At 34.9% G+C, this 72,089-nt stretch overlaps 1 protein-coding gene across 1 annotated transcript; it reads right to left on the reverse strand.

The window, feature by feature from the left end:
- Positions 1–31,584: 31,584 nt before the first annotated feature.
- Positions 31,585–45,213, reverse strand: LOC148946568 (uncharacterized). Its single transcript, XM_089097340.1, has 4 exons — positions 45,133–45,213; positions 42,589–43,119; positions 35,003–35,233; positions 31,585–31,785 (listed from the first exon to the last, which is right to left on the reverse strand). Exons 1-4 carry the CDS (start codon positions 45,211–45,213, stop codon positions 31,612–31,614), a joined length of 1,017 nt encoding a protein of 338 aa, XP_088953466.1. The 3' UTR covers positions 31,585–31,611.
- Between the last annotated feature and the right edge of the window lie 26,876 nt (positions 45,214–72,089).

Here is a 72,089-nt window from a genome sequence, read left to right on the forward strand (position 1 = left end):
AAGATCTTTCGTGGCACTATTAGTATAAGGCTATTCAAAAATCAACAGAGAGAAAGATATGTATGCAACGACTCATTATTTTTGGAGGAGAGTGGTATTTGGCGAGGACACAAATCTGAAAAAATACAAAAAAAGAATTAATTAAAGGAATCTTGAAAGAAGACATGAGACTGAGTGCACCTCAAAAAGGCTGAACATTTGATAGTGCTAAAACTGTGTGTGGACAAAATCTTTCTTCCACGTTTTGTTGAAGTTACTCACTAAACAAGAAGCATGGGATGGCAGGGTGCTGTAATAATAAAAATAATTATTTTAAAATAATTTTAATATATAAAAATAATTAAAAAAAATTGTAATAGTAAAATTATTTTTTATGTAATAACAAAAAAGAGACATCTGCAGTTTTTGTTTAAAATTAATTATATGAACAACCTTAGTAAAAATCTGTACAAGAATCGATCGGTGCACTCCGAAATTTTCCATCTTTCCTGCTACTGAGATAGAAGATAGACAAATTCCAATCATATTTCGTCAGGCGGCAATTTTGGTTTCGTTTTTGTGTCACCTGAAAAATTCAGAAGATGCCAAATGTATGCTAAGAGGGCACAAACCGCAGAATCGTCTGTAATGGCAGTACACCTCTATTTTCTGTGGAATAAGTGAAAGTGTGGTATAAAATGCTTGTTGATGTTGTGGGAAATAGAAGTTCAAAAATATGTTCCGCTGAAGATGGCCTGCATGAAATAATTGGGAGATGGGCAGAACATTTTGAGAATTTGCTAAACCAAGATAGAATTGCAAGAAAATAAAAATGAAAAAGTTTGTGATACCTTGGATGTGAAGGAAGATTTGTTTTATAAGGAAGAATTAGCAACTGTACTAAAATGATTAAAGAATAATAAGGCTCCAGGTGCTGATTGTGTGGTAAATGAGTTTCTTAAATATGGTGGCTCTGAGGTTATAAACAAGTTACTGAAGATTATGAATAGGATTTTTGAAAGAGGGGGAGTACCTAACGATTTTAGGAAAACCTTAATTAAGCCACTGTATAAGAAAGGTGATAAGATTGAGTGTGGTAATTATCGAGGTATTAGTTTGGTCTCTGTATGTAGCAAATTATTTAGTAACGAGGATATGTCGACCAAATTTTCACTCACAGATTAATTATCGAGAAGTGCCTGAGTTGTCAAACACCTTCGGTCCTCAGTTTAATAGATTATGAGCAAGCGTTCAATTCTGTTGATAGAAGAGCTTTAGCAAAGGTCTTACTTATCCTTGTATAGTAGACCAGACAAATACATTAAAGTGATTATTGCTATGTACGAGAATAGCAATGCTTCGGTTAAGGTAGGAATTGAGGTTAGCAGCTAGTTTTGCATTAAATCAGGAGTTAAGTAGGGTTGTTTTCTATCCCCTTTTACATGGATCATTTTGATTGACGTGGTCTTAAGGAGAACAGAGAAGGCAATGGGAAACCACAAAACAAATTGGGAGGAAAAACTCTCTATAGATTATGCTGATGATTTAAGCATCCTAGATGAAAGTGTGAGCAAAATGAATGAACTTTTAGAGGTTTTGCGGGTTTAGGGTGCTAGAATAGGTTTGAACATAAATGGGTTAAGTAGACTAAGTCACTAAGGCTAGGAATAAGTGAAAATGAAAAGGCGACATTGGGAAACGAAAAGATTGATCAGGTGGGCAGCTTCACCTACCTTGGTAGTGTTATTAGTAAAGACGGTGGGAGCAGTGAATATGTTAAATGTGGAATAGCCAAGGCTCATGGTGTTTTTTTCACAGTTAAAAAAAGTTGCAAACCAAGATTAAAATCTTAGAAGCTACAATGATGACAGTGGTCAAATGTGCCTCTGAAGCATTGGCGCTCCGAAAAGCAGATGAAGATTTGCTATATGTTTTCTAGAGAAATTGCCTACGGATTGTTCAGGGTACCCGGCTGACTGACCGTATTTCAAATAGTAGGCTGTACGAAAAATGTGGTTCAATCCCGCTTTCTAGGGCTATAATGAAAGAAAGGTTGAGATGGCTAGGGCACATTGTGCGGATGAAGGTTGAGAGATGAAATGAAAGAAAGGTTGAGATGGCTAGGGCACGTTGTGAGGAAAGCAGGTCGTTCTCGTCTGGGGTGGGAGGACGTCATAAAGAAATATTTAAAGGTAATTGGAACTTCCTGGGAGGGTGTAAAAAGGGAGGCTTTGAATAGATTGGGATGGAGAAGGAGCTTGGGTAGCTGAGTTGACCTCATCACAAAATTCTTTTAAATGTTTTTACTTTTATAACCTTAAGAAATCAAAAAAAATTAAGATTTTACTGAATAGATATCAGCATATGTATATTAACTGACAATGCACATTTTTAAAATAAATTCATTTGAATTTTTTTCAGTAAATTACAATTATATTCTGGCTTTTACAAAGCATTGATTTAGAACCCTACTCAGATTAATTTCTGCTCGTTTTGAATATGACTTATTTTAATTTCTGTTTGTTTTGGGTATCATTTATTTATTGATACTGATTTGTGGTAGTTGTATGCTTGGTAGATTATTTGATTTTATTTTTGTTTATTTTTAGTTTAATGGAGTTCTTTGCTTTTTTTTTGAAAAACTTATTTCGTGTAAAAATTTTTTTTGATTAATCTCATTAATAAGCAAAAAGTCATTAAGTTATTTGACTGCTTGGAAATGGTTAGAGGTATTGTTCCTTTGTTGTCCATGGAGGCATATGCTACCACCCCCATTAAACTCAAGACAATTCAACTGAACCCTATGCAACTCAATCCTCATTCAGGTCTCTATTTTAGAAAGTGTTTTTTTTTATTAATATTTAATAAAATAAAAATATCTTGGTGTTAGACAAAGCCATGGGATGATACAAATAAAAGACACAGCAACATATTGGTCGTGGAAAAATAGCCATGTTCTAACAAGCAAAGTCGGGGTGGTTAACGACTCAATTACCTCCCATGTCAGAAAATCGTTGAAACTTGTTTCCCTTGGTGTTTTTTGCTCTCGGTAATGCGCGCTGAAAGTTCTAGCCATCATGAGCGCCCATAAGGGGGGGGGCAGGGGGCACCTGCCACCCCCTGGCTGAATGATACTGCCTTATTTTTATATTTTTGTTCTGAGATTTCTATAATATAGCATTAAAAGTGCGAATTAGACGAGGTTTGCCCCCCCCCCTGGAATTCAGCTTATGGGCGCCCATGGCTATGTATCACGAATACAATTGGGTTGCCTTTATCAACTGTGTAAGTGTTTTATGTAAATTTTGGTCCTTTTATTCTCAATATACTTCTTATTAAATCTATTAAATTGTTTCACAATCTCGGCTCTAAGTTCCTGTGGGGCTTCAATCTTATCAATAGAGGCTATAATACCAGTTTCACCTTAGATATTATTTGGGAGTATGGAACCGATGAAGGAAAGCAAAATTTCAGCCCTTCAGACAAAATTTCTTCCTGCTGAATAGTCAAAGATTAAAAAAAAATATTGTTAGTAGCAGGACCAGGACAAAATTGAGGACAAAAGAAATCAGCAGCTCGAAATTTCTCAAATAAAAGTCCCTTTAATTTATCACCCAGAGGAACCTTCGAAAGGTGGAAGTCATGCTTAAATGACTTGACAGTCATATCCTTAATTTAGAGTAAAAGTTCCGACGGAAGACTATTCAATAGCAAATTTTCTTAATACAGAGCTGTAGCCAGGTTTTTTTTCACAGGGGGGGGAGGGCAAATATAGAATTTGCCGCCCCCCAAACCACCATTCATACTGCAAATATTATAATTTTTGCCCAAAATTGTTAAATTTAGGCTCGTTTTGCCACTCGGGGGGTGCTTTCTCGCTCTAGCCCTCCCCATAGATCCAACCCTGTCATAATAACTATTATCAAACAGTTCGTGGTAACGAACTGTAAGTAAGGAGCGACCCGGCTCAATGGTAACCGAAACTCTAGAAAACGGGTTTTTGATACCAATAGATATATCAAAAGAATCAGATTTCAATGCTGATTTCAAATATATAACTTTCATCAAGTTTAGAGCTACCCATCAAAAGTTACGCGCCTTAGAAAATTTGGCTGATTTTCAAAAAAAGGGGGAAAGACCCCCTAAAAGTTATAGAACCTTAATGAAAATCACACCCTCATATTCAGCGTATCAGAGAACCCTACTGTAGAGGTTTCAAGCTCCTATCTACAAAAATGTGGATTTTTGCATTTTTTGCCAGAAGAAAGATCACGGATGCGTGTTTATTTGTTTATTTGTTTGTTTTTTTTTTTGTTTTTTTTTTTTTTCCCAGGGGTGATAGTATCGACCCAGTGGTCCTAGACTATCGTGGGAGGGCTCATTGGAACTGAAATTAAAAGTTCTAGTGCCCTTTTTAAGTGACAAAAAAAAATGGAGGGCAACTAGGCCCCTCCCACGCTCATTTTTTTCCCAAAGTCACCCGATCAAAATTTTGAGATAGCCATTTTGTTCAGCATGGTCGAAAATATGATAAAAATGTCTTTTAGGATGACTTGATCCCCCAAAGTCCCCAGGGGGAGGGCTGAAAGTTATGAACTTTACTCAATGTTAACATATAGTATTGGTTATTGGGAAGTATACAGACTTTTTCAGAGGAGATTTTTTCTGGTCGGTGGGGGCAGGCGCGGGTCGGGGGCCAGATGGCCGGATCTGTCCATGACGGAAGGTTTCAGGGGGGAAGGGACATTGCTATGAAGGGGGCGCCGGATTTCCCAGCATTATTAAAGAAAAAGATCAGGAATTAAATAAAAAAAACAAGTTTTTCAACTGATCAACTGATTGTGATTAAGAGGTCATTTTTAAAGAACTGGAAAAAAATTCGAACTATAGTTTAAAGATCAGGGTATTGACTAGGGGGCGAACCCCCTAATATACGTGTTAAAAATTTATGAATATAGAAGTTCGTTACGTAAGTTAATTCTAAGTTACGTATATTTATTACTAATAAAAACGTTCGTAAATAAAATTAAATAAGTTTCGAGAAAGCCATTTAACCAAATATAATATGCAAATTTTGTTTTAATTATTCATGTACGGTGAGCCAAAATCAAAACCTGCATTAATTCAAAAACGTTCAAAAATTAAATAAAAAAAACAAGTTTTTTTAACTGAAAGTAAGGAACGACGTTAAAACTTAAAACGAACAGAAATTATTCCGTATATGAAGGGGCTGTCCCCTCCTCAACGCCTCGCTCTTTACGCTAAAGTTTGACTTTCTCACAACTCTATTTTTTTAAACAATAAAAAAACTTTAGCGTAAAGAGCGAGGCGTTGAGGAGGGGACAGCCCCCTTCATATACGGAATAATTTCTGTTCGTTTTAAGTTTTAACGTCGTTCCTTACTTTCAGTTAAAAAAACTTGTTTTTTTTATTTAATCTCTTACTAAATTGAAACGTTTCTCCTTTTGTACTGTAACGACATGGTTTAAAGCCATGATACTTAGTTTATTCTTTAGTTTCTCTTGGTTTTCGATACAAAAATGACTTCTTTAATTCATTAAAAGATTAACTTCTTTAATGCATTAATTAAATTTTTAATTAGATACATTTTAAAAGTCATTTTTTTTAATTGTATATTACCTTACGTAAGATGTATAAGTACTGACCGTCTCACAAACAGTAAGCTGTACGAAAAACATGGATCAATCCCACTTTCAAGGAATATAATGAGAGAAGGATTCAGCTTGCTAGGACACGATCTGCATATGAAGGATGAGAGATTGCCAAAGATCGTCCTTGTCGGCCAACCGTCTAGGACCAAATAAAAAGCAGGTCTTTTCTATATTGGGTGCGAGGATATCGTAAGGAAAGATTTAACGGACATGGGAACTTCCTGGGACGATGCAAAGAGGGAGGCTTTGAATAGATTGAGATAGAGGAGGAGCGTGCGTAGGTTTTTTGGCATCAGGCAGCTTGGTGCTGCAGCGAGATGTTAGTAGTAGTGGATATGCGACAGATACAAATCTAAAAAAAAAACACATTTCAAAATAAGTCTTGCAAGTGTCAGGAAAAAAACTAAAACTAATAACATATCAATTCAATCCAAAGAAGCGATTTTTTTGAAGTTTTAGATTGGGGGGGGGGGCTTCTGGTAAAGGCTTTCGTCCGTAGGGATTCCAATGGTATGCAGCTGTATAGGAAAAGACGAAAATAATAGTTATAGCATAATAGTATAATAGTTGTATTATGGTGATTACTTTAAAAACTTTTCCCGCAAAACGAGTTTTTCAAAGAAAATTAAAGAGCTCCATTAAACCAAAAATGAGCAAGAATAAAGTCAAATAATTTTCCAAGCATAAAACTACCACAAATCACTATCAATGAAAAAGTGAAACCGAAAAACAAACATAAATTACAATAAATAACCGAGTCGAACTCAAAACGAGCAAAAATTAATATGAGTAGGACTGACAAATCCCATGCATTCTCAAGACCAGAACATAATTTGCACTTTACTGAAAGCAAAATATATTTAAAATGTTTTCACTTTTTTAACTTTAAAAAATAAAAAAAATTAAAACTTTGAGAAATAGATATCAGTATATGTATATTAAACTGACAATCCACGGTCATTTTTTTTATTTTTTTGCTAATTGCAAATTATTTTCTGGTCTTGAGAAGGCATGGGGGTTGTCAGCCGTACTACCTACCATAATCATTGCAAAGACATTGGCAAATTTTCTTCCTTAAACAATTTTTTCAAAATAAGGTTTCTGAATTTTTGATTAGGCTACAGTCGGTCGATGTTAGCTCTTAGCTAGGTTGAAACTTCTACTGACTGCAACCACGATCTTCATATTTCATCATAATAGTAGTGTGTATATATAAGGTCCAGGGGGAGGTTTTATAAAGTAATCAATCTTCCTATATAATTGACCTATAGAGCGATCGAGCATGTCATATTTGGAACTAGATATTCAGGGACGAGATTGTGTAATGCAACCAGACTGGTTTCTGAGGCAACACCTATTTTCTCGGCCAAAGCTATCTAGTACTTTCACACCTAGAAGCCTGAGGCATGATTTTGTGTGTAGTTTCAACGGTACATGTCTTACCAGGAACAGGCGTCAAGACTTCACAGACATGTTTTTCTAGGTTCGATAGCCAAAACTATAGATCGTCAAATTGCGTATTCAAAGATGGTCTCTTTGTAAAAATATTAGTTTTGGCCCCGAGGTCATAAAATCATGTTTTTCGTATAAATAATGTTTTTACTAGAGACACAGCCAAGCCGAGCATGTTTCTGAGTCAAAAATTGTCAAACACAAATAATCTCTAGCCTGAAGGTACCTTGCATCTTGTCCAGAATTGATAGCATGTGGTGTTAGATATAAAAGAATTGTACCATTTGCGTAAAAATAACTCTATTTGCGGAAAGGTATTCCATTGGTACAACTCTGCACTGAATGATCTTAATTGGTGATTGAATAATAGGGGTGAAACAGAGGTCAAGATGAAACTATCCAATTTTTAATTGGATTGTATGAAGGTGCTAAAAAGGGTTAAACTGCTTTTCGACCACTGTTGTTTAAACTATTAGCGGTGTCTAATAATGACAAAAGTTGAATCATTTGCCAAAAAATAAATCTATTGTCGAAAAGTATTACATTATTGTAACTCTACATTGAATTGTCTTAATTTGTGATTTAATTATAGGAGTGAAACAGAGGTAGATAACATTTTTAATTGGATTGTATGAAGGTGTTAAAAAGGGTTAAACTGCTTTTCGTCCAGTGTCGATTACATTATTAGCGGTATCTAATAATGATAAAAAGTTGAATCTTTTGCCAAAAATAATTCTATTTGCGAAAAGTTATTCTATATGTGTGACTCTGCAATGAATGATCTCAACTGGTGATTGAATAATAGGGGTGAAACAGAGGTAGATAACATTTTTAATTGGATTCTATGAAGGTGGTAAAAAAGGGTTAAACTGCCTACGAGTTAAGGTAAGCCCGAAGGGGTTGCTAACTCATAGGCAATTTATTATAAATTTGGAATAACATCCTTCGCATTAATCGACGGAAACAATTAACGATGACAAGATGACCTTGTGACTTGCCCTAGCTTTACTTCTCCGATGTGTTCTGTATAATACACAAGTACCGTTTGAACAGTGTTGTCAATATAAAATATGCTCTGACATTATAGTATACTAAAAAGTTCATGCTAATAGAGATGTAAATGCCAAGAAAGGAATTTTAATAACAAAATTCAGAACAATCCGTAGAAATCCTTAGAAATAAGCTAGTGAGATGATTATAGGTTTGAAGCATCAAGGATCACCAGCATCAATGACCTTAAACACCAAGGACCTCAATCTCCAAAGGTCCCCTATCCCCAGCCTCCAAGGGGCCCCTACCCCCTACTTTTTGGGGCCCCTTCCCCCATTTTTTATACTTTTCTTTGAAGTTTTTTTTAAGTTTTTTTTAAACTTTTTTATTATTTTTTGAACATGATATATTTTTTTCAATTTTTTTTACATGTCTTCGAATGAGATAAAACATACGTAAAACATAAGAAAATCACATTTAGTATTTTCCAAATTCAAAATTGAAAATTATATAGATATTTTAGTCGTGACTTTTACTATTAGAAAAATAATGTTTGTAGTAGCCCTTTTTTTTGGACTGAATTTTTTTTTGGACTTCGAAACTATTCAACTTTTTTTTACGTATCTTAAAACGGCATGAAATATGCTTGCGGCTCTACCAATCGTACTCCAATGCTTGCTCATAGACACGACACGGCTTTCCCACTGGCACTCTATGGCAGGTTATCGACACTTCCTAGTTTACTGCGTGTATTAAATCAGTATTTTCTACGCAGCGGAAGGATAAATACATAATTCATATCTTTAAAAAAGTGAAGGTGAAGGATTTTAAGAAAGTGTGTTCACATGATTGTGTTATTGTAGCATTGAATGCTGACATGGAGAAGTATTTGAACTATGAAACAAGCACAAGTGGTAGCAAAATCGGAAACATATGCGTGCGTTGTCATGACAGTAAGGAATTAAATTTCTTTGGTCCCCTATCCCCAGCCTCCAAGGGGCCCCTACCCCCTACTTTTTGGGGCCCCTTCCCCCATTTTTTATACTTTTCTTTGAAGTTTTTTTTAAAACTTTTTGATTATTTTTTGAACATGATATATTTTTTTCAATTTTTTTTACATGTCTTCGAATGAGATAAAACATACGTAAAACATAAGAAAATCACATTTAGTATTTTCCAAATTCAAAATTGAAAATGATATAGATATTTTAGTCGTGACTTTTACTATTAGAAAAATAATGTTTGTAGTACCACTTTTCTTTTTTTTGGACTGAATTTTTTTTTGGACTTCGAAATTATTCAACTTTTTTTACGTATCTTAAAATGACATGAAATATGTTTGCGGCTCTACCAATTGTACTCCATGCTTGCTTATAGATACGACGCGGCTTTCTCACTGGCACTCTATGGTAGGTTATCGACGCTACCTTGTTTATTGCATGTATTAAATCAGTATTTTTTACGCAGTGGAAGGATAAACACATAATTCATATCCTTAAAAAAGTGAATGTGAAGGATTTTAAGAAAGTGTGTTCACATGATTGTGTTATTGTAGTATTGAATGCTGACATGGAGAAGTATTTGAACTATGAAACAAGCACAAGGGGTAGCAAAATCGGAAACGTATGCGAGCGTTGTCATGACATTAAGGAATTAAATTTCTTTGGAGTACCCAAAAAATTTAACTCTTATGATTGTGGATATGCGAGATTGAGATCTCCGGAGAGGATTGCACTTAATGAAAATGCCAACATAAAAACAATAGTTGATGAGGAGGGGCCTCTTCTTGCTAGTTCTTGTGGTAAAATGTTAGCCAGTGTTAAACCCTATCGTCAGCTTTCGGGTATTGGCATTCAAATGAAAGCAAAGGGGAAAAGAAAGGTCTACTCTTCTACTAATATCATAAACCATATCTTATCTACGTGCCGGAACTGTTACCTATGCAAAAATAATTTGATAATAGACAGTGAAATTGCCAGAAAAATAAATCCCTAAGGAATATAAAGATGAATCGATGAAAAACAAAGCACAAAAAAACATTATTACTAGTATTGAACAAACACTCAATGAACCAAATAATAGCAAAGACGAAACACATATTGAACCTGTCGGTGACGCGCCAGTAAAAATTGTGTATGACTCAAAATGGGATAATAAATGTTATACTGATAACAAACTAAGAGAAGACAATAGGTACAATATCAAAAAAGGAGCTTGGTGACCTACTTTATGGAACAGATTCAAAATGTCCAAAGTTGTTCATTGATATTAATAATGTATAATAATATATTTTTTGTATTGATATTCTGCATGACATTATTTCATGAAAAATATATTATGCATTACATTGTTATGTGTTCATTATTTTTAGAGTATGCTATAATATCATACGTTTAGAATGTCTATTAAAACATCCGAGATGTAAGAAAAGGAATTTGGATACATCATATATCGTATAGATTATTCAATCAACGATGGTCAAAGATGGTCTCTTTGTAAAAATACTAGTTTTTGCCCGGAGGTCATAAAATTATGTTTTTCGTATAAATAATGTTTTTACTACAGACACAGCCAAGCCGAGCATGTTTCTGAGTCAAAAACTGTCAAACACTAATAATCTCTAGCCTGAAGGTACCTTGCATCTGTTCCAGAATTGATAGCATGTGGTGTTAGATATAAAAGAATTGTACCATTTGCGTAAAAAACTCTATTTGCGGAAAGGTATTCCATTTGTGTAACTCTGCACTGAATGATCTGAATTGGTGATTGAATAATATGGATGAAACTGATTGAATAATCTATGCGATATATGATTGAATGAAGTCTTGATGCCTGTCCCTGGTAAGGCATGTACCGTTGAAACTGCACACATAATCATGCCTCAGGCTTGTAGGTGTGAAAGTACAAGATAGCTTTGGCCCAGAAAATAGGTGTTGCCTCAGAAACCAGTCTGGTTGCATTACACAATCTCGTTCCTGAATATCTAGTTCCAAATATAACGTGTTTGCTCGCTTTATAGGTCCATAATATAGAGGGATTGGTCGCTTTATAAAACCTCCCCCTGGACCTTATATATACACACTACTATTATGATGAAATATGAAGATCGTGGTTGCAGTCAGTAGAAGTTTCAACCTAGCTATGTGCTAACATCGGCCGACTGTAGCCTAATCAAAAATCCAGAAGCCTTATTTTGAAAAAATTGTTTAAGGAAGAAAATTTGCCAATGTCTTTGCAATTATTATGGTAGGCAGTACAGCTAAAAACCCCCATGGCTTCTTAAGACCAGAAAATAATTTGTAATTACCAAAAAAATAAAAAAAAAAATGACCGTGAATTGTCAGTTTAATATACATATACTGATATCTATTTCTCAAAGTTTTAATTTTTTTTTTTAAGTAAAAAAAGTGAAAATATTTTGAATATATTTTGTTTCCAGTAAAATGCAAATTATGTTTTGGTTTTGAGAATGCATGGGGTTTGTCAGTCCTACTCATATTAAATTTTGCTCGTTTTGAGTTCGACTCGGTTATTTATTGTAATTTATGTTTGTTTTTCGGTTTCACTTATTTGTTGATAGTGACTTGTGGTATTTTTATGCTTGGAAGATTATTTCACTTTATTTCTTCTCATTTTTGGTTTAATGGAGCTCTTTAATTTTCTTTGAAAAACTTGTTTTGCGGAAAAAGTGTTTAAAGTAATCTCCATAATATAACTATTATACTATTATGCTATAACTATTATTTTCGTCTTTTCCTATACAGCTGTATACCATTGGAATCCCTACGGACGAAAACCTTTTACCAGAAGTCAGCCCTGTCTAAAACTCCCGTCTAAAAAAAATCGCTTCTTTGGATTGCATTGATATGTTCTTAGTTTTAGTTTTTTCCTGACACTTGCAAGATAATGGACGGAACACGGCTGAGAGCTGTTTAGGGGATCATTTAAAAGCTAATACTTATTTTAAAATGTTTTTTTTTTTAGATTTGTATCTGTCGCATATCCACTACTACTAACATCTCGCTGCAGCACCAAGCTGCCTGATGCCAAAACACCAACACAGCTACGCACGCTCCTCCTCTATCTCAATCTATACCAAGCCTCGCCTCCCTCTTTGCATCCTCCCAGGAAGTTCCCATGTCCGTTAAATCTTTCCTTCGATATCCTCGCACCCAATACAGGAAAGACCTGCTTTTTATTTGGTCCTAGATGGTTAGCCGACAAGGACTATCTTTGGCAATCTGTCATCTTTCAATTCCTTCATTTGCAGATCGTGTCCTAGCCATCTGAACCTTTCTCTCATTATATTCCTTGAAAGTGGGATTGAGCCATGTTTTTCGTACAGCTTACTGTTTGTGAGACGGTCAGTACTTATACATCGTACGTAAGGTAAGATACAATTAGAAAAAATGACTTTTAAAATTAATATGAATACAAATTTAATTAATGAATTAAAGAAGTTAATCTTTTAGAATAAACAGTCATTTTGGTATCGAAAACGAAGAGAAACTAAAGAATAAACTAAGTATCATGGCTTTAAACCATGTTGTTAATGTACAAAAAGAGAAACGTTTCAATTTAGTAAGAGATAATAGTTATTATGACAGGGTTGGATCTATGGGGAGGGCTAGAGGGAGCAACCGCCCCCCGAGTGGTTAAAACGAGCCTAAATTTAACAAATTTGGGCAAAAATTGTAATATTTGCAGTATGGATGGTGGTGCGGGGGGGGGACAAAGTCTATATTTGCCCCCCCCCCCCTGCGAAAAAAAACCTGGCTACAGCTCTGTATTACGAAAATTTGCTATTGAACAGTCTTCCATCGAAACTTTTACTCTAAATTAAGGATATGACTGTCAAGTCATTTAAACATGACTTGAGAAATTTCGAGCTGCTGATTTCTTTTGTCCTCAATTTTGTCCTGGTCCTGCTTTTAAGAATATTTTTTCAAAATCTTTGATTATTCAGCAGGAAGAAATTTTGTCTGAAGGGCTGAAATTTTGCTTTCCTTCATCGGTTCCATAATCCCAAATAATATCTAAGGTCAAACTAGTATTATAGTCTCTATTGATAAGCTTTAAGCCCCACAGGAACTTAGAGCCGAGATTGTGAAACAATTTAATAAATTTAAATAAGAAGAATCTTGAGAATAAAAGGACCAAAAATTACATAAAACACTTACACAGTTAAAACTAGATAAAGACCCTATTATCACCAAAGCTGATAAAGGCAACCCGATTGTAATAGTGATTCATAGCCATGGGCGCCCATAAGCTGAATTCCAGGGGGGGCAAACCTCGTTTAATTGGCACTTTTAATGCTATATAATAGAAATCTCAGAACGAAAACATAAAAATAAGGCAACATCATTCAGCCAGGGGGGGGGAGGCAGGTGCCCCCCTGCCCTCCCTTATGAGCGCTCATGATAGCTAGAACTTTCAGCGCGCATTACCAAGAGCAAAAAACACCAAGGGAAACAATTTTCAACGATTTTCTGACATGGGAGGTAATTGGGTCGTTAACCACTCCGACTTTGCTTGTTAGAGCATGACTATTTTTCCACGACCAATGTTTCGCTGTGTGTTTTATTTGTATCATCCCATGGCTTTGTCTAACGCCAAGATATTTTTATTTTATTAAATATTAATAAAAAGAACACTTTCAAAAATAGAGACCTGAATGAGGATTGAGTTGCATAGGATTCAGTTGAATTGTGCTGAATTTAATGGGGTTGGTAGCATGTGCCTCCATGGACACCAAAGGGACAACACCCCTAACCACTTCCCAGCAGTCAAATGACTTAATGAGTTTCGCTTATTAATGAGATTAATCAAAAAAACCTTTTGCACGAAATAAAGTTTTTAAATAAAAAGCAAAGAACTCCATTAAACCAAAAATGAACAAAAATAAAATCAAATACTCTACCAAACATACAACTACAACAAATCAGTATCAATAAATAACTGAAACCCAAAACAAACAGAAATTAAAATAAGTCATGCTCAAAACGAGCAGATTTAATCTGAGTAGGATTCTAAACCTATGGTTTGTAAAAGCCAGAATATAATCGTTACTTTACTGAAAAAAAAATCAAATAAATTTAATTAAAAAAGTATGCATTGTCAGTTTAATAAACATTTGCTGATATTTATTCCTTAAAATCTTAATTATTTTTTGATTTCTTAAAGTTTTAAAAGTAAGAACATTTAAAAGAATTTTTGATGATCTTTTTTGATGAGGTCAACCCAGCTACGCAAGCTCCTTCTCCATCCCTATCTATTCAAAGCCTCCCTTTTTACACCCTCCCAGAAAGTTCCCATTTCCTTTAAATATTTCTTAATGACGTCCTCCCACCCCAGACGAGAACGCCCTGCTTTCCTCACAACGTGCCCTAGCCATTTCAACCTTTCTTTCATTTCATCTGTCAACCTTCATCCGCACAATGTGCCCTAGCCATCTCAACCTTTCTTTCATTATAGCCCTAGAAAGCGGGATTGAACCACATTTTTCGTACAGCCTACTATTTGAAATACGGTCAGTCAGCCGGGTACCTAGAACAATCCGTAGGCAATTTCTCTAGAAAACATCCAGCAAATCTTCATCTGCTTTTCGGAGCGCCAATGCTTCAGAGTCATATTTGACAACTGTCATCATTGTAGCTTCTAAGATTTTAATCTTGGTTTGCAGACTTATTTTCCTATTTTCCAAACTTTTTTTAACTGTGAAAAAAACACCATGAGCCTTGGCTATTCCACATTTAACATCTTCACTGCTCCCTCCGTCTTTACTAATAATACTACCATGGTAAGTGAAGCTCCCCACCTGATCAATCTTTTCGTTTCCCAACGTCACCTTTTCATCTTCAGTTATTCCTAGCCTTAGTTACTTAGTCTTCTTAACATTAATTTTCAACCTATTCTAGCACCCTGAACCCGCAAAACCTCTAAAAGTTCATTCATTTTGCTCACGCTTTCATCTAGGAGGCTTAAATCATCAGCATAATCTATATCCAAGAGAGCTCTTCCTCTCCATTTGATTCCGTGGTCTCCGATTGCCTTTTCTGTGCTCCTTAAGACTAAGTTCATCAAAATAATACATATAAAGGGGGATAGAACACAACCCTACTTAACTCCTGATTTAATGCAAAACTAGCTGCTAACCTCATTTCCTACCTTAACCGCAGCAGTGTTATTCTCGTACCTAGCACTAATCACTTTAATGTATTTCTCTGGTATATTATACAAGGATAAGTAAGACCTTTGCTAAAGCTCTTCTATCAACAGAATTGAACGCTTGCTTATAATCTATAAAACTGAGGACCAAAGGTGTTTGACAACTGAGGTACTTCTCGATTATTAACCTGAGAGATAAAATTTGGTCGACACATCTTCTACCTTTTCTAAAACCACGCTGTTATTCTCTTAAAAGTTTGTCTACAGCATCTCTCAGTCTAAAAATTATCGTAATACTAAATAATTTCCTACGTACAGAGACCAGATTAATACCTCGATAATTACCACACTCACTCTTATCACCTTTCTTATACAGTGGCTTAATTAAGGTTTTCCTAAAATCGTTAGGTACTTCCATTTTTCAAAAATCATATTCATAATCTTCAGTAACCTGTTTCTAACCTCAGAGCCACCATATTTAAGAAACTCATTTACCACACTATCGGCACCTGGAGGTTTATTATTTTTTAATCCTTTTGGTGCTGCTGCTAATTCTTCCTCACAAAACAAATTTTCCTTCACATCCAAGGTATCACAAACTTTTTCATTTTCATTTTCTTGCAAGTCTATCCCAGTTTAGCAAATTCTCAAAATGTTCTGCCCATCTCTCTTTAACTCTGTCCTTATCACTAATTGTGGCCCCGTTCCTATTTTTACTGGGACAAATCAGGATTGACTACTCCCACTCAGTTTATTAACGTGCCAGTACAGTATTTTACTATTATGCTGTCTAGGTGCATCTGCCAGATCCTCAGCAATTTTATCCATGGCCTCCACTTCACACCTCCTTAGTTCATATTTGAATACTTTCTCCGCTTTCTATACCTTGTTTTCATATGATCTGTCACTCAGATCATTCTTGTACAAGCCCCTTCTCCTCTCTATTAAACGGTTCTAGGCGAATACCCCCTCCGGCGAATACCCCGCAGGAAAATACCCCCTGGAAAATACCCCCCGCGGAAAATACCCCCCCCCCGAAAAATACACCCCACGGAAAATACGCCCACCCCCGGAAAATACCCCTCCCCCCCGCAGAAAATACCCCACCGGGGAAAATACCCCCGGAAAATACCCCCGCGGAAAATACCCCCCCCCCCAGAAATTATCCACGCGGAAAATCCCCCCCCCTTCAAAAAAAATACCCTCCCCTGGACAATAAGGCTTTCCAAATTGGAGAATTTTATTTGAGTTTTATTTTTTAAATTTCCATAGGGGGGTGGAATTTTGGTACTTTTGTATTATGCGCCACTCACTCAAGTTTATGCTGCGTAAAATTCGAGAACACACCGGTTTTTTAGTTAGTTTCTTCGTTACTTTAGAAATCAATTTGAATATATATTTGCACATTAGGGGGGGGGGAGGGTAAGCATAGCGGGTCTGCATGCAAAATGTGTTTGGTACAATTATTCTGCATATTAGATAAATAGACAAATAAGTGTATTTTAAAGCCAAATATACGGCCATGAACACAGTAAAATAACACAAATGAATATAGTGAATGGGGGGGGGGGGTGTTTAACTCAGTCAAAAATTAGAACTTATATTTTTCCTTATTATGGGTCAAATTCTACTGGCAGGAAGCCAACAATGGGACAACAAACATTTTTTCCATGGTTTTCCCCTATTCTTCTTTTTTCCTTTGGTTTCCTTATAATTACTATATAGTTCCAAATTTCCAGGTGGGGGCCATGGCCCCCCTGCTCCCCTTGCCGGTGCCCATGGCCTTGTTAAGCCAAAAATGAGTAGAAATAAGTTCAAATAATTTTCCAAGCGTAAAACTACCATAAATCACCATAAATAAATGAATTGAACCCAAAACGAACAGAAATAACAATAAATAACCTATTCAAACTCAAAGTAGCAACAATTAGCATGAGTAGGGCTGACAACGGCCACACCTCCTCAAGACCAGAAAGTAGTTTGCACTTTACTGAAAATAAAATACATTTTAAATTTTTGCACTTTTTTGACTTCAACAAATAAAGAAGTATTAAGATTATAGGGAATAGATATCAGAATATGTATATCAAACTGATAATACACGTTTTATGTTTTTTTTTTAAGTGGAGTGTAAAGTATTTTCTGGTCTGAAGAAGACATGGGTGTTGTCAGCCATACTCCTTTTACTTTTTGCTCGTTTTGAGTTTGAGTAGGCTATCTATTGTAATTTCTGTTAGTTTTGGGTTTCACTTGTTTGTTAATGGTGATTTGTGGTAGTTTTACACTTGGAAGATAGAAAAACAAACTCGTAGAACTTGACATCGGTTTTGTCCGTAAAAACTTAAACAATTTAGAATGTGTTGGTTCCCAAAGCCAACTATCCTTTCAAAGGATAGCTAAACCTTCTTAAACTTTTTGGTGCCCTATGTTTTAGCTTAATTTGGAGGATTTTTTTTTCTTCTTCAATTTTATTTTTAATTTGGCACCCGCTACTGCCAAAAATTGCAGAAGTTCATATGGAAGTCTTTTCAACACAAATGGATTTGTGTTTTTTTTTCTGAGTTTTTAAGACACTTCTAGTGTTTAAATTCCTCTTTTTCCCCTTCCTTAGCACTTTTCAACGAAACTAAAAAAAAACTCAAATATAAGTTTCAAATTTAGAAACCTTATTTTACACCGGGGGGGGGAGGGTATTTTCCATGAGGGTATTTTCCAAGGAGGGGATATTTTCCCGGGGGTTACTTTCCGTAGAGGGGGGATTTTTCGTGGGGGAGGGCATTTCCGGGGAGTTAAACACCCCCCCCCCCCATTCACTATATTCATTTATGTTATTTTACTGTGTTCATGGCCGTATATTTGGCTTTGAAATATACTTATTTGTCTATCTAATATGCAGAATAATTATACCAAACACATTTTGCATGCAGACCCGCTATGCTTTCCCCCCCCTAATTTGCAAATCTATAGCCCAAATTTATTTCTAAAGTAACGAAGAAACTAACAAAAAAACCGGTGTGTTCTCGAATTTTACACATCGTAAACTCGTCCGGGGCAACCAACTGTCTGGCGACCTAGATTCTCACTAATGGAGAACCTTTAAAAACTTTGACTACTCTGACCATGGAGGATATTCCGTCCTTTAAATTAATTTTATCCATTGGAACCCTCAACGTTAGAATGCTTGCTAAACAAGGTAAAATATATCTCGCCTTTAATGGGCTAAACCGACATACATGGGATATTGTGGGACTTTCAGAAAAACACCTCCCTAGCACTGGCGAAGAAAAGATCGGTATTCTGATAGTGTCTGGGAGAACCGATGGCGTCCATCGCCAAGGTGTTTTTGTGATGTCGAGTAAGGCACGAAGATCCCTGATTTCAGTAACGCCTATGTCAGAACCGTTGATTATGATACGAATGCAAGGATTACCGATCAACATCACGATCATACAAGTCTACGCTCCTGACTGCAGCAAACCAGATGAAGATTCTGACAGTTTCTACCTTCAACTGCAAAGCCTAGTTGATACAGTTCCCAAAAAAGACCTCGTTATTGTCGTTGACGTCTTCAATGCTATTGTTGGTGACGCTTTTGCTGGAAACAAAGATGTTTTGGGTAAATTTGGCCTTGGACGACTTAACAAGAGGGGATAATGCCTCATTGAATTTTGCAGGGACAGTGATCTAGCTATTTCCTATACTCTCTTCAATCACAGAGAACGTCGTAAGGCGACATGGACCTCGCCGGAGGGAAAAACCCGTAATCTTATTGATTACTTCCTCGTCTCTAGGCTGTGGAAATCGTTTGTGCTAGATACTGTCACCCTCGCAGGTGGCGATATCGACAGCGACCATTCCCTGGTCGTGTCTGCACTAAAGATACGCCTGCAATCTTCCGCAAAGCTGAATAATAGACCCGCTCGTTTCAACACACATCTTCTCAAAGACTCTCAAATCCGCCAGACCTACATCGAAGAACTGTCTACTCAAATATCGGACCTTCTTTCTAATATTCCTATAACTCTATCTAAAGAGGATATCGATAAACTGGTCACAGACTCCTCTAAGATCATCAGCAAAGTAGCGATGTCCGCCTTAGGAACCAAAAAGGGTGATAAAAAGCCTTGGATAACCAACAAAAAAAAACAACAAAAAGAAAAATCTCAATGAAAAACAAACAACAAACGAGATTGCGGCCAGTGGAGAAAAAAGAAAAGACAAATGCAAAACAATGCGGATATTTCGCCTGTATCACAAACAAGGCGTCTTCAGCACGATAGACAGAAAAAGAACAAGATAAAAAGAAAAAAAAACAAGTTAAACAAGTTAGTTGGTTTGGTGTTCTCACTAAAGTAACTCCATAATAACATCTTTTCCCTACGTGGATCAGTTTGCGCCAATTGTATAATGTTTTTTTTTTTGTGGTGGTTTTATTGGTTTTTTAGCTTTAACTTGTTTTGTTTTTTTTTCTTTTTATCTTGTTCTTTTTCTGTCTATCGTACTGAAGCCGCCTTGTTTGTGATACAGGCGAAATATCCGCGTTGTTTTGCATTTGTAGTTTCTTTTCTCCCCACTGGCCGCAGTCTCTTTTTTTTTTTTTTTTTTTTTTTTTTTTTTCATTGAGATTTTTCTCTTTGTGGTTTTTTTTTTTCATGGCTGGCCAGTTCGGCTCCCAACGAAATCATTTTATTATGTGCTGAGAAACAAAAACACAATAACAGGTCAGATAGAGAGAGCAGGGACAGATATAAGTAGTTGAAGCGTGCTGTAGAAAAAGCCACCCGTAGGGCACATTGCACCTACATTAAAGACAAAGGCGAACAGTGTGTGTCTGATTTTAAGAGAGGCGACTCATACTTCATGTATATGTGAGTTCGTGAGCTAACAAGAAAGAAAAGTCTCAGTTCTTGTGCACTGCTAGATAAAAACGGCTCCCAGATACAAAACACAGAAGGTATACGATCGAGATGGATGGAACATTTCAAGTAAAAGCTTAATCCTGATATCCTTCCAAACCCTGCTGTCCTGGACCTGTTTCCCGTTACTGTCTCAGACCCCAGCCCGCCTTCTCTCCATTCTGAGGTCGAGGATGCCATCCAAGCGCTGAAGACTAAGAAAGCCCCTGTCCCGGACAGAATACAGGCAGAACTGCTGAAAGTCCGGTGCGAACCACTTATAGATTTTTTCCACAAGATTGTATCCGCTGCCTGGCAAAAGAGTCATTTCCCAACTTCTTGGTGCGAAGCCACAATTGTTCCGCTACACAAGAAGGGGTCAAAGGCGATATGTGATAATTACCGTCCTATTAGCCTAACAAGTCAAACTGCCAAGATCTTCACCCGAATTTTACTCCAACGGATCAGAGCCGTGTCATCCTTAGTCATCCAAGAATACCAAGCCGGTTTTCGCCCTGGGAGATCAACCATTGACCGAATTTTCACTGTTCGCCAAATTTTAGAGAAATATCTGGAATTCGGTCGTGACCTGTATCAGCTCTTCATCGACTTTAGGCAAGCATTTGACCTTATTTGGATAAATGGCCTATGACATATCCTCCTCCATTACGGAATCCCAAGAAACCTAGTAGATCTTATCAAAGATATGTACTCCAAATTTGGGAGTCGCGTCATGACTAGTGAAGGTCGCACTGACGGTTTCCAGACGTCCGCAGGTGTCCTTCAAGGATGCCTTTTGTCTCCACAGCTGATAAACCTCTTCCTTACAGCAGTCTTATCCCTGGTGGAAACAACTTGCGGTGCACATATAGGGGGTGTTCAGACATATAAGCTAGCCTACACTGACGATATCGACAAAATGACTGAAACACCCGAGGATCTACAAGCCGTTGCTAACGACGTCCCCGAAGCCACTAGCTCTTTTGGAAGGATCATAAATGTATCAAAAACAAAGGCTATGTGCTTCTCACGAAATCCGCAGGATACAGTTAAGCCAGACCTGAAACTTAATGGAGAGAGTATCCAGTGGGTCAACGAGTTCCCTTACCTCGGTAGTCTGATCACCAGCGACAACAGTCTATCAAAAGACATTAAAAGACGTTATGCCCATATGGCGAGGCAAGGATTTGTCTCTGCGGCTTAAGACACGACTTTTCGATACCCTGATCATCCCCATCGCAATATACTCATGTGAAAAATGGACGCTGAAGGTAAATGACAACCATCGACTTGCAGCATTTGAAACTAAGTGCCTCCGCCGCATCGCCGGGATCACTTACCTTGATAGAATCCCAAATGTCGAATTTCTTGAGCGCCTTAAAGTACAACAAACAATTCTCATGAAGATCCAGCTCCAGCAACTTCGATGGCTCGGTCACGTACAACGGATGAGTCGGTCCCGTCTCCCGAAAATCACCTTCGGAGGCCAAATTCACAGTTCTCGTCCTCTTGGTCACCCCCAAAAAAGGTGGAAAGAAAACTTTGCACGTCACCGCCTCTCGGACCATCTTTGCCTAGCAGAAGACCGTGAAGCATACAAAAGGCACATCCACGCCATTACGAAGAAAGAGGCCCCAAGACGACCTTCAAGGACGGATGGGACTTAAGTCAAGTAATTCAAACTTGATTAAGTGGTGCATAACACACAAGTACCAAAATTCCATCCCCCTACGAAAATTAAAAAAATAAAACTCAAATAAAATTCTCAAATTTGGAAAGCCTTATTTTTCACGGGGGAGAGGGGGTATTATTTTTTTTATTTTGGGGGAGGGGGTATTTTCGGGGGGGGGGGGTGTTTTCCGCGGGGGGAGGGGGGTATTTTCCGGTGGGGGTATTTTCCGGGGCTATTTTCCGCGGGGGATATTTTACGCGGGGGTACTTTCTGGAGGGTATTTTCCGCGGGGGGTATTTTCCGCGGGGGGTATTTTTAAAATTATTCCAATCATCTTCCACAGTGTCAAATTTTAAACTCTCAAGTTCAGTATTCAACTGTTCCTGGAAAGTTTCTGTCAAATTCTTATCTTGGAGTCCAGCAACATAATAACTTCCTCGGAGGTAGTTACCCTTCCGAAATTTCAGCTTTAAATTAACCCTAGACACTACTAGATGGTGATCTTAACTTTTAACATCAATAACTGCACTCCTATATACGCTAGTATCTTTTATGGATCCTGCCAGTCTTCTGTTTACTATAGCATAATCAATAAGGGTTTGCCTTATTGTTGTCCGTGATGTCTTACCATCATGTGAATACCATGTTAACTTATGGGCCATTTTATGACCAAATACCGTATTGGTTATAACTAGATTGATATACCTACAAAATTGCTAAAGTCTGTTGCCATTACTGTTTTATTTTTCTACTAAATTTACCTAGGCTAGGATACCCTCTTTCCCATATTTTTACCGAGCTGGGCGTTAAAATATCCTAGTAAAAACATCATATTTATACCTGGGACCCTGTCTATTTGCTCCTGTAACTGTAAGTAAATTCATCTGAGTCCCTAGTATCTCCGTCAGCCGGTTCTACTGGGGCATATACTGATACCCTGAATTTTTTAGTTATACAATAAGCAATTAGTATCCTATTATTAATACCTTCCAAGCCTAAACAAGACTTAGCAGCTTCATTATTCATCATGAGCCCTACTCCTTGTCTATGTATCCCATCCTTCCTGCCTGAGTAAACAAATTCTATATCCCTTAATTTTATGCTTTCTACCCCTGGAATATGAGTTTCTGAAACTCCTAATAAGTTCAGGTCAAATCGTCTGAATTCGTCAGTCAAAATGTCGATACGATAGTCATTTTTTAACGTCGTAACATTCCAAGTTCCAACTTACCCTTTACCTTCTGTCTAACAATCCTTCAATTAAGCTAATTATCAAATTATCCTTAGGTAAATTATATTCTTAGTTAAAATAAATGTTTCAAGTTAAATTTATTATGAGTACCCAACGGGTAAAGTCAATAGGGTATCGGTTACTAGATGTAGGGGACAAGATATGGCCCCCCAAGACATTAAAGTGGAAAATTTATGACCATCAAGGGTGGCGATGTTACCATGTTGGACCCAATCTGAGCTAACGAAGTAGGGGAGGGCTACTGCCCTTGATGGGGTAACTGGACTGAGTCTTACAACAGCCTCATTGATTCTGTTGGGATTCTCACAACATTCTCACAACAGCCTCACAACAACAAACTAATCTATAACGCTTTTCGTAGTCTTACGGGAGCTGTGATATTAGTAACTTTCAGTATACATTTAAAATTATCCATAGAAATAATAATAATAAAAATAATTAGTTTAAAGTCATTAAACAGAATACAAAATGACGAATTGATTCATCAGGTTACATCTTGGTCTCACCTAGTATTACTCGAAATGAAGAGCATATCAACCGTAATATGGACTCTGGAGATCCAGTTATTTCTTTCTATAAAATGGAGAATTTCAAGTTGTGATACAAATTTTAAAGCGAGTCTGTAGTCTTGATACTAATGAATTCATTCACTTCGAACCTGTCTACAAAATAATCATGAAATGTCTTTTTCAGATCCAAAATGACAGTCAATCACTGAACTGAGCTCATTGTGCGAAAGTGATGCCAACTTAAACGAAAAGATAAATAAGTAAAGCAACAATTTACTTTTATACTGTTAAAAGTGCCATATAAGGATTATTTTTACCTTACTAAAACTCTTATATTGTTTTGTGTTTTCAGTAAAGCGCTAATTTTCTGTAATCTTAAAACATAGGGAAATTTCACCAGTTGATTTATCTGCACTAGTTTTATTGATATTTATGTTAGATAGGCTGTGAAGTAATAATTTTTGTTCGTTTAAGTTTCAACTTGGCTCTTTACTTCTCTCGGAAAAACTTTTTTTTAAATAATCTCTGTTCATTTTTGATTAAAATTTAGTTTAGAAACAACACTACCATGATCTATTTCGGTTTACGGAATAACTTCTGTTCGTTTTAAGTATTAATGTGGCTCTTTAATTTCAGTTCAAGACTTATTTTTTTATATATTTAGTTTCTAATCACCTCCAATCTAGGGAAAATAGTGTCGTTTCTTTTTGTATTTTTTTTAAGAAGAAAAATACCTTTAATTCTTTGTTTTAGAAAATTGAATTTAGTAGCACTTAAGAAAGTAACTCCGGGCGAGTAGCTTCGGCACAAAAGGTTAACTAAGCGCACAGGTTTGCACAACGAAATGCTCGTGGGAAATTTTGCTAGCTCAACAGAAATGTGCCTTAGGCTTAGGGAGTTATTTGACCTGTCCCTAAATAGAAAAGCCATTCATTACTTACAAATGAATCGACATTTTAAAAAAGATAATTTCTTGTGTAGGTACGACAAATGGTATTATAAACTAAGTTGGTTTTTATTTCAATAATTTTGGGAAGAATTACCTGAATTCTCCTACAGAACTGTTTTCATTTGTTTTTCTTCCTCTTTGGATGCACAGTCTTGCGTATGGAAAGAATATTACATTGGAATTGTCAAGTAAATAATTTGAATAAGTAAGTATAATAATAAGTAATCCTACTTTTGATATACAACTTTGAGTGGTTCCAGAACCACATGTCTACACTTCTCCAACCACTATGTGGCAAGGGGTTGAGTTCAGGAGCGTAATTTCCTATGGCACAGAGGGAGCAACTTCCTCTCCCAGACCGCAGTTTTTCCCCAGACCCCAGTTCCCCCCAGGTGAAATTTAGTTTCTCCAAAAATGTTGTAAAAAACTAAGATAAGTCTGCATAATTCAAGCATCCACTGAAGCAGGTCAGTTTTCTTCAGTACATCTTTACCTTTTTTTTTTACCATATGGCTCGTTTTTAAGTTTTCTCTGTCATTTTCTCATTTTCACTTAATTAGGGAAAATTGGCTCCAGATTTTACACCCCCCCACACACACAGGATTTTGACAAAGTTACGCCGTACGTTGTGGTATGGATTTTGGGATTTACTAAAAATGTCGTTGCAAATCATGAAGTGAATGGTGCCTCGTCCCTTTAGAATCAAAATGAATAACCAGATATCTTCCTGATATATTGTTTAAAAAATGAATACATCGTCTTTACAAGCACAGTAAAATTACCCCAGAATTATATTACAGAAGGGGACAAAACCCATGATTGAAAAAAATAAACAATTAGGAATCGAACCCAAGACACTCTAATTTGAAGTCCAACGCTGTACTAACAGAACCACGCCTCTAATAATCATATTCCATATATTGGTTTTGTACCTTATTAGTGAAATGGGAACTCCCCGTGAGGGTGTAAAAAGGGAGGCTTTGAATGGATTGGGATGGAGGAGGGGCTTGCGTAGCTGTGTTGGCCTCAGGCGGCTTGGTGCTGCGGTGAGGTGTTATTAGTAGTAGTAGCAGTAGCAGTAATATCAAAATAATCCGATAATTAAATGATGTAAGAAATATTCATTGGGATGGGGTATAGAAGGCGCATAGAAGGTATCTTTTGTATAGAATGGAGGGGTACAACTTTGAAAAAATGCCAGAAATAAGCACCTCGTATGGAAATTTAAGTATTTACTGAAAATCGTAGAAATTTAAAGATTTTGTGAGGCTGTCAATTTGTAAATCCCCGTAATCTGAACAGATTGGTTAGAAAATATATAGTTAATGCTATGAAAATATCATTGATCTATTAACGTTCTGGATTTCTAACGAATGGGCTTAAAAGTAGAAATAATTGGGAAAAATAAGCGTCCTTTTGAAACAGTAAACTAAGGCAACTGTCACAATATATTTAAATCGAAAAATTAATGCAATTATCTCTTCTCCTGAAAACTTGACCAATGTATTCATTTTGTAATTTTTTTTGTGACTTGTAATAGAAAAAACACCAATCAGTTATTCATAGCTTCGTATTTAATAGAACATCACTGATTAAGTAAAGACATAAGCGTCTCCAACAGTCTCTTACAGTTGTCATCATATAGAACCGATGATGGTAGAAAGGTAGGGATAATTTGCTTGTTAATTCAAAATTTACAGTTTGTGGATTCAAGAATTCTATGGAAGTCAGTAAATCTGCAGGAAAAATAGACCAACTTCGACCCCTTTTCGTATGTCTACTGTCATATGTTGGTACTTGTGTATTATACCAAACACAGTCGAGAAGTTTGCTTAATGTAAGATCTGAGAAACAATTTTCATAGCCACAAAGACAAATGACGGGTGACCGAATTCATTGGACTTGTATAATTTGGGGATATATATTTGCACATTAAGGGGGGGGGGGAGGTTAGGTTACTTTAACCCCACTTCTAATGTACAAATATATAGTCCAAATTATATTACTATAAACGGTATTTTCCCATTATATGGGCATTTACAAGGAAACCAGTCACGAAAACCCAGTTTTGATGGGTTAATCCAAGAGACGGCTTCAGAGTAATGCAATCCATAGCGTGGTTTTCATTGCGTATACGATGTTTAAACTGTTGTTTTTTGGGGTTTATGGGGGGGTACCTAGGTTAGGTTATGTATTTAATATATGCAATGCTTCACCCCCCCCCCCCCTAATGTGAAAATATATAACCCATATTTGTTTATAAACTATTATATATTCATCCTATTTTATTTCATTAGCATTAACCAAACTTGACTTTTAGAAATGCTCATATAATGGGAAGTACCCTATAAACTAAATTATTATATTTTCATCATATTTCATTATGATTGTCCCAAGTTCACTTCTTGAGTGGGTTTGGTATAATATACAAGTACCCATATGTCTAGCCTAAGCTGTTATATTTCACAAGTTATAATATTAGTAATTTTGTTGTAATGTTTTTAGTGATTCTAGTAATTTTTTGAGTAAATTATTTGCAAGCTCAGTGGGTTTTTTTCTCATTTTTTGTATATTGAAATAAAAATGACTTACCATATTTTTTCGCTAGTTATTATTATTTGCTTGGTTTTTGTCGTAAGGGATTCGGTTAAAAACGATTGATTAAACATTCTGCCAAGGATCTTGTTTATAGAATTTCAAAGTTTCAAGTAAGTTTTCAACAAGAAGGGGGCCAGCCATTAACTCCAATTATCGTATCTACTGTTATAGTTCTATGACTATCATTTACATTAAGCCCCATCTTAATTTTTTGAAGTATGGGTCTTAAGGGCTTTAGACCTTAAGAAGCTAAGTCACACTTTACTGAAAGTGGATTTGGCTTTGTGTTACTTCACTTGGAAGATGATTAGAAGAGACTACGGTTTAATTTTCGGTACTACTTTCCTTGTTAGTAGATACCAGTCGATTAGAAGGGGTCACTGTCTTCTTCCCCTCTGAACCATTCCAAATATTGTTGGGTACTAAATGACTAAGAAGTCGAGTAGTCAGGTTGTTGGGTACTATAATGAATAAGAGAGGTAGAACGGTGTTTTATTATATTGTTCTTATGTATAGCTCCCAGGGTAACATTAGAAGAGTTAATAAAGTCTTTCACGAAGTCTTTCAGCCATAAAGTTTGTCCTGCTGACGCAGGATTTTGCCTTTTTGACTTTGCAACGCCTTTTTTTTTATAGCAAATTACTTGAATTAATCAGACTTAGAGATGAGTTCTTTTTAATGCCTGGAGATTAATTCCTGGAGAGTATTATCTTCTTAAGCATTTCCTTAATTCCTCTTAATTCCTGGAGAATAATTTTTCTTAATTCCCGGAGAATATTATCTTTTTAAGCATTTCTTCCTCTTAATTAGTTAGTCTTAACTCGAGATAACCAGTTGGTCGTAACTGGTTAGTCTAACCAGTAACAGTTTACAACCAAAGGATTTAAGCAAGTGGACACTATTATATATATAGACACTATAATTATATTACACCTATATGCCTTATTTAAGACTAGAGAAATGTGGGATTATGAAGCTTGAGGTCTCTTTCTATAACTAGTTTCTTGTAGCTCATTTGAAATTTCTCAAAAGTCTTCTTCTATTGGATAAGCCTTGCTTACTTTCTTGAAGAAGTTAAACACAGTTTTACCTTTTCCAGCTGCAAAAAAGACCAAAATTCATATGAGAGAAAAGATTTATTAACTTTATTAACGTCGTGGGACCCGTACATTCGCCTAATGACGTTATTTTCCAAAGCTGAGTTATCGTTATTCTTGTGATTTGCTAATCAAGACAAGTCATTACATCAATTAAAACAAGGCTTTACTAGAAAGGCTCTTTAATGATCTTCTGCTCACAACACTCCAATTTGCCAAAGGTAAGCCTACAGAAGACTGTAACTTCACTAACTGTGACAGTTATTGCGCTCTGTAGGTTATTAAAAAAAAACAAGTTTTTTTAACTGAAAGTATAGAGCGATATTAAAACTCAAAACGAAAAGAAATTATTCCGTGTATGAAAGGGTCTGTCCCCACCTCAACGCTTCGCTATTTACGCTAAAGTTTTTTGTTGTTTTAAAAAATAAAGTTGTGAGACAGAGTCAAACATTAGTGTAAAGAGCGAGGCGTTGAGGAGGGGACAGCTTTTTTTTAGTTACACATTTCTTTTTAGTTAATTTCTGAACGTTTTGGAACTAATGCAGCTTTGATTTTGGCTCACCGTACATGAATAATTAAAACGAAATTCGCATATTCATTTTTCTTTTTTTGGCTAATTGGCTTTCTCGAAATTTTACTCTGACGTAACTTACGAATTAACTTACGTAACGATTTTCTATATTCATATCTTTCTATTACGTACATTAGGGAGTTCGACCCCTATTCAATACTTCGCGCTTTACGCTAAAGTTTGAATTTTGTTCGAATCACAAACTCCTGAATCACAAAGGCCGGTTAATTAGAATAGATAGCTCTTTTGAAACTACTAAAAAAACTTTAGCGTAAAGAGCGAGGTATTGACTAGGGGGTGAACCCCCTCATATACGCAATAATTTCTGTTCGTCTTAAGTTTTAATGTTGCTTCTTACTTTCAGTTGGAAAAAAACTTCTTTTTTTTATTTAATTTCTGATCGTTTTTTAAATAATGCTGGGAAATCTGGCGCCCCTTTCATAGAAATTTCCCTACCCCCAAGGAAATATCCCCCATCAAAAGATCCTCCCCCATAACCCCTACTCTGACCCCGACCCCCCACTTGAAAAAAATTCCGCCTGAAAAAGCCTGTATACTTGCCAATAACCAATACTGTATGTAAACAATGGGCAAAGTTTATAATTTGCAGCCCTTCCCCCGGGACCAGTGGGGGATTAAGTCATCCTCAAATCATATTAATTAGATTTTCGACTATGCTGAAAAAAATGGCTATCTCAAAATTTTGATTGGGTGACTTCGGGAAAAAATGAGCGTTGGAGGGGGCCAAGTTGCCTTCCAATTCTTTTGGTCACTTAAAAAGGGCACTACAACTTTTAATTCCTGTTTGAAAGAGTCCCTTTACGATATTCAAGGAATACCGGATTGGTATGATGATCTCTTGAAAAAAAAAAAAAAACAAATAAACACGAGCCCATAATCTTTCTTATGGCAAAAAAATACAAAATTCCCTATTTTTGCAGATAGAAGCTTAAAACCTCTATAGGATGATTCTCTGATACGCTGCCTTTGATGGTTTGATTTTCGTTAAGGCTTCATTACTTCTAGGGGTTGTTTCCCCCTTTTTTTATAAAACAAAGCAAATTTTCTCAGGGACGTAACTTTTAATGGGTAAGACTAAACTTGATGAAACTTATTTATTTGAAATCAGCATAAAAATTTCATTCTTCTGATGTATCTATTGGTATCAAAATTCTTTTTTAGAGTTTCGGTCACTACTGAGCCGGGTCACTCCTTACTTATATACTTATATTCGTTACCATGAACTGTTTGAAACTGTCAGAAATACATCTACAGTCCAAATCAAAGAGTGAGAGGGCTGAAATCAGCAGTAGTGTTGAAAATAAAAATCAGCAACGCAATACAGTGTTTGGCAATTTTATTTGACCCAGAACTGCTACATAGTTATCTTTTTAGGCTCGTTAAACGCTGGAGACGGCTAGTAAATCAGAATTCTGTCCTCAATAGGCTTTGTAGCTTAAACTCATCTAGCCTAGTTAGCCTACTAAGATCTTATCAAACTAGCAAAGGTCTACTTTCTACAGTTTGTATTTGGATTTTAAATTATAATAGTTCTTGGAAATAAAAAAAGAATTGATTAATTGTCGCTTATAGGGAAATCCCAGCTTCAATCCAATTGTATTGCAGAATTATTACATCAGCTACTTTTTTTTCTAAAATTGTCAGTATTTTTAATAGTCACTAGATGCCATACTATGAGTAGTGATAGTAATCTTTAATTCCTGTCTTACCCTGTTAATATGCCAATGATACAATTGATAAGTTTCCCTTTCTCTTGGTCCAAATCAGGGTCTGGAGAGGAGTGTTAAAGTACCCGCTTCAACTTTTTCCTGCTAATAAGGGTACAAGAAAAACACTTTCAAACTCTTATCCCCACTCCTATCCTGTTAGAAATATTTGGACGATTCAAAGAAAAAAAATTCACTTCCAAAAATATTTCCGTTTTGATAACATCTCAAATCCTGTAAACCACCTTTAATTCCAAGGAAATAAGTTTCAGCTAGGCTTTAATCCTCCCATTTTGAAATAAAAAAATATCCTTTTTAGCGTATACGAAACAAATTATATTTTCTGTTCATTATTTTTCTCCGTTTTTTTAGAGACGAACTTGACTTTCCTATCTTCAGCTTCACATTTTCCTATCTTTAGTATAAATCTCACTAGAGAAAATTTTTTATTAATATTGAACACGACAAAGGATGTAATAGAAAATAAGGGGCTGTGAAATCAGTAAGCCACACTACTCAAAGTACCAAGGACACCAAAATAGTAAAACTAAGGACACTTAGTGACATCTAAGATGGGTCTTCATCTTAGGCCTATCCATGCCTGATAACCCCATTTTCAAAGATTTTTTTTGTTATTTTAAATCTATGAAGTTTTTAAGGTAGTAATTTTGAAGTAGTTAGGATAGAAAATTTTCATCAATGTAACCTCGTTGAGCTGTGAAAGCAAATAAGCAAAACGAACTAGTTAAATTTGGCGACTAACAATTTGCCATCTAAGAAATTGTCATCTAAATTTGCCAACACTTTCCATCCAAAAAGATCGAACATTGACATTCTGTTGATTTTCAAAGATGACTTTGAATTTATTTATTTATAATATTAGAATTTATTTAAGAATTTGTAAATAAGAATTTTAGAATTTAAGAACATATAAGAATTTATTGATTCAAAGATTTATTTATTCGACAGCTTTTTCTACCAAAACTTCGTAGCTTCGTTACCGCGTTATTATCAAAATATTTCATTTTCGACGTGCTTGGTACTTCATCAGAAACGGAGCAAAGTAAACAGGAAAGTTTTAAAACAAAAGTTTCGTCTGATATCTATGAGCATTGCCCATTTCGCGGCCTCTTTTCTTTTTGTCTATCTTCTCGTTTTCCTCTCTTAGGTGTATTTCAAAGACGGCAAGTGCCATTTCTGTTGCTTCCTTGATGGATGTTGTTCTTGGTGGATTATCTTCAGCTTGAACCTCCTGCAAAAAATAAGACATGACAGTGTGAAGAAATATCAGAAAGTTAGGACGACTGACCAGTTCAGAAACAATATGGACATAACTTTTCTCTTAAAACTAATGAATATATATATATATATATATATATATATATATATATATATATATATATATATATATATATATATATATATATATATATATATATATATATATATATATATATATATATATATATATATATAATATATATATATATATATATATATATATATATATATATATATATATATATATATATATGATTTCCTATAATTGAAATCATATTGATATAGCTAAAAGTAAATTAATTAGCATGACCTAGCCCCCCTTCCCTCTTGAAAAGTGCCTGAACAAAATATATTCATCAATAAACAACTTTTCAGAATGGGATAGAATTTTCAGTAAACTGTAATTCTTAGTACTAGCATCACTTAATGTCTTGAGTCTAAACTTCAAATCCTATAAAAATGACCAGGAACAAACTCCTATTTAGGTAAGATATTACTTTGGAGAAAGAATCTCACATCCTTGATGATTGTATGTAAATTTGTGACGAGAAATAGAACTACCCTAGTTTTTAAATAAGGGGCCTACAGTCGGCACCATTTCTTGATGTGGATTTAAAAATGATTTAGCTTTCGGAGTTAGTAGGTCAATGAGCCTTCCGAGACATTTTTGAATTAATGTTTTAATTATAAAAAATTTGCGTGATTAATTCTTGTGTTATGGATTCTGGTCGAGTTTATGGTGAAAAAATGATCATTCACAGTTACCACGTTTTTTGGTGCAAATTACAACTGAAAGCATGTCGCAAAATTGGTTGTTCCAGAACCGACATAAACCCAAGGACCAAAAAAAAAAAAGAAAAGGGTTTTACAATGAGTGAAATTTCCCTTAAAGATTGCATTTTACCTAAGCATATTCTTTAATTGCAAGAAGGGGGGATAGTGAGTCACTTGATTGCAATCATGCCTTACTGTGGACTAAATTAATTCACGTTAGTTCCTACTTAAACAGAATGTTCCTCTAAAATTACACTTTTAACGGCTCTTTGGAGGTATCCCGCCAACTTCTCTAAATATTATGCAACCAATTTAAAAAGAACTTGGTTGACGATACTTAATACCAAAGTATGCAAATTGAAAGAAAAAAGAAACAAATAACGTTTCAAAATCGGTCGCCATAATGTATAATCGTATAACGTACAAATTTGTCGCCATAAACCGACAAATTTACTGTATATTTGTTGCATAAAAGCGAATATATTGACACCTTATCAACCGAAATATAAGTAAAAAAAAGAGAATCTCATTTTTTTTGGCTCAATACAGATTGGTTTAAAGAGGAAAACCGGAATCTTCTTCTGAAAACCACCATCAGGAGACTAGATCAGATTTATTCTGACTTCAAAGTTTTTTAGGGTGGGATTTTTAGTTTTGATTTCTCCTTGAAAGGGGCGTTGTTTGGGAGGGGCAAGGGGGGGGGGCAGTTGCCCCACCAGTAATATGGAAAAAAATTATTATTTAGCCCATGCTCCTGGAATATCCAAAAGTAGACTCCTCTTGCCCCCCCCCCAATGAAAATGTTGTATATTCGCCCCTGCTCCTTGCAAGGCAAAACTGATCAAATTGAATAGGTGCCAGGATTGGATTTACCATAAAGAAAAATTTGGTACACCACCAAAGTATTAATACACCATTCTGCGGATCGATTCTGAAGTTGTGTTAATACAACTTTGCTGGCAGATCGAAATTCAGTAAATTAATCATATCACGCTAAATTGGATGTTAACAAGGTCTGTTTTGTGGATCCAATTGGTTGAAGACCTTATATTTTGTAAAGGGTCATTGGCAGAGTAGACGTTGGGTCTTTAAGAGTTATGGAAAATAATTGTTTCCCTAATCCAGTAGCTCTGGGTGGAACAGTGATTCTTCAAGCATTGGGGTCAAAAAGTCAAACTATAATACAAGGATTTGAGATTAAAGGGAGTGGCCAACATCCACCCTCTTATGCACGGAAGCTGTATGTTTGTTCTAGGTTTTAATATCGCTCTTGGCATTCCTATGAAAAAAAAGTTATTGTTTAATTTATTAGTTTAACGAAGACAAAAAGGTAAAAATACCGTGACAAGAAGTGACATGACAAAGGTCAATAGAGAAACTAGCACTTCGATGTGGCACTAGGATAAACAATGAAAACAATTATGCAGGAAAAATAGTACTGCATGTCAACTTTACTTGGCAATTACAGTCTTTGTTTAGAGAACGTTTTGTGTTTTTTTTTCAATTGATAAGTGAACTACATTGTGAGCACCCGTCACGAGATAGTACGAAATGATTTCAAGATATTGAGAGAGAATTAAGCAGTTTTTTGGGAATACTTGAACATCCAAAAAATATCAAGTTCTTCAGTAAAAGGCCGTTTTTTACCGTTGTATGACTCTGAGCAAGGTTGCCAATTCATAATATTTACGACAGAGCCAAGGATTTTTTTTTATTGAAAATTAAAAATAAGATCTTTTAGAAATTCTAGGGGGAATATTTTTAATGTACAAAAAATGGTATTTTTTTAACTCCAAGAGGACCAATAAATGCTCCCTATGTCTGAGGATCAATGCTGATCCAATTTGAGCTAAGACTTCATAAGACCTACCGTATCTACGGATACAATCTAAAAGAAAAAAAACCTTTCGGTTTTAGAGGACAAACATTCATGTGGTATATTTTAGATTTTATTGTTCCTCTTAGATTTTGAAAAATACTATTTTTTGGTATTTTGACTAAAAAAAAAATCAATATAACAAAAATACTTTTCAAATTAATTCGAAAAATACCTTTTTTTTCCTTAAAAATGAAGAAAAATCCTTGTCCCTCCCCTATATTTCCTGAATTGACACCCCCTGTTGATGGAGGAAAATATTTGTAAAAAAAATATTTGTAAAAATGTTTGTAAAATTCTTTTGGCTGAGATGATTCTCTTCCTGATTTTTGGATTGAAAATACAAAAAAAGACATTTTCCAAACTTTATGGTGGGTAAGTCCCTTCTAATTATTACCCTATTCAAATATTGCTTTCAAACTTCCGTTTTTTAGAGATTTGGCCATTTCCTCTTGAGAACAGTTACTTCTTACAGATTCAGAACTGCTCCCTAATTATGGTTCAGTACCATGTGTAATATAAAGGAGATAAACTATACCTTCTTGGGAAGAAGGCCATGAAAACTGGAGAGAATCTCATAACTCGAATTGCCATCCATTATTTTTGGCTGCGTGCTTTGAATATGTCGCCGTGACTTTTTAAATTTTCTACGTCTATTTGTTTCATTCTGCTTATTTTCAAATATCGTCTGTGATTGGAAGGCAGCTAATGCTTTTTCAGCCGCATCCTTTAGCGCGATGCTTAGTGGTTTATCATTGAAGTTGAGCTCCTGCAAGAAAGTATTTTAAGTAAATATTTGAGATATATGCGTCAAGGAAATAATTCTAACAAATGGACTGTGATAAACCAACTGATAGATAGATTTATATTCTGCGTTTGATCTTAATTCATTGGGAACTATATTGTTAGTGCTTATTACATCTTAGAACTAAATTTTAGCTCTTCTGTTGTATTGAAGAGAAGAAAACAGTATGAACAAGGACATGTCTCATTGTACTGGTATATCTTCGCTTTGTTTATATTTGTACTTTGTACAAATAAATACTGTACAATGTGTACTTTGCTTTCAGAAAAGCAAAGAAACACCCAAAAACTCTTATATTTTCCCTCCAATTACCGTTAAACAAAAGGGAATCGATACGTAAAACCAATACATATCAATCCGTTTTTGTTTTACGGTTATCAGAGAGGAAATAAGAAAATTGTGAGGATTTTATTTTCCTCTTCTGAAAATTTATAATCATGAAGATACTTCCTTTTGATACCCGACTGATGATATACACAGCCATTTTCAGTCGAAAAAATATACCTAACAATCATACAAATAACTTGAACCAAAAACCATGAATAGGGCATTGCAGGAGCCTGAAAACAGGCTTCATCAATTTTTAGTTTCAAGATCATGCGCCATGACCGACTTGCCGAAGAGAAAAAGAGAAATTTCTTTCCTTTTTAATCAACGGTAAAAAATGTGCTTTGGTTTCACTGGCTTACATCTCTGGCACGTTTTCATAAGCTTTCTTAGGCTCATTGTTTCTAGAGGGGCAAACAGCCACACCTATAAGAACAGGATTAGCTTTAAGCCCTTTTCCGGGTTAGCTTCAAGCCGGTAAAAAAAAAAAAAATTCCATCTCATTGTTTCTTCTGTAAACGAAGTCTAACCCAGTAAAGTGCTGGAAATTTTTTCGGCAAAAGAATCTTGACAATTTTTTGCCTTTTTTCTGTAGCTTGACGGTCCCATTAAAATATTTTAAGTGAGATAGTTTCTTAAACTACCGTTAAAAAAATAAGGGGCTTGAAATTTGATCAAATAACAGATTTAATCGATATAAATTGACTTGTTAATAATCTTTTATTATGATAGTTTTATTTGTTTTCTGCGTTTGATCTTAGTTCAATGAGACCTATATTATTAGTGCTTATTACATGTGTTTTATCACATGCATTAAGTGTTTGACCGAGGACATATTCTTATGTGTTGGTATATCCTTGCTTCTATCACCTTCATTTACAAGAAATCATTACATATTATTAATTCTTACTAGAAAATTTAAAGCTTATGTTTGGGGGGGAGAGGGCTTGACCACAAATGAATTTACGGGTAAATGTTCATAAGACTACTGTGATCATTCCCTCTTCGTAATTTTACTGCCAATCAGTAGGCTACTATGTCTGTAGAAAACTAAGATTTGTTGGCAACCTCCAACTTTATTCTTTCAAAAAGTTCAGGAAATTTCTTTACTTCAGCTCAGAGATCAATGGGCTCTAAGTGTGGCTGAAATAGCAAAGTCTAGACGTAATACTGCTGTTAGTAAAAAAACAGTCTCTTACAAGAAATACTGACGAACCAGGGATTTACTTAATTAATCAGATAATTGTAGCATTGCAATCAATCGTGCGTTTTCCAATTAAGATTTAATCCAGTCGTAATCGACTTTCTCTGAAAAAATTTATTCGTAATTCTCCAATTATAGCAATTAATCTCTTAAATATACTGGAGAGAAACAATTAACTAAAAGGTTTGACGAAAAGGTGTCACTGTTACAGTAATAACTTGCTGCTGAACAAGAAATCGTAAAAATGGTAACCTAGGAACACCAATAGGGTTTACTTGTTTTGATCATACGTTGGAGCTTAACATAGGTATCACATTCAATGAAGCTGACAGCATTACGTCCATCATGGCCAAGGTCTGGTTTGTTTTGGTAGAAGTAGTTAGGTAGCATCGGACCTTCTCCACAAGCATGGTTTCATTTCAGCCATGATTTACCGCGCTGGAACTCAGAGCAAGTGTCAGACCATTGTATTCTAATGCTCCCTTTTATTCTTCAAAAAACTTTCCAAAAGGGTGGATGTAAGCAATTCCAAAAAGCTTCTGTTAATAGAGCTAGTCTCATTGCTTGAGCCGATTGCCGAACAGGCAATTAGAGTTCAGTCCGCAAGAAGTATCATATCACTTTTACTTACGTTACCAATCATGGATCTGATGAAATTGCTTCAATTAGATCCAGAGAGCTATCCACGCAACAGGTTTGTTTGACATCTAGCCATTTTAATTAATGGGGCTGTGAACGGAAGAACTTCCCAGTTAAATTACCGATAAGAATTTCACCCTTGCAACAATAGGTGATCCGTGTTCCCAGCTGAAATACTACAGTGTAGTTAAAGCAGAAGAAAATAACATCCTTTTACAAGCTCCTTTTGAATCAGCTCCGTTAAAAACCAAAGAGAACAATAATTTAGAAACGATTGTATACCCTAACCCGACTTGTCAGTTCTTCTGAAACATCTCATTAAAAACTCCGAGGGAGCTCCCAAATTCAGTGATGCAATAATGCGCAACTTTAAACACCAATGTACTATCAACAGCCTTCAAATCAGCGAAGGAAAAACCAAAATCTTTCGCTTTAATCCTGTTAAGAGGGACTTTTTCAGTCCTTCTCCACCGTATCCTAGTGTATCTTCGGCAGTAATTCTCGGTGTCACATGCAGCGTTGACTGCTCGTTTAGTACTCGTGTTGATGCAATCACTAAAAAGGCAAATGGCACCATGTGTACCTTTGTCTTACTATGTCGTTTCGGTATTTCTGTGTCCCAACTTAAGACGGCTTATCTTACATACATCCGACCAATTCTAGAGTGTGCTTGCCCTGTATGGGACCCTCAAGTCAACAACACAAGTTACCTAAGCGATCAACTTGAGTCACTACAAAAAAGAGCCTTTAAAGTTATTCTTTCAGATGCATCTGTAAGTTATGAATCGGCATTATCTGTCCTACAACTACCGTCCCTTCACGAATATCGTTTGGGTTTGATCTGCAAATTTGGCCAATTTCTTCTTAGCAACAAAAAACATAGAGAGATTCTACCATCAGATATGAAGAAAAAAATAAACACAAGGTCAGCTAACAAAGTGAGACTGGAATTGTCCACTCCAAGAACAAACCGTTTCACCAATTCGTTCGTTCCTTTTTACATGTCAATGTTTTATAAGTTATAGTCTCGTATTTTTCTTGTTTTCGTTGTAAGTACTAGCGCCATTTATTTGGAATTTTTATTCTAAATTATGATTGCTTGTACAAATAAAACTATTCTATTCTATCAAACTGTTTTCTCTTTTGTGTTTCAAGAGATTAAAATCCATTTTAGCAAATGTTATAATAGCTAAAATTAACAGCGATATAACACGGAAATAAACCGGTTAGTACGTTAGGAAAGAAGAACTGACAAATATCCAACTTTAGCATATTTTAAAAGAAATTTCTTGGGTTCCTGGTGTCGAGAAGGTGTTCAGCGTTGCAGGAAAGATTATCGTTTTACAGGGGACAAAAAAAAAAAAAAAAACATCTAATTTTTGTTTCTGATGCACCTTTTTTAGATGTTTGCTATATGTTTTTAGTAGGCTAGTTACCACTTTGAATCCAAATATATTTGCTAATTAAAAGTGTTTTAATCGAACTGAAATTGCTTGAAAAAAAATTATACAAGCTAATAATAGTAATAATAAAAATAACTCTATTATTAAGCTAATAATAATAATAATACATATAGAAGCTTGGACTCCATCTGTTCAAAAATGGCAGGTGTTATGGCCGATTTGACCAGTTTAAGTAATATATTAATTGCAAATCTGTTAAGTGCTTTGTATAAAAAGTTTTGATGAGGATTGGAGAGGTTTTAATAAATCGCGTCTTTCAACTAATTGGAGGAGCGCAATCACACGTAAAGTTTCGAAAAAATTATTAATAAACAGGGTTTGTCCGGAAAGTAATAGGACTTATTTTCTTCTGCCACAACTGTACTTCAAAGCGTACGCGTGCCGACTGGATTCGGTAGAGGGTGTTCCTAGCTAACAAACGATCGGCTGGTCAGTTGTCTCCGAGCCCCTGGAGAGTCACGACAGGCATTTTTGCATGAGGTGTTTCTGTGAGTGGTGCATGCATTTTTGCGTGACGTGTTTCTGTGAGTCGAAATGCAGTGTTCGTTAGAGCAGAGGTACGCTATTAAATTCTGTGTGAAATTCGGTAAATCTGCGACAGAGACGTTTGATATGATCAAACAGGCTTACCCAGATGTTGCTTAGCAAGAAGTGCTCTGTTTGGTGGCACCGGGCGCTCTTAGAGGACCGGGAAGAGGTCACCGATGAAGATCGTGCTGGAAGACCTTCGACAAACACCGACAATGTGACTCGTGTGCGCAAAGTTTAGAACTCAGACCGTTGACAAAGTACTCGTTTAATTGCCCAAATGTTAAATTTACCAAAATATGTCGTTCTTGACATTGTAACAGTGCATTTTAACATGCGCAAGGTGTGCGCAAAGATAGTCCCAAAAGTGCTTACTGAAGACCAAAAATTGCGGTGAGGGTAGGTGTTCCAAGAAAATTTGAACATGTCTGAAAGTGATCCTCAATTTTTGAATAGAGTAATCAGAGGTGACTCCTGGATCCTTGAGTACGATCCCGAGACAAAGAGGCAATCTTCCGAACGGCAATCGTCGGTATCTCCTCGCCCAAAAAAGGCAAGAATGAGCAAATCCAAAGTGACAACGATGCTCATTGTCTTTTTTTACATCAAAGGCATCATCCACCATAAATTTGTTCCTCCTGGACAAACCATCAACAAGTTTTATGTGGAAACTCTCAAGATGCTCAAACGAAGGGTCAATCGGGCCCGACAAGAGATCGCATCCGACTGGAGGTGGCATCACGACAACGCTCCGGCTCACACCTTCTTTCTCGTGAACAGCTACATGACCGTGGCCAGAATCCCAACGCTTCCGCAGCCACCCTACATCCCATATGTGCCCCCTTGAATTTTTTTCCTTGCCTGAAAAGACCGTTGAAAGGCTAGCATTTTGAGACGACTAAGGGGATCGAAGCAGCATTCACCGCGGCTCTCAGTGTTTTTTTTGGAGAATGCATACTCTGATGCCTTCAATGCTTGAAAATCGCACTGGCAACGCTGGATTGATGCAGAAGGAGCCTAGTTTGAAAGTTTCCAAAGAATTGTAACGATTGACTCAATATTTGTTTTTCAAATCGACTCAGTCCTATTACTTTCCGGATAAACCCTGTATGCCTCCTAGCCTAAGACCTTTAAAACTCACAAACAATTTTTGTGAAATAACCATAGGCCTATACTCATTAGGGTGAATAAAATAATTATCAAAACTATGAATAGCTGGTTTAAATATTTCTGAAGCTTTTTTAGCCGCATTATTTTCGGAAATTTTTTTTCATTTTTTGTTTTTCTTCATTTACGATCTCATTCCAATTTTCATAAATGATATTGGAGCACATTGTATATTCAATTAGCACAAAGAATTAAGGCTTCTATGTGTTTTGTGCTATTCCCCTTTATATGGATTATTTTGATGGACTTTGTCTTAAGGAGTACAGAAAGGCAATGGGAGACCACGGAAACAAATGGGGAGGAAAACGCTAGAGGTTTCGCGAATTCAGGGTGCGAGAATAGGTTTAAAAATAAATGCTAAGAAGACTAAGTCACTAAGGCTAGGAATAAGTGAAGATGAAAAGGTGACGTTGGGTAATGAAAAGATTGATCAGGTGGGCAGCTTCACTTACCTTGGTAGTATTGTTAGTAAAGATGATGGGAGCAGTGAAGATGTTAAAAGTAGAATAGCCAAGGCTCAGGGTGTTTTTTCACAGTTAAAAAAAAGTTTGGAAGAATAGGAAGATAAGTCTGCAAACCAAGATTAGAATATTAGAAGCTACATTGATGACAGTGGTCAAAAATGGCTCTGAAGCATGGACTCCCCGAAAAGCGGATGAAAATTTGCTAGATATTTTCCAGAGAAATTGCTTAATTTCTTAGAACTAGCGATATGCAGGATATTAGAGTTTTGTATTTCCCTTATTGTAAATATCTTTTGTATTTGTCTCAATGGTATAGAAACCGTAAGATTATTCGAATGTTTAATGCAACTGATATATTGACGTCATATATTAAGCTGGAATCCAAGTTAAAAATGAGGCCTGCAAGCGGTTGGTTCCTTTTCATCCTCTTGTGCGATTGTTCTGATTTGCATTTGTAGTTCTTTATATTGATATTGTTTTGCTTGTGTTTTGTTTTTCATGTGCTTTCCGTTTCTTTGCTTTTGTTACTCCACTTTTTTATAATGTTAGTGGGTGAAAAATAAATTATTACTATTATTAAGGATTGTTCTGGGTACCCGGCTGACTGACCGTATTCCAAACAATAGGCTATACGAAAAATGTGGTTCAATATCGCTCTCTAGGGCTATAATGATAGAAAGGTTGAGGTGGCTAGGGCACGTTGTGCGGATGAAGGATGACAGATTGCCGAAGTTTGTTCTTTTCGTCCAACCGTCTAGGGCTAAACGGAAAGCAGATTGTCCTCGTTTAGGGTGGGAGGACTTCTTAAAAAAAGATTTAAAGGAAATGGGAACTTCGTGGGCGGGTGAAAAAAGGGAGGCTTTGAATAGATTTGGGTGGAGGAGGAGCGTGTGTAGCAGTGTTGGCCTCAGGTGGCTTGGTGCTGCGCTGAGATGTTAGTAGTAGTAGTAGTATTAGGGCTTCTTAAGGAGTGAACACAAAGCTCCAATTCCAATTCTTTTATGGAAAATTTACAATTTTCGAATTTTATTCCACCATAGAAATGCATTTAGCTTAAATATCAAATGAATCGAGTTTGATGATTTTATTTCACAAAAGTGAATTTACTTTTCTTTATCTATTTGCTAGCATTACCAAAGATTGTACAGATTGCCAGTTATTGTCTTTGTCGGCCGACCGTCTACGGCCAAGCGTAAAGCAGGCCGTCCCAGAATGGGGTCGGAGTATGTCGTAAGAAAACATTTAAAGGAAATGGGAACTTCCTGAAAAGAAGTTAGGAGGGAGACTTTGAATAGGTTATGGTGGAGGATGAGCCGGCCCAGCTGTGTTAGGCTAAGGTGGCTTGGTGCTACAGTGAGTTTTTAGTAGCAGTAATTTTATTTTTGCTAGGATATGTATCATTTCTGCTGCTTTTCGAATCCTGATTTATAGAGATTTGGACATTTTTCCTCAAGAATGGTTAACTTCTACAGGCCACTCTTTAAATATAGCTCATTATCATGTAGCATTTGAAAGAGAGAAATATACCTTCTTAGGAAGGGGATCCTGAAAACTATGAAGAATCACAAAATCTGACATTTCATCTGCTCTTTCTCCATGAGCTCTCTGCAATATTTGAACTGTTCCCTGGGAAATTGAAATTTCTCTTTGTGTATCTTTTCCATTTACCTTGCATGGAGAATCATTAAAACTGGAGATAATCTCAAACTCGGACGCTTCGTTTTTTATTTCGTAATGTACTTGTTGCAAGTTTTGACTAACTCCCTGTGATTTTATAACTTCTCTCCGTACATTTTTTTGATCGTTCTTGGAGAAAAAGTCTGGAAAACTGGGAATAATCTCAAAATGTGGCTTTTCGTTCGTTATACGTTCCTGCTGCAGGTTTTGAACATGTCGACGTGATTTTTTGGCTTTTCTGCGCTTAGTTTTTTGACTTTTCTCGTTTTCAAATGTTATCTGTGACTGAAAGGCAGCAAAGGCCTTCTCAGCCGCAGCATTAAGAGTATTTTCGAACGCTTTCTCAGCCGTTTCACTAAGGTCACTGTCAAATTTGAGCTCCTGCAAGGAAATGTTCATATAAATATTTGGAACAATTAAGTCAAGAAAACATTCATAATAAATAGACAATGATTAACCAAGAAATAAACAAGAATATAAACTAATAATAATCTTCGGTGACAAGGGATAATCTAAAGCGAAATTTTGAGCATGGCTTAAAATTAAAAACCACCCGATAAAAACAGCATCCAATGGGCCTAAAACATCTTTCATAGTTTTTTAGCTTCATTTTTATGAGAACGGATCAATAAGAAGGAACAAAAAAGAAAAATTGTATGTATGATCTAAAGCTAAAAACAAAACGATGAACATAGCATTAAATGGGCGTACAGTTCTCTTTTATAGTTTTTTACTTTAATGATTGTAGGCCCTGACTAATCAATAGCAACAAAAAAGAAAAATTAAAAGCAGGAAATCAAATGAGAAACCACTCTAAAAATACAATATCAAATCGTCCTTAAAACATATTTCAAGGTTATTCATCTTCATGATTTATACTCTCGATCATTCAGTGGGAGCCAAAAAGAAAAACTGTGATCATTAATTAAAATTAAACGCACATCGATAAATAGAGGATTCAAATTGCCTAAAGATTTCTTCTAAAGTTATTCAACTTCATAATTGTGGGCCATTTCCTTGCTTACCTTCCAGTGGCGGATCCAGGGGAGGGGCGAGGGGGGCGTGTACCCCCCTAACGTAGTGTACTTTACTTAATTATTGCGTTAATTAAACTTGCTCTTAATGCAAGTTTATCGGTTTAACCTATTTTGCACCTCCCCTCTAAAAAAATCCTTGATCCGCCCTTGTTACCTCCTAAGAATCTTAATATTTTTAATTGTTGCATTGTGTAGGCTATTATGACAAACTGCGAAACCATTAGCTACGATCAAATTAACCTTATAGCTGTAATGAAGGAAATTTCAGTATGGTGCCGTCGAGAGTAATTGGTAATCATAGGGAAGTAATAATATTCCCCTGTATTTTTGGAAAATAATTTTTTGAAACATTTTCAGTAACAAATGACTTTATTTAGTTGTTTCAGCGAAAGAGATGACAATAGCAATAACATTTGCCCCTCTTTTAGATGTTATCCCCCCCCCTATCCTTTCAAATATTCGTGAATTGACACTAGTGTTGAGTCTAACTTGTAAAGAGCAATGTTTAAAATTTGTAGGCTTCCACAATACCAGAGTCCAGTAGCACCAATTAAATAAAATGTAGGATGAGGGGTAAGGATTTTGAAGATAAAAATAAAAAAGGTAGTTTTTAAACTTAAGAAGGTTTTTGTAAAGATATAAAGTATTTTTTTTTAACTAGCCTACTCTCCGATTGTCATCCCTGACATTGAATAAGGTAAATAATTTTGCCATACAGGGGGCTTCAGTTCCAGTCTTACCCCCCTAAAAATAATAGTATTTGTAGTCGGTATAGTGTGTACTGCTATGATTAATTTAACGCTATAGTTAAATGGAAGGAAATCTCAATTTGATGTTCTTGTGAGTCAATCAATTCGTTGGGGACTAAGAGGGGGTGTACCTCCCTCTAGTCAAGCCTTTTGGGCTATTTTCAGTGAGAAGTACCTTAGTTAGGTATTTGCGCCAATCTTGAGATCAACTGATGAAAAATTTATGTAGAGGGAGTAGGACCATATCCATTGTTTTGTTGGCGGGGGGGGGGGGTTCAAACGAAAACTTAACAAACAAATCAAAAATTGGTTCATATCCGTTTTTATTTAATTTTTACGAATATTTTTTGGTGGGGGAGGGGAGGAGGCTGAAACTCCTTAGCCTCCCCTGGATACTACTTTGACATGAAGGGATTAATGATTTTCAAGGAAAATAATGAAAAGATTTTTTTTCAAAACCAGATGAGGTTATTTTCTGATAACACAAAAAATGCATGTTTTCAAAATCAGGCCCTCTCTCCAGTTGGCATCCTTGATATTGTCTCTGTTTAGTAAATAAATAGTGTTGCCTCTGGATTCCAAATTATAGCTGTAAAAAAAGGATTTACCTTGCAAACATCACCCATGTCATCCACATAAACCCACCCATCAAGCTCAAATTCAGTTTCAAATGATATATTAAGCTCCATTATTGTGCTATTCTCCCAATGCTAAAACACCAATTGCTAAACACGAAATCATACTCCTTTCGTTTGTATTTACCTTTCTGTAGCTTTTTGTCCCAATTAAACAGATGAATAATGTAAACTTAAGAATTAATTGGACAAACTCCTCTGAGTCTCATTAAGGTTATTTAATTCAAAAGATGAAATGAGGAATAATAATAAAAAAAATGACCTGTATTTGCTAAATTTTTGACAGTACTAAATTATAAATGTCCTATATGTAGATATTTTGAGTGGGGCTGTCCTATCAATATTAAAAATATTCATATTTTGTACTGTCAATAGGTGTGATTAGCATATACATCAGTAATGTTTTGTTTAATTGTAATCGAAATTTGTGTTATCAGTATCTGTATGTTTAACATATGCAAATTATGTTATGTTATTATCAATTCCTCATGTTTAGAATTTTTCAGAGTGGTTCACTGGTGGATTTCGATTTACTTTTAAATTGAAAACCTTTTTTAAATATTTGTATTATCCGCAAAATACTGGAAGAGTTCGAGTATTCAAGGGGGGATCAAGCCCCCCTTTCTTATTTACGCGCCTGCTTATAAGACTAGATAAATATTCTTATTTATTTTTTTAATCCCACCTCCTCTCCTCTCGGTCACCTTCAAATTTTCTTTAAAACTATCTAATAATTTATCTAATGTCACCTACTCTTTTCTTAATAATAAAAAAAAAACTTCTTCAAAAAATTCAATTTAGCCTATTAAAATTATATAAAGATTGAGCATTCCAAAATATACCAGGGTATAAAAACAGAGGTATACTACATGGCAATTTTCTTATACCTTTTAGGTTCATCCGATATCTCAGGCTGCCCTTCCCCCTTAGGGCACCCCTTCCATCGTAACCTTAAATTACACTTTTCATATCCTTTTTCATCAATCTCTAATTCCCCCGATATATAATTCCCACTTACCCCCGTCCCCCAAAATAAGAATATAGAAAAAAAAATCTTATTTTTTAGGGTGTTTGCACTTCAAGCGGTGAGAAGACCTGAAAGAATGGACAAAGTTCCAATAGTATTATTAGTAAAAAATCCATGTAAAACAGTGTTTCAGCGGTAAATAATTGGGTAACGGTTTGGGTAATAAACTGTGAGCAAGGAATGACCTGGGCTAACAGTAAGCGACACTGCAAAAAAATTTGTTTCTATGACAATAAATACATAAAAGTAATTTGTTTTTTTTTTTGTGGTGATTTCAAATAGCCTATATAAAATTCGACAAGCTTAAAGTTTCTCACCAAAAGGTACGAACCTGAGAAACTTTTCCAGATTTTCAAAAAAGGGAGGAAACACCCACAATAGGGCAAGCCCCATTTGTATTCATTTAAAGGAAATTTGGGCATGAAAGTTCACTTTTGAGGATCCAATCACACTCTTCCACTGAAATCAAACCTCCCTGTAATGCCCCTTCAGAAATAAAACTAAAACCCTTCGTCCATTTTTCATAGGGAGCAAGTATGAAAATCATAATAAATTGCTATGTGTCCTAATTTCCCGTTTGTGACAGTGTGTTTCCCCGCCAGCCAGTAGGCTATACATCCACAGAAAACACTTTTGTAGATGGCACATTTGACAAACGTGTAGATTAAAACGTCACCATATAAAGTTAATGAAGTCATAGGAAGTACAATAGAGCTTCCTAAGTAAAGAGTGAAGTGGACTCTATGTATTTTTTTTTTTTTTCACCAAGGCACTTTGAATGAATGAGTTGTCGCAGAAACTTTAAAAGGAGCTCAATCGATTGAAAGTTCCTTAAGTCAAACGTGATTTAACGGCCACCAGCCCCTCCTCCCATGCCACTTTTTCCCTCAAAGACATCTTATACAAATTTTGTGATAGCCAGTTTTGTTCAGTAAAGTGAAAGGTCAGCATTGTGTTCTGCATCTTGAATGTTAAATAATAATAATAATTTGTATTTATAAGCCTTTTAAAGCCATATACATCAATACAAAATTTCCTACTGTCACAATATAACGGGTAGTCCTAGATCTCATTAACTCACGAAGCAGCCTATCTTCCCCATCCGGGATAATTGATCCCCTTAAATGAATAAGCTGCTTACATCGGAGAAGGGAATGGCTCAACCCATAATCATTCTCCCCACATCTCAAGCAACTAAACCCGGCCTCCAGACCTTCCTTCATTTTATAAATTGTCTTCCATAAATTGGAAGACAATTAGCTCGAATCTGAATCTAAATCCTCGGATATGAAATGGGCAATCTCAGCTTAAAATAAAACTCCTGTTCAAAATTTCCTTTTACTTCTTTATACAAAGTAATACTCGGAGATTTATCCACAGCTGATTGCCATAGTTGCACTTCTTGGTCTTCAAGTCACTAAATTCCTTGAAGAGCTTTTCATGATCTTCTGGCCCTTTTCCTTTCTCCCAAGAACTTGAAAATCCATTCTCATCTAATATCCTTTTGATTTGTGCTGTCCATGATGTTTTGTTACACTAAAGAAAAAGATTTTCATATGCTGCTCGGGGGAGTCTAGTCTGGGGAGGTTTGAGGAGTCTTAACCAAAATTTCACAATTTGGGTGTATCTTTTCAATTTCAGGTTAAATATACCAAGGTCACCTTTTAAATACTAACGTATGTGTTGTATTCTGTTAGCCAAAAACTCGGTTATAATATTGAAGTTGAAGGGTTTCTAGTTGCTTTGCCGGCTGATACCCCCATATTTCTGATCCGTAATGTAGGATAGACATAATATTAGCATTAAATATATATTTATGGAGGCTTAATTCACTTATTTCTGATGTTAGTGTGCTTCTGTATATTCCAAATAATGCATTTCTTCCTTTCTGTGCCAGTGTTGTAATATGACTCGTCCATTTCTCATTTTGACAAAGGATGAAACCTAATTATTTGGCTTTTTCCACCACTTCCAGCATTTTACCATTCAATAAAAATTGTGGTACTGACTCCAAGGTTTTTTTGTTAAAAATCATGATTTGGGATTTCGTGACATTCACCTCTAGTTTCTGTTTTTGCAAATATTTTTCAAGGAGATTCAAGAGAGTTTGTAAATCATTATTTGTCTTTGCCAGTAATATAATGTCGTCTGCATTGACACATTCAGATTTTCCAGTCGGAAAGTTGGTGCCCATCTTTGTCGGAAATAAAGAGCAATATCATTAATAAAAATAGCAAATAATTTTGGCGAATGTGTACTTCCTTGGCGTACGCCCTTTTTCGAGAAAAATGGCAGATATATTCCCTAAATAACAACTTTCACAAAACTTTTACTCAATGAATACATAGATAATAGAGTTTGTGTAAAAGCAGTGGCGTCGTTTGGGGGGGGGACAGTTGCCCCCCCAATAATTTGGAGAAAAAACTATAGTTCATTAAGTAACTTTTAAACTGTGCTCGTTTTAGGCTTCAAATTCGCTCTTTATTTCGACCAAATAATTTTTTAATTAATCCCAGCTTGTTTTTAATGTAAAAAACGCGAAAAATAGTGGTTCATTGCGCTTCCTCATTAATATTTATGCAAATATACCGCCTTTGAAGTCTTGTCATCAAGGAAATAGGTCATCTACTTCTTATACAAGCTCAGCGTAACATCGACCAGGGAGAATTTCGCTCTTGCTGGCACGTCTAGACGTCTAGTGCTTGACATACATTATAGTGAGTAACAAGTTTAACTGTTTTCAATATCTGAATTAGACTATGGTATGTTGATTTTCCGTTTTAAGCTAGATTAGGAGTAGATTGTATATATGGAATTCTATGGATGCCCTAGGAAAACATTTCTATGGAAGCTCAACACCTTTTTAAAGAGAGTGAGTATCATCTCACAAGAATATACACTACAGTTTGACGTGCACATTGCAAAAAGCGATCAAAGCTATAAAGTGGTCAAACACGTTTTGAAACTATAGTCGAGATTGTATAAAACAATCTGACTGGTTATTGCTATTGATATAAATTGCACAAGGAATTTCACAAGAATATACAGTACAGTTTCACGTGCACATTGCAAAAAGCGTGCAAGCCTATAAAGTGGTCAAACACGTTTTGGAAGTATGGTTGTGATTGTATGACACAACCAGACTGGTTTTTGAGGCAGCACCCATTTTGTAGGGCCAATTAGAGACAGCGGAGGTTACTCCATACACGATAACTTGATTGGTAATTGGATTCAAATAAAAGGAGTGATTTTCATTCGTCCTTAAGATTTTGTATATAATGCTCATGCTTTACGATTAAATTTTCATAAGGTTCTAACATACCATGGATACATAAAATATGCTTACGACTCTAACAGCTGTACATTATGTTTGCAAAGAGAAACGAAGTGTCCTTCCCCCATGTATGTTACGGCAGGTTATCAGAAATATCTAGTTTATTACAAACACTAAATCTATGTTTTTCTACGCGTTTGAACGGCTAATAAATCAGTCATATCTTTTTTAAAAAAAAAGAAGTTAAGATGGAGCATTTTAATAAAGTTTGTTCACATGACAATGCTATTGTAGCACTGAATGCCGACAATGAGAAGTATTTATACTATGAAACAAGTACAAGTGGTAGCACTATTGGAAATGTATGCAAGCATTGTCATGACAGTAAGGAATTAAATTTCTTTGGAGTACAGAAAAAATTCAAATTTTATGTTGATGGATATGCAAGATTGAGATCTCCAGAGATGATTGCACTTAAAGAGAATGCCAACATAAAAATAGTCGTTGATGTTAGATGACAACTCCTTGCTACTGTTGCAGGTAACACATTACCTCCTGATACATCCTATCGTCAGCTTTCGGGTATTAGCATTCAACGGTAGATAAAAAAAGAAAGGCCTACTCTTCTACTAATATCATAAACCATATCTTGTCTACGTGCCGAAACTGTTACATGTGTAAAAATAATGTGATAATAGACAGTGAAATTGCCAGAAAAATAAAAAGGACATTGGTAGAAAATATCGCTATGGAATATAAAGATGAATCGATGAAAAACAAAGTACCAGCAAACGTTACTGCCATTGATCAAACAGTCAATGAACCAAATAATAACAAAGACGAAAAGCATATTGAGCCTGTCGATGACACACCAGTAAAATTCTGTATGACTCAAAATGGAATAATGATTATTCTACTGATTACGAACTAAGAGAAGACAATAACTACAATATCAAGAGAGAACATGGTAAACTATTTTATGGAACGGATTCAAAATTTGCATCCTTTGTCGGATATATTGGATAAAATTGACAAAATCTAAGTATCAGATTGAATAAATGCTTTATCAACATCATTTGTCGGATATGACGGATAAAATTGACAAAATCTCAGTATCAGAGTGATTAAATGCTTTATCAGCATCCTTTGTTTGATATCTCGGATAAAATCTAAGTATCAGAGTGATTAAATTCTATATCAACATCCCTTTCTCGGATACATGGGATAAAATATAAGTATCAGAGTGAATAAATGCTTTATCAACATCCTCTAAATGCATTATCAACATCATTTATCGGATATGTCAGTTAAAATTGACATGTTGGATAAAATTGACAAAATCTAAGTGTCAGAGTGAATAATTTTTTTTCTCAACATCTTTTGTCAGATACATCGAATATAATTGACAAATCTAAGTGTTAGAGTGAATTATTTTTTTATCAACATCCTCTGTCAGATACATCGGATAAAATTGACAAAATCTAAGTATCAGAGTGAATATATGTTTTATCAACATCATTTGTCGGATATGTCGGACAATTTTTTTTATCAAGGAAATATCTGAATGTGTTTAAGGTATAGTACGAATGGCTTGCAAAAACACGAAAATATTATCAGAATGAATAAATTCCTTATCAACATCCGTTGTTGGATATGTCATTATGAAAAAAAAATTGTAAATAAGTAAGTAAGTAAGTAAGTAGCAAACTCTTTCTTGAATTTACCTCTTGGATACACAATACAGAAATTTAATTCAGGAAATTATGAAAAAAAAATTGAACAAATTCTTTATTAACATTCATTATCGATTGATGTCGCTTCCTAGACAGAAAATACAGCAATTTCACAAAATCTAAGTATAGGAGTGATTAAATTCTATATCAACATCCATTTCTCGGATACATAGGAAAAAGATGACAAAATCTAAGGGTTAGAGTGAATAAATTTTTTTATCAACATCTTTTGTCAGATACATCGAATAAAATTAACAGAATCTAAGTGTCAGAGTGAATAATTTTTTTTATCAACATCCTTTGTCAGATACATTAAATAAAATGGACAAAATATAAATTTCAGAACGAATTAATGCTATAACAATATCCGTTATCGGATATGTCGGATAAAATTGAGAAAATCTAAGTATCTGAGTGATTAAATTCTATATCAAAATCTTTTTCTCAGATACATAGGATAAAATTGCCAAATTCCAAGTGTTAGAGTAAATAAATTTTTTTATCAACATCCTTTGCCAGATACATCGGATAGAATTGACAAAATCTAAGTATCAGAGTGAATAAATTCATTATCAACATCCTTTGTTGTATATGTCGGATAAAATTGACCAAATATAAGTATCAGAGTGAATAGTTTTTTTTAACAACATCCTTTGCCAGATACATGGAATAAAATTGATAAAATATAAGTGTCAGAGTGAATCAATTTTTTTAACAACATCTTTTTTCAGATACATCGGATATAATTGACAAAATCTAAGTTTTAGAGTGAATAATTTTTTTATCAACGTCCTCTGTCAGATACATCTGATAAAATTGACAAAATCTAAGCATCAGACTGAATAAATGTTTTATCAACATCATTTTTCGGATATGTAGGACAACATTTTTTTATCAAGGAAATATCTGAATGCATTTAAGGTATAGTATGAATGGCTTGCAAAAAACACGAAAATACTATCAGAATTAATAAGTTCTTTATCAACATCCGTTGTTGTATATGTCATTTTGAAAAAAAAAATTGTAAGTAAGTAAGTAAGTAAGTAACAAACTCTTTCTTGAATTCACCTCTTGGATACACAATACATAAATTTAATTCAGGAAATTATGAAAAAAAATGACCAATTCATTATTAACATTCATTATCGCTTGATGTCACTTCCTAGACAGACAATACAGCAATTTCACAAAATCTAAGTATAAGAGTAATTAAATTTCATATTAAAATTTATTTCTCGGACATACATTAAAAAGTTGGCAAAATTTGTGCGTTACAGCTATTAATTTTAATTTGTCAACATCATTTGTCAGATACCTAGGACAAAATTGAGAAAGTATCAAAGTCAGAGTTAATAATTTTTTTTATCAACTACTGATTTCATATACATCAAATAAAATAGACAAAATCTACATATAAGAACGAATAAATGCTTTAAAAACATCCTTTATTGGATATGTCGAATAAAATTGACAAAATCTAAGTATCAGAGTGACTAAATTCTTTATCAAAATCCTTTTCTCGGATACATAGGATAAAATTGACAAATTCTAAGTGATCGAGGGAATAATTTTTTTTATCAACATCCTTTGTCAGATACATCGGATAAAATTGACAAAATTTAAGTATTAGGGTGAACAAATTCTTTATCAACTTCCTTTGTCGGTTACGTCGGATAAAATTGGCAAAATCTAAGTATCAGGATGAATAATTTTTTTTAACGACATCCTTTGCTAAATACATCGAATAAAATTGATAAAATATAAGTCTCAGAGTGAATAATTTTTTTTTACAACATCCTTTGCCAAATACATCGAATAAAATTGATAAAATATAAGTCTTAGAGTGAATAATTTTTTTTATCAACATCCTTTGTCAGATACATCAAATAAAATTGACAAAATCTAAATTTCAGATGAATAAATGCTTTAACAACATCCTTTATCGGATATGTCAGATAAAATTGACGAAATATAAGCATAAGAGTGACTAAATTCTATATCAACATCCTTTTCACGAATACATAGGATAAAATTGACAGAATCTAAGTGTCAGAGTGAATGATTTTTTTATCAACATCCGTTGTCAGATAAATCAAATAAAATTGACAAAATTTTAATTTCAGAATGAATAAATTCATTATCAAAAATCTTTTTCGGATATGTCGGATAAAATTGACAAAATCTAAGTATCAGAGTGAATAATTTTTTTTATGAACATCCTTTGCCAGATATATCGAATAAAATTGATAAAATATAAGTGTCAGAGTGAATAACTTTTTTTTATCAACATCCTTTGTCAGATACATCAAATAAAATTGACAAAATCTAAGTGTCAGAGTGAATGATTTTTCTTATCAACATCCTTTGCCAGATACATCGAATAAAAAGTGATAAAATATAAGTGCCAGTGTGAACAAACTTTTTTTTATCAACATCCTTTGTCAGATATATCGAATAAAAATTGACAAAATCTAAATATCAGAATGAATAAATGCTTTAACAACATCCTTTATCGGATATGTCGGATAAAATTTACAAAATCTTACGTGCGCGCAAATAAGCTAACCTAACCTAACCTATGGTTTTGATATTTCCGAGGTGCTTTCCCAGTGGCACTGCTGCCATCTATAACCGGTCTAACCTAAATTCAACGTAAGGAAGCAATAAGTCAATACGAATAGAACTTTGGTCTTATGCCTTCTGTGGGATGGCTCTGATAAAAACTACAACAAAGAAATGATTTTTCTGGGTACTTATATTTTGTCAAATTATTCCACTACATGTTACCCGCCATGTTGACAAAAAACGTAAGAGGTGTAGATCAGACAATTACTCGCTCTAAAACTTAGATATTGTCAATTCTATCCAATGTATCTGAGAAAGGGATTTTGATATAGAATTTAATAACTCTGATACATAGATTTTGTCAAAGTTATCCCAAGTATTCGAGAAAGGGATGTTGATATAGAATTTAAACAATCTGAGACTAAGATTTTGTCAATTTTATCCGATATAGCCGACAAATGATGTTGATAATGCATTTCAAGGATGTTGATAAAGCATTTATTCACTCTGATACTTAGATTTTGTCAATTTTATCCCATGTACCCGAGAAAGGGATGTGGATATGGAATTTAATCACTCTGATACTTAAATTCTGTCAGTTTTGTCCGACATATCCGACAAAGGATGTTGATAATTAATTTAGATTTTGTCAATTTTATTCACCACAGCCGACAAAGGATGCTGAAAAAGCATTTATTCACTCTGATATTTAGATTTTGTTAATTATAATTGTTGGAACTGATAAAAGATGTTGATAAAAAATACATTATTCACTCTGATACTTATATTTTGTCAATTTTATCCCATGTATTCGAGAAAGGGATGTTGATATTAAATTTAATCACTCTGATACTTAGATTCTGTCAGTTTTATCCGACATATCCGACAAATGATGTTGATAATTAATTTATATTTTGTCAATTTTATTCAAAATATCCGACAAAGGATGCTGAAAAAGCATTTATTCACTCTGATATTTAGATTTTGTTAATTATAATTGTTGTAACTGATAAAATATGTTGATAAAAAATAAATTATTCACTCTGATTCTTAGATTTTGTTAATTTTATCCCATGTACCCAAAAAAGGGATGTTGATATAGAATTTAATCAATCTGATACTTAGATTTTGTCAATTTTATCCCATGTACCCGAGAAAGGGATTTTGATATAGAATTTAATAATTCTGATACTTATATTCTGTCAATTTTATCCAATATATCCGACAAATGATGTTGATAATGCATTTAAAGGATGTTGATAAAGTATTTGTTCACTCTGATACTTAGATTTTGTCAATTTTATCCCATGTATCCGAGAAAATGATGTTGATGTAGAATTTAATCACTCTGATACTTAGATTTTATCAATTTTATCAGACATATCCAACAGCGGGTGTTGATAATGAATTTATTCCCTCTGACACTTAGATTTTGTAAATTTTATCCGATTTAACTGGCACAGGATGTTGATAAGAAAATATTCACTCTATCACTTACATTTTATCAATTTTAATCTGTATCCGAGAAAAGGATGTTGATGTAGAATTTAATAACACTGATACTTAGATTTGGTCAATTTTATCCGACATGTCCGATAAAGGATGTTGTTAATGCATTTATTCATTCTGATATTTAGATTTTGTCAATTTTTTTTCGATTTATCTGACAAAGGATGTTGATAAAAAAAAAAGGTTGTTCACTCTGGTATTTACATTTTATCAATATTTATTCGATGTATCTGGCAAAGGATGTTAATAAGAAATTATTCACCCTGATACTTAGATTTTGTCAATTTTATTTGATGTATCTGACAAAGGATGTTGATAAAAAAAATTTATTCACTCTGACACTTATATTTTATCAATTTTATTCGATGTATCTGGCAAAAGATGTAGTTAAAAAAAAATTATTCACTCTGACACTTAGATTTTGTCAATTTTATCCGACATAACCGACAAAGGATGTTGATAATAAATTTATTCACTCTGATACTTAGATTTTGTCAATTTTATCCGACGTATCTGGCAAGGGATGTTGCTAAAAAAATTTATTCACTCTCACACTTAGAATTTGTCATTTTTTCTTATGTATCCGAGAAAAGGATGTTGATATAGAATTTAGTCACTCTGATACTTAGATTTTGTCAATTTTATCCGACATATCCGATAAAGGATGCTGTTAAAGCATTTATTCATTCTGAAATTTATATTTTGTCAATTTCATTTGATGTATCTGACAAAGGATGTTGACAAAAAAAACTATTTACTCTGACACTTAGATTCTGTCAATTTTATCCAATGTATCTGACAAAAGATGTTGATGAAAAGAAGATGTATTCACTCTAACACTTAGATTTTGTCAGCTTTTTCCTATGTATCCGATAAATGGATGTTGATATAAAATTTAATCACTCTTATACTTAGATTTTGTGAAATTGCTGTATTGTCTGTCTAGGAAGCGACATCAATCGATAATGAATGTTAATAATGAATTTGTTAAATTTTTTTTTCATAATTTCCTGAATTCAATTTCTGTATTGTGTATCCAAGAGGTGAATTCAAGAAAGAGTTTGTTACTTACTTACTTACAATTTTTTTTCATAATGACATAACCAACAAAGGATGTTGATAAAGAATTTATTCACTCTAATAGTATTTTCTTGTTTTTTGCAAGCCATTCGTACTATACCTTAAACGCATTCAGATATTTCCTTGATAAAAAAAAAATTTTGTCCGACATATCCGACAAATGATGTTGATAAAGCATTTATTCACTCTGGTACTTAGATTTTATCACTTTTATCCGACGTATCTGACAGAGGATGTTGATAAAAAAATTATTCACTCTAACACTTAGATTTTGTCAATTATATTCGATGTATCTGACAAAAGATGTTGTTGAAAAAATTTATTCACTCTGACACTTATATTTTATCAATTTTATTCGATGTATCAGGCAAAGGATGTTGTTAAAAAAAATTATTCACTCTGATACTTAGATTTTGTCAATTTTATGCGACATATCGGACAAAGGATGTTGATATTGAATTTATTCACTCTGATACTTGGATTTTGTCAATTTTATCCGATGTATCTGGCAAAGGATGTTGATAAAAAATTTATTCACTCTAACACTTAGAATTTGTTAATTTTATCCTATGTATCCGAGAAAAGAATGTTGATATAGAATTTAGTCACTCTGACACTTAGATTTTGTGATACTTATAAGATTACTCTGATACTTAGATGTTGATAAAAAAAATTTATTCACTCTGACACTTAGATTCTGTCAATTTTGTCCGATGTATCCGAGAAATGGATGTTGATATAGAATTCAATCACCCCTATACTTAGATTTTGTGGAATTGCTGTATTGTCTGTCTAGGAAGCGACATCAATCGATAATGAATGTTAATAATGAATTTGTTATATTTTTTTCATAGTTTCCTGAACTAAATCTCTGTATTGTGTATCCAAGAGGTGAATTCAAGAAAGAGTTTGTTACTTACTTACTTACTTACTTACAATTTTTTTTTTATAATGACATATCCAACAACGGATGTTGATAAAGAATTTATTCATTCTGATAGTATTTTCGTGTTTTTTGCAAGCCATTCGTACTATACCTGAAACGCATTCAGATATTTCCTTGATAAAAAAATTTTGTCCGACAAATCCGACAAATGATTTTGATAAAACATTTATTCACTCTGATACTTAGATTTTGTCAATTTTATCCGATGTATCTGACAGATGATGTTGATAAAAAAATTATTCACTCTAACACTTAGATTTTGTCAATTATATTTGATGTATCTGACAAAAGATGTTGAGAAAAAAATTATTCACTCTGACACTTAGATTTTGTCAATTTTATCCGACATGTCAATTTTAACTGACATATCCAATAAATGATGTTGATAATGTATTTAGAGGATGTTTATAAAGCATTTATTCACTCTGATACTTAGATTTTATCAATTTTATCCAATGTATCCGAGAAAGGGATGTTGATATAGAATTTAATCACTCTGATACTTAGATTTTATCCGAGATATCCAACAAAGGATGCTGATAAAGCATTTAATCACTCTGATACTTAGATTTTGTCCATTTTATCCGTCATATCCGAATAATGATGTTGATAAAGCATTTATTCCATCTGATACTTAGCTTTTGTCAATTTTATCCAGCATATCCGACAAAGGATGCACATTTTGAATCCGTTCCATAAAATAGTTTAGCATGTTCTCTCTTAATATTGTAGTTATTGTCTTCTCTTAGTTCGTAATCAGTAAAATAATCATTATTCCATTTTGAGTCATACACAATTTTTACTGGTGTGTCATCAACAGGATCAATATGCTTTTCGTCTTTGGTATTATTTGGTTCATTGACTGTTTGATCAATGGCAGTAACGTTTGCTGGTACTTTGTTTTTCTTCGATTCATCTTTATATTCCATAGTGATATTTTCTACCAATGCCGTTTTTATTTTTCTGGTAATTTCATTATCTATTATCACATTATTTTTACACATGTAACAGTTTCGGCACGTAGACAAGATATGGTTTATGATATTAGTAGAAGAGTAGGCTTTTCGTTTTTGATCTTCCGTTGAATGCTAATACCCGAAAGATGATGATAGGATGAATCAGCAGGTAATGTGTTGCCTGCAACAGTAGCAAGGAGTTGTCATCTAACGTCAATTATTATTTTTATGTTGGCATTCTCTTTAAGTGCAATCATCTCTGGAGATCTCAATCTCGCATATCCACCAACATAAGAGTTGAATTTTTTTGGTTCTCCAAAGAAATTGAATTCCTTACTCTCATGACAATGCACCCATACATTTCCAATAGTGCTACCACTTGTACTTGTTTCATAGTTTAAATACTTCTCATTGTCGGCATTCAATGCTACAATAACATTGTCATGTGAACACACTTTATTAAAATGCTCTGTCTTCACTTTTTTTTAAAGATATGACTTATGTGTTTATTGTTCCATCGCGTAGAAAAATAATGATTTAATACATGTAATAAACTAGGTAGTGTCGATAACCCGCCATAAAGTACCAGTGGGAAAGCCGAATCGTGTCTCTGAGCAAGCTTAGAGTACAATTGTTAGAGCCGTAAGCATATTTTATTTATCCTTGGTATGTTAGAACCTTGTGAAAATTTAATCGTAACGCATAAGCATTATATACAAAATCTCAAGGGCGAATGAAAATCACTCCTTTTTTTTGAATCAAATTACCAATCAAGTTATCGTATATGTAGTAACCTCCGCTGTCTCTGATTGGCCCTAAAAATGGGTGTTGCCTCAAAAACCAGTCTGGTTTGCGTTATAAAATCTCGACTATAGTTTCAAAACGTGTTTGACCACTTTATAGGTTTGGTCACTTTTTACAATGTGCATATAAAACTGTACTACATATTCTTGTGAAATTCCTTGTGTAATTGATATCAATAGCAATAACCAGTCTGATTGCGTTATACAATCTCTACTATAGTTTCAAAACATGTTTGACTACTTTATAGGTTTGATCGCTTTTTGCAATGTGCATGTCAAACTGTAGTGTATATTCTTGTGAGAGGATACTCACTCTCTTTAAAAAGGTGTAGAGCATCCATAGAAATGTTTTCCTAGGGCATCCATAAAATTCTATATATACAATCTACTATTAGGCAATTATTTGATACTTGATCTAGGCTATCCCATAGGGAAGTGCCGAAGGAATTCCAGCCTACAGAGTTCAAAGAATCTAAAATGCTGAGTATTGAATGGTGCTACGATTTTGTTGCTATTGAAACTAGTTCCAGTGGTGCCAATCACGGGGGGGGGGGGTATCTGCCTCCTGGATTTCCCCCCATTCCTTGATTTCAAAAATAAATTTTTATTTGGTATTTTCATGGAAAAAAAGAAGAAAAAAAATTGCTCCCCTCCTTAATGTTCTTTGAAGTATAGAACAGAGGCGCTTGAGAAGGAAATATGTTAAAAAACAATTCTTAGACCTGCTTCATAATGTGTAGAATAATTAGTATTGACAGATTTTTACTTCAGCTGCACAATAGTGTACCCACACATCCCCCCCCCCCCAACTATAAAAATATATAACCCAAATTATACGTTTCCCGGTTATATTTCCATGCGTCACTCTTGTTTCAACAAGTGAAATTAAATAAAAATGATATTAAATATTTAAGATATTAAAGATGAATATTAAATAAAAAAGAAGGTTTTTTTAACAAAAGTACACGTTGTGGGTGTCATATGGCACTTTATGATTGCCTTATTAAGTTGAATTTATAAGAAGATTTGTTTATAAATGAGCTCATAATTAGCTCTCTGTCCATGTGTCTATGTGTCCATGTGTCCATGATGTCCATGTGTCTGGCCCGGCTTTTCTATTCCAAAAATGTCACCCGAATTGCACTTTTAGAGTACCCCCCCCCTAACGTAGTCTAAAGTGGCGTAATTTACCTAATTCAGGCAAGTTTGTGTTAATTAAACTTCCTCTTAAAGCAAGTTTATCGGATCAACCTTCTTTGCGCCCCACCCCTAAAAAAAACCCTGGATCTGCCCTTGGGTACCATATGGTAGTTTATGACAGCTTTATCGAGTCTAATTTATAAAAAAGATATTAGAATTAGCCATGTTTCAGTGCCCGATAGCAACGAAGAAATAAAGAGGACATATCGCTGCTCCCCATGCAAAAAATTATTATTTTTTGTTTTGTTCAAAGAGGTGGGTTATAATTTTCCTGTATAAGGTTTCGACAATTGCAATTTAAAGGGTGTACTTTTAGATTTGCTAAGAAGCTATTTTCAAATCACATGACACTGAATGATGCGATGCACGGGGCTATTGTAATACCGCTTGGATAAACTGTAAGATTTAATATCCGGTAATGTGCGTAGGAGTTGAAGGAAGTAGAAGGGAGATACGCACTTTAATATTAAAATAAAGTTGGCAATAAAGACCGATCTTATGCGAAAGTCACCATCACTCACCCCCAAGCTTGTTTACAGCACTCTACTGTCGTCTCCAGCGACTCATTGCTGACAGTTTTAGAAAAAGCTGAACGTAAGCATGTAATTTTAGCTGATACGTGTGCGTTGTTTATTTATATGTTGTATAAGGATTTTGAAATTAACCGAGTAACGTCATTGCTAAATAGTAACTTTTCTTTACCACCTCTTAAAGAGAAATGTACTGTTGAAAACCTAGGGAAGGAAGAGGCCATCTTTACTTTTTTTTAACCGTTTGGTACCCCCTACCCCCTCTACTCACCATCAGGTGGAAGAGCGCATGCACTTATGGTCCCAGAATTGGGACAGCTGGGCTGCTATGTATTCAATAAAATTAATAGTTCAGAAAAAGTGCGTTCGTAGGCTCGGCGATGTAAGATGACGAAATTCTCGGTTCCTTCACCAGCTCCGTTAAAAACTAGCTCTGTCCAGCTCTCAACTTTGAACTGTTTTATAATATAATAGAAAACATAGTTTATATCAATTTATTTGGTTTTTACAGGCTAATAAAACCAAGAAAGGGCAGAGCTCCTTGCTTTCTTTTTTTTGGTTCAGAACCAACTGTAAAAAAGCAAAGGACTTTGGAACACCAAGAAGAATGTATTGAAAAGAACTATGATTCACCGTCTACTTCTTATAGCAACATAAATACAGAAAGTGAATCCATTCTAAACTGTGAAAGCAGCTCTACTTTGACCAAATTAATAAACAAACGAGATCCAGTTAATGATCCAGCCTCAGCCAGTGGCGTCGTTTGCGGGTGGCAAGGGGACAGTTGCCCCCCTAAAAAATTGGAAAAAAAAACTATTATATAGCCCATGCCCCTTGACTCTCTGGACGTGGAACTTTTTTGCCCCCTCAATAAAAATGCTGGAGCTACGCCCCTGGCCTCAGCTTTGGCTCATGTTTGTGAGGGCCCCTTTCAACAAAGAGACTTGATTTTTCCTTCAACTAATGGGAGAAAATTCAGAACAGATTGGTACAGCACATTCCCTAGGTTTGAGTATAGCCCAGGAAATGATAAAGCGTATTGTTTTACCTGCCCTGCATTTTACTGTTATAGTAAAAAATATAAAGCAGATGATGCTTTTACAGTGAATGGGTTCTCTAATTGGAAAAAAGCCGTCCAGGTATTTGAAAGCCATCAGAAGTGTAACTCACACATGGATAATGCTTTTAAGCTGGTCTCTTAGAGAATCGAACAAAACTGGTTCTGTTGCTGAAGAAGTAAACATTAAATACTCCAAAGACGTGCAACAAAATCCATTGTATCTAAAATCCATATGTGAATCATTGATATTTTGTGGTAGACAAGGTGTTGCATTACGAGCCCATGACGAAACTATGGATTCAAAAAACAAAGGGAACTTTTTGGAGCTCAAGGAACTTCGCTCTAAGGACAATGGTGTGATTCAACAGCTCTTCTTTGAACGTAAAAAGAATTTTCCGTATATTTCACCGACTATCCAGAATGAATTATTATCTATTATCGGAGATCAAATAATGCAACAAATAGTTAAACAAGTTAAAGAAGCTAAAATATTCGCTGTTATTGTGGACGAAACTCAAGATATAGCAAAACATGAACAAGTTGCAGCGGTCTTGAGATATGTTAATGAAAATTAGAAGTTCACGAATCGTTTGTTGGTTTCTATCGTGCTGAAAAAACCGATGGAAAAACATTAGCCACACTATTAAAAAATAAATTTAGAGCTTCGAACATGAGAGGGCCTTATAAAGGTGTGGCAGCCAGAATATATCAAGAGAGCCCAACCGCAATGTATATTCATTGCTGCGCACACATACTGAATCTATGCATTGTCAGCTGCTGTAATTCAGTGACTTCAATCAAAAATACGTTCTTTGTCCTTCAAAGTATCTATAATTTCATTGAAAAGTCAACCAAACGCCATGCAGTTTTGAGAGGCTTCAGAAGAGTTCCAAGTCCTTTCATCGGGGAACCACAACTTTAAAGTCACTAAGCGACACCAGATGGACTTGTCGCATTGGAGCGGTGCGTGCACTGCTGGACAACTTTGAAGAAACTCCTGCAGCTTTAGAAAACATTTTAAAGACCAGCCATGATGCTGGAGGACAAGTCAAGGCTTTGAAAAAAAATTTGGAAGATTTTAGCTTTGTTTTGACCTACTCCTTCTAAGAAGAGTTTTAATGCAACGCGACATGTTTTCAAAAACATTACAGTCCAAAAGTGTGACTTATGAAATGGTAAAAAGTGTCAAGATGAGTACTGTTGAAGTATTAGAGTTCTTTCGATCAGAAGAGTTTTTTCTCAAATCGTTCAATCACAGGTCAGAATTAGCTAATAAATGTGGTTTTAGAGGTCCTGAATTGCCCCGGAAACGTAAAGTTCCAGTGAAATTAGGTGGGGGTACAATAGTTCCATATGAGACAGTGCAAGAGTTTTTCAAAAATACAGTGTTGTATCCTGTTATTGATGTTTTAACTACAGAGATTGAAAATAGGCTAGAAGAGAACAGTTTGGACGTTTTGAACAACTTAAGCGTAATGCTAGGTGTAAACAAAATGAACAAAGACGCTGTAAGCCTTGTGTGTGAGTACTATAAGCTCGATTTTGAACGCTGTATGTCTGAGCTACAGTGTTTGTACGGAGTTGAGGATATGAAAAAAAGAACATTCTAGAAAGAGCATCTGTTTTTGATGAAAAACGCTTGAAATGTGTGTCTCCTCTGATATTTGATTTATTTAAACTGTACTTCACTATTCCTATGAATTCTGCGTCGTGTGAAAGATCTTTTTCTTGCCTTCAATGGTTGAAGACATACTGCCACAACACCACGAGATAAGAAAGATTTTCTTCACTTGCACTTTTGGTACTTGAAAGAGAAGTACAGCTTTACCATGATAAAGTGATAAAGGAATTTAATATAGAAAAACATAGACGACTACAATTTTCGTACCAAGTTTGTGTAATACAGGGCCAACACACTGATTTTTTTATTCCAGGATTAGTGTGTATTGTAGGTTTATTTTATATGTAAATTTGTCTAATTTTGAAATGTCATATGATTCATGTTACAATATAACATTAGATTTGGAATTATATGTAATAAAACTTGGAATTATCCTGTATTTTTGCTTTATGTGGCCCGCTTATTTCAATGCTATTTATTAATATAAAGCAGTGAACCTACAATCAAATCGATTTAATAAAAATTCGCACATTATTTCAATGAATCACGTATAGTAAAAGTTTAGCACGACAAATTTAATCTTACAGATTCAAAGTCGGTTCAAAATTGCCTGACAACTGAATAGCACAATACACGGGGCTGTTAGAATGGTGCTTGGTTCAACTATACGATTGAGTATCCTGTGCTGGGAAGCGAGGTTGGGGAAGTCGAGGGGGGATAGGCTTTGCAACATTATTAATGAAGCCTGCTGAAAAAAGCCCAATGTATATGAAATTCACCTTATTCCACGCTAAAGCTTTTTCAAACTATACTACTGTCGCCTATAGCAACTCATTGATCATAATTTTAGTAAAAGCTTGATCACCATAGTACTGAATTTTATGGTTATTTAATGTGTGTTTATTGTTTGTTATGTATTGTGTAATATTTTGAATTTAACCTAGTAGTGTTTTTGGTAAATGGTAACTTTTCTTCAGTAGCGCTGGAATAAAATTCTTGCCCCCCCCCCCAATAAAAATGCTGGCACTACGCCCCTGTAAAAGAGAAAGCTAGGCCTAGATTTAACAAAACATTAAACAATTCAACACGATCTACACTATCAAATGCTGATTACAAATCATTTAAAGCCACATATAACTTCCCTTTTACCTTTACAATATTTTTCTACAAGAGCATTAATAACGAAAACTCTACAGCTGTAGAATAGGCTGGTCTGAACCCACCTTGTTCTTGTTGCAAGATTTGTTTCTCTTCTATCCACATTCCCAACCTTTTATCTATAGTTTTTTCTAGAACTTTTCCAGCACTGTTTAGGAAGCTTATTGGTCTATAGTTATTATATGTAGCGGGATTACCTTTCTTATAAAGTGGGAAAATAAGCGAGGTTTTCGAGGTCATTGGCCACTCCTTCTTTAAAATTACGAGGTTAAATAATGAGGCCAAAAAAGGTAAAAGAACAGTACTAAATGCTTTGAAGATCTTCATAGGAATTCCATCGGGTCCGGGGGCTGAATCACCTCGTATTTTGTTATATTGAATCTTCAATTTCTTCCGAAGTGACTGGGTTGCATAACATGTAATCTTCCTGGTTCAGAGGGAATGATGCTCCTTCACGGTTATCTAGACCTAATGCCTCCTGTAGATGTATGTTGCTATCCTGGGTGTCTTCTTGTAGTTGTTTGAAGTAATCGGGCCAAGTTTCGGGGGCGGGCACCTCTGACTGTAGATCTTTTAGCCAGGGGCCAGGTTGATCACAAAAAAATCAGGGGGGCAAAAAATAGGTTGATCCGATAAACTTGCATTAGGAGCAAGGTTAATTAACGCAAACTTGAGTTAATTAAGTAAATTGCACTACTTTAGACTATGGTAGGGGGGGCACTCAACCCCATCGCCCCCCTCTGGATCCTCCACTGCTCTTAGCCTATCTCTTTTTAACATTTTCTGGAACTCCCTACTGTTATTTTCTCTAAAGCGCTTTAAAAGAGTGGTTTTTTCTTTTCTTTTATAATTTTCCTTTTTATTATTTGTTGTGCTCTTTGCGTACTAAACGGTATCTTGTTAGTGTCTACATTTTGATTCATTATCCGGTGCATTCTTTACATTGTGTAATATTTATCCAAATTAACGCTACTGAATTTACATTCTTCGTCATAAAAACTATCTTTCCTTTTATGGGCTGATTTTACTGATGCCAGTGATTCGCTTAATATTTGTGAAAATCTATTCGCTATTGTTTCCTGGTCGGCATTCGGTATCTCGGCCTCATACTTTAGATGGTCTATTTCTTTCGCTATGGGGTCATTAATTAATTTCTCACGGACCAGTATCTGTTGTTCATGTGACCAATTGCAATTTATTCTGGGAGGTAAAATTGCTAGCTCCTTTTTTCTTCGTTTCTTATTTGCACGTCTCTCCTCATTACTCCTCTCAACCGAACAATATTCCCTTCTAGAAATAGTATACTCTACTTTAGCTGGAAAGTGGTCCGATCCTGTTTGACGTATCACTTTCACATTCAGGGACAGTTTCGAGCCCAGTATCAATCAATGTATAATCAATTAAACTAAAGCAAGGACCAGAAAAACAATTGTACTCACCTAAGCTTCCATCCTCACCAAATCTCCCATTACCAATTGCCAATCCAGAACCTCCAAACAGTGCAGGCAGCTTCCTCTCCCATGAGTTAACTCTCCTTTTTTGATCTTGGCTCTTTCGTGGTATAAAATACATTGAAGGAATAATCTACGCTACAGGGTTATCTTCATCATCTGAAACAAAATTCATATTTAGCTCTGATTGTTCAGCAGTGTAAGCGTTTAAATCACCTATTAATAACACTGAATCTCCTCTATACCGCGATCTAATAAGAATCATTTCTTCCTCTAGTATTGACCAAGTATCCTCTTCCCAGTACGAACTATTCTCTGGTGAAATATAAACACACCCCAATATAAACCACTTCCCCAAAAAATTCAAACGTAACTAGATCAAATTCTCAGACTTGCTTGGCAGGCGACATAAACTGGAAAAATCCTGTTGCTTAACTAGCACTATAATTCCTCCATAGTTCCTGGAATTCCTTGATGTCCTTGTATCTACACGAAAAACAACATAACCAAACACTGACATTTCCTCTTCTGGCAGTAACCATGTTTCAACTAAGTAACTTATTTGTGAATCCAAAAATGAACTATTTAAACGCACATCTCTTTTACTACTTAGACCCTCTACATTCCACATAATAGCTTATAGTTTCTGAAAAAGGCTATTTCCCTATCTTACGACAAATGGTGGTCACTTTGCTGGAGTTTGGGCATATTTTTTTTTACGACTACGACTTTTTTGTTTCTTTTCCGGTTTTGGTCCTTAATTTGGTCTTACATTTCTTTGATCCTGCCTACGATCGTCGCTTGGGCTTATAATCATGTCCAGATCCCTTTTCCCTTTCGGCCTATCACTTTTTGCGTGGTTTCCACTAGGAATGTTTGGGTTTATTACCGCTACCGGCTTCTCTATGACCGTTGTATCTGAATCGCTGTTTGAGATGCTGTCAATTTCGAGATCTGAATCGCAAGAGGGGGATCGCATGTAAGACTTTCTCTGGATACGGTTTTTCGTCCTGTTATCTTTACTATGAGCTTGGTTCTCCATAGTCGGCTCCCCCATTTCCACCACTGTTTTTCTCTCAAAGTCATAAACGAACATTTGATTGTCTATGTATAATCTAGTTCCGCGTAGTTTCACAATTTTCTTATCGCTTAGAGCTTGGGATAAGATAGGTCTTAGGGCTGTATGAGCCTCGTGTTCTTCTGGCGTATAACTGGGCGCTACTGATATCCCCTTTCGCTTGAAAAGGTTCGCATTTCTCAACAAAGTGTCTCGTGTAACTTCGGAATTGAACTTTACTAAAATAGGGCGTGAGTTTTTTGGTCTCCCTAAACGAATAGCACCCTGAGTTCCCACTTTGACACTTTTAAGCTTGAACAACATCACAGATTAGCGCAATTATATCATCTAATAGGCTTCTATTCGACGTAAGAGGCTGGGGAAAATTATAAAACACCAAATTTGTCTGCTTTACTTCTTTCTCCAGTTGCACATTTCTCTTACGGGATACTTCCAGCTCTGCTGGAATGGTTGTCGATTCTTGAGCTGTCTCCGTTTGCTTAACATTAAACTCTTACATTTTAGCTTCAATACTTGTTAGGCTTAGTTTAAAGTCATCGATACTCTTCGACAGGCTACGGATTTCGAACACTGTCTTTTTTATCTCTTCAGGCGCAGATGCTATGCCCTGTTCTTCCATTCTTTTTTTATTATAAAATAGAAATTTTTTAGCTTAACTATCTACAAAACATGAAATGAAGATTTACTCGCATGGGGGGCTACTTCAAACTTGTACGGCCCCCCGGTTTCAAACAGTGCAGGTGGTAGATTAATATTCGTCAATCTTCTTTTCAATCCAATGTTAAATCCAATACCACAATCAATAGGCTTATAAAATCTTGTCAAACAGGTTTACAAATCTTTTATGCAGAGTATCACTATAGATTTTATTTCACCTACGCACGGAATGAATGCCAAATCGCAAATACATTGCTGTACTAAACCATATACATTGTTTTAATGCAGATTGTATAAAAGGCGTGTAACAGGAATGGCTTAGGGTATTAAGTTGGGACTTCCAGGGAATGATGAAGGGGATGATAGTTGAACAAAAGGCAATATGTGCCCCTTATTACTACAGCTAGTACTGCTTCTATTGCGACTATCACTAAAGCTAAGGGTAGCTTACTAAGCGAAATAATTTAGAGGGTAAGTTGAACTAAATTGAAAAAAATGTTTGCAGACAGGTTGTCAAAAGGATGTATCAGAAATATCTCAGGAACCGCTTAGAATTTTAACTTAAAACTTTCAGGTCGTAATGAGGGAGTATTCAACTACCAAAAATACAATATTTGCATATTATTGTGGTAAAGCTTCTAATTTAGTCTATTTGGAATTTAGTAAAAATAATTTAAGACGCAAATACAAAAGTTTAGAAATACCACTTTTTATTGAGAAAAGGAACATACCCTGCCGAATTTCTGTTTAACGGGATATTGAGATATCACCTATTCCTAGCTATTCTATCAGACGGATCCAGGAATATTTGTCATATAAAAATTTATAAAAGGTACCTTTTATTGGAAGTGATAGACTGATACTAGCTTTATACCAGAATCACCTCTGATCCGTTGCTTTAAAAATGGTTTGCACTTGTATCGAATCATTGTAAGTGTCTAAGTATCTTATTATATGTTATTGTAGTTTTCTGAGACTTGTGGTCTACTTGGGACTGCCAGTCTCAGTAGAATATATATATCTGGTATTATTATATGTTAACTGAATAAAAGTATTGTATTATAGCCAACCTCTCTACAATCTACCTTTAGTCCCTCGAGCATACCCAGCTGGTACTCCTCATTAGTTCGGTCATAGCCTAAGGCACGATACCAAAGTTCAAATACCTTAGGGCCAGAGTTTATCTCCCCTATAAAGAGAGAATAAAGGCAATTTACCACTACATCACTTAAATACCATAAAAACCACGCTACCACATTATTACTGTACTCTCGTATTACTACTACCACTCCCAGTATTGTTACTACGACTTCTACTAAGACTAAGGGTATTAAGGTAAAATTTTCAGGGAATATTGAGTGGAAAGTTGAAATATATCAAAGCCGTCTATGTGGATTCAGGTTGTAAAAAGGACGTATCTACAAACTTTTAGGAACAGCTTATTATATTAAGTTGAAAAATACAATGCATATTGTGTGTGTGTGTGGGGGGGGGGGTTGAACCAACCAAAAGACAATACTTGCACGCTATTACAACTAATTCTACTGCTACCACTATTACTACTGCTTCTACTAAAACTGCTACCAAAGCCAAGGGTATTCAGGCGAAAATTTCATGGAATGTCGAGTTTTTATTGATTTAAATAAAAACACACTACATACATGGACGCTGTTAAAAGGACGAATCAGCAACATCCAAAAATCTGCTTAGGACATTAAGCCAAAACTTTCAAAATATTTTGAAGAGGCTTTTTACTTCATAAAAACAAAAGGCGCTATGTGCATAATACTACTAATGCTATTACTACTACTGAGGGTATAGGTATTAAGGCGAAGCTGAGGAATGTTGAGATGGGTGCTAAATTATCCAAACCGTATTATATGCATAATGGCTATCAAAAGGGTACACCATGTTTATTCCAGGAGTGCCTTAGAGCATTATCAGGATATGTTAAGGGAGATGTTGAACTAACCAACAGACAGTATATGCATACTGAGAGAACTGCTACTACTGAACCTCATGGTATTAAAGGTGAAAATTTTGGGGGAGTTTGAGCCCCACATACACATACACAAAGCATGCAGATTGTTAAAGGGCGTATAAGTAAAAACTTAGGACCAGCTTAGAACATTAAGTTGAAATTTTCAGGGCACGTTGGAGGAGACGAGGAAATACCCAAAGGGCAGGGGCGAATCTCCATCATTTTTATTGGGGGGGGGGGGCAAGAGGGGTCCATATCTGGATAGTCAAAGGGCATGGGATGTATATTTTTTTATCCACATTATTGGGGGGCAACTGCCCCCCTTGCCATCCCCAAAAGACGCCCCTGCCAAAGGGTACTGTGTGCATGCTACCGCCATTGCTACTAGTATTACTGCTGCGATACTATGACTGCTGATGCCCTGAAATTTTAAGGGCGTGTTGAGGGTGATGTTGTACTAACGAAAATTCACTGTGTTTATTATGCTACGTTTAATACTGCTCCTACTTCTGCTGCTACTGCCACTAATCATACTACTCAGGCTAAGGGTATTAAGGTGCAATTTCCAGGAATTATTCAGGGGGATATCAAACTAAATTAAAAAAGACTTTATGCATGAAGGCTGTGAAAAGGGCAAATCAGCAACATCACAGGAACGAATTAGGGTAGTAAGTTGAAACTTTCAAGGTACGTTAAGGGAGATGCTGAACTAAACAAAAGGCACTATGTGCATACTACTAATGATAATAAAAAAATAGCGTAGCGAATAATATGAAAAATTCAGCTCACATTCTAGCTAATTCATTAAAAAAGACAAATTACTTGTCCTAATACAAATTAATTCAGCTATAAACTAATAAATTATATTTTATTTATAATCTGTTTATCTATAATTCATTTCTAAATAAATTATATTATATTTATAATTATATTTGTATAACATAAATTCTATTTTATTTATATATAAATAATAAATTAATTCAGGCTGCATTAATCACCAGAGAAATAATTCATACCCAATCCAATTTTTGAATTGTCTTTCATTTGTGATTTTTTTTTCTTTGATTATTTTTTTCCCTTGGTTCAGATTACATCAAAAGGTTAGTTTTGATCTCTGTACTCAGCAAAAGTCTTACCTGAAAAATCTGTTTTGCCTTTTCGTTTACTCACCAGCTGAAAATTACCCTCCTTTGCTTTTGTGTTGTTTTAATTTTTCGTTTTTTTTCATTCTTCATTTTCTTGTCGTACAGAGAAGTATTTCAATAAAGTGTATCTTTTCAGATTTATTTTGGCTGATATGAGTTTACTTGTTACTTAAAAATAGAGGGAAAAAAATTGTTTTTTTAGCTAAGGAAATATAGTTTTTTAATATTTGATATATTTTGCTTAATTCAGTAAAAGATTTTACCCCCTTATTTTCAGGTCTTCAATTAAAAATTTATTTTATTTTATTTATTCAATTGTACTTAATATTATTTTTTCATATATGTCATTATTGTTTTTTAGCGTATCTTCGTGAGCTTAGCTTTTAGTTTGCTACTGATTTTTTGCTTATTTTTTTGTCTTTTGATTCGCTTATTTGTAATTTTTCATGTTTGGTATATTAGGCTTAACTCAGTAAAACGTTTTACCCCCTAATTTTCGGATCTTCAATTGAAAATTAATTTCATTTCATTTAATCAATTGTATTTAATATTATTTTTCCATTTATGTTATTTTTTTAACGTATCTTTGTGAGCTTAGCTTTTGGTTTTCTACTGATTTTTTGTTTATTTTTTTTTTGTATTTTGAATGTTGATAAATTATTCTACTGCTGCAAAATAAATCTAGTTTAGAAGTGTGGCATTCAATTTTGCATAAAAAGTATATAAAACAATTTTTCTTTCAAGGGAAGGGGGGAAATAAAAAAGAAAAAATATTTGACAGCCTGAATAAAAAGTACCCAAAATTCCGGAACAATTTGGATTCTCGGAAGGGGGGCAAGCTCCTAGGTGCTCCCTCGGAATGATTTTGAACATGCAAAACAAAAAAGGTAGTTTTCAAAGCTCAAGGAAGTTTTTTTGCAAAGACACAAAGTATTATTTTTTTAAATAATAAAAAGAAAAAAAAAATATTTTTTGAAAGAAAAAATATAGTGAAAATCTATATTATGTGACGAAAAAAAGATCTATATTATGTGACTAAAAAATATAGAGAGAAAGTTCTCTCTATGTGCATATAATAAAAAAGAAAAAAAATATATTTAACAGCCAGAATAAAAAGTACCCAAAATTCCGGAATAATTCGGATTCTGGGAAGGGG

This window comes from Artemia sp. Qi Xiang Cuo, chromosome 11 (genome assembly GCF_049724085.1).
Source record: "Artemia sp. Qi Xiang Cuo chromosome 11, ASM4972408v1, whole genome shotgun sequence".
In the NCBI taxonomy this organism is placed as follows: domain Eukaryota; kingdom Metazoa; phylum Arthropoda; class Branchiopoda; order Anostraca; family Artemiidae; genus Artemia; species Artemia sp. Qi Xiang Cuo.

Coding starts and splice junctions, on each gene's coding strand:
- LOC148946568 (XM_089097340.1), bottom strand. CDS start 45,213: ATGGAGCTTAATATATCATTTGAAACTGAATTTGAGCTTGATGGGTGG. Junction 43,120..45,132: donor ACATGGGTGATGTTTGCAAG/GTAAATCCTTTT, acceptor ATTTCCTTGCAG/GAGCTCAAATTTGACAGTGA. Junction 35,234..42,588: donor AGGATCCCCTTCCTAAGAAG/GTATATTTCTCT, acceptor ACTTTCTTGCAG/GAGCTCAACTTCAATGATAA.